Consider the following 72,089-nt stretch of genomic DNA (forward strand, 5'->3'; position numbering starts at 1 on the left):
GTCTACAGTACAAACAAATAAATTGCAAGAAAACAAAAAGAGATGGATGAACGGATGTTGAGATTAAATGAAACATAAATATAATAGGAAAGTTGTACACTCATGGTTAATTTTTAAGGCATTATAATGGTATTGTGATTATGGTTTTTTTAAAAAAATACTTGTCTTTAAAGATACATACTAAAATATTTACACATAAGTTATTATTATCTGGGGTTTGCTTCAGAATAACAGAATGAGGGGAAGTAGGAAGTAGGGATATAGATAAAACAAGGTTGGTCATGAGTAGATAATTCTGAAGATGGATGCGTTGGGGTTCACTTTTATTCTGTCTACCTTTGTATATGTTTGGCATTTTCCACAATTAAGAAAAAAAATAAAATCACTAGAAGGTTCACTCTGCACCTGCTCTTTTAGACTTTAATACTAATAGCTGAAGGAGGACCAGTGACGTGAGTTTACGTTTTGGATCCTTCAGCAGATATTGCACAAGAATTCCCCCTTCACTGTAACTGTAAAATTAATCTACAGATCCTAGAAGGTTTTCTGTAAGTCATTTGGACAGAACTGTCCTTCTGCTTCAATCCTATCCTCCTACCAATGCTGTGAAACTCTCCTGGACTCACTGTGGACCCATGTCATATAAGCAGTTGACCCTCAAGCAAATACAGTGAGTTTCTCTGCCAAGTTTATAAGGATTCTTAAAAGATAGGATTATTCAAAACAGCATGGTGTTGTGGAAAGAATCCAACAGGCTTCAGATAGAATCCTGGCTCCCCCACTTTCCAACTGCCTAACTATGTGACCCTGTGTGCGTTACTTAACCACTCTGAGCCTCAGGATCCTCATCTGTACCATGGAGCTAGTCACAGGACTGTGGTGAGGATTAAATGAGCTCCTGTTGTAAGTCACCTACCATGATTTTGGGCTTCTATTAGATGCCCAGCAGTTACCTGTAAACATCACATCTGAGCTAAAAGAGTCATGAGGTTATAACCTGAGGCTGCCTGCTGTGACTTCTGGACTAATTATGGGATCCCTTTAGTCTCTGTTTCCCAGACGTTGGAGAAGTTGCTTAGCTTGTAATAATGCTCATGAATGAAACCTGTACTCTTGAACTTCATTTAGGTTCCTCATCTCTACTTTCTCTATAAGGTTAATTTGCCAATTTCCTAGAAAAATAAAATGTTAAACGTGGAGACTATTCTTATTTTGTATCCTCATTGAATACCAATTAGAACAAACATAATAATATACTAGCTATTTTTTAATAAGACTATATCTTCTAGCTATTTTTTATTAGCCTGGTGTCTTCTAAACATTTATGTTCCTTTAAATTTCATTTAGGTAGAGTGGACAAAATTTTGAGTATATTTTTGGCTATATGGTTCTAATATTGAATGTCTTTTATTCCTGATGACAATAGAAAGAAAACACAGTGCAAATCAGTCTAAGATGAAGCAAAGAGTTAGGGGAGGAGTCTATTAAATTTTATGCATCCATGTAAATTTTACCACCTCCTACGTTTATTCACATTAACATCTTCAATAATTTATGAAAGTACTCAGTAAAGCTATAAACATTATTGTTACAGATCAGCTATTTCTGATCAACTTTTAACCATAGGGCTGAAAATCATAAACTTCAAAATGATTAATTATAAGGCATTAGTCTAGTATCTTATTTACACTGCTCTCATTCCAGGCATGAGTATTTCTTGCAGGGGAGAATGTGTGGCTTCACTCTACCCACCCCCCCACACACCCTGACACAATCACACAGCCTACAGTGGGGAATGGGAATGGGGAGCTCACGCAATGTGCCCTCTTTGAGACCTGAATGGCTAGATTTTACCAGCACTTTCTCTCCTTCGTCAGTTGATTCCTAGGCTTCAACTTTGATGCAGAATAGATAGGCTGGAAGGCTACTGCCTAGGATTAATCTTGAAGGCCACACCTGAGAAAGGACAGCCACTCTATGGTGTGGGTTGGAAAGGCTGCTATAGGTCATGCCAAGGGTTTATGGCACCTCACCTTCCTTGTGAAATGGGCTATCCCGCTTTATGCCCATGCTACTTGCCATAAATGAATTTTTAAAAAAAATATTAAAAGGAAATTAATAAATACAGTTTAAGTAAAATAGCATATAAAAGACAAAATGATAATGTGAATGAATGTGCCAATAAGATCTGTTAAATGAGCATAACAGAAAGATGAAAGATAAAGTCAAATGACTATAAGAGTACAAAGTAATGGTCCAACTGGGGTGTTTTGAACTGGTATGGCTGCAGCTGACCAGTAGACATCATGTAAGAATGTCCTGCCAGGACCACGTTCCATAGGGCTGGGATCCTCAAAAGTGGGGCCTCAGAGCAGAGGCTGCTGGCCATGGGGTGAGCAAACATATGGATCTCTATGTATGAGAGCTGGTTAGCTAGTTACATCCTCACTACAACCCCTGACATCCTTCCAGACACACTGGCCACCTTCTTGTTCCTCAAAGAAGCCCCATTTTTCTGTGTCAGAATGTTTTCATTTGCTATTTTCTCTTCCTGGAAGGATTCCCCCTAGATCTCCTCACGGCTTCGTGGCTGGCTTGTTTTCATCACTGGGCTCTCAGCTTAGATCTTATCTTCTTAGAGAGGCCTTTCCTGACCATCCTATTTAAAGTGTTCTGCCCAAGTCATGCTCTGTCATAATATTATTTCTTCATGACACTTCTAGACAGAATTATTTTGTTTATTGTCTTCTCTCCCTCATTAAACTATAAGCTTCATGAAAGAAGGGAATTTATCTATGTTGTTCCAGGCTGTATCCACATTATCTAAGTTCTACAGAGATCGGCACACATTTTTTATAAAGGGTCAAATAACAGATATTAGAGGATTTGCAGACCATATAGTTTCTGTCACAACTACTCAACTCTGCTGATGTAGTGTGAAAGCAACCACAGACAACACGTGAATGTATGGGCATGGCTGTGTTCTAATAAAACTTTATCTACAAAACCAGGTCACTGGCCAGATTTTTCCTGCAGCCATAGTTTACCAACCCCTGCTCTAGAATGTTGCACTACAATGTAGCATGCAGTATAGTATTTTTGATAGACATAAATCTTTTTTACCTGGATAGATACAAGGTCATGATTGTCTACTTGTTACATTGCTTTGTCATAAATCCTTAGTCCTGATAATATTGAGTAAAAGATGAACTAAATTTGTTGGAGGGAACTCAGTTGTGTCATGCCTTTGTCTTGGTTTATTCTTCATCTTACTATTTTTCATTTGCAAACTCATAGGTGCAGAGCTTTCTTTACACAAGGCGGACTATATGGCCAAGGAAAGGATATGATTTCCAGAGTCTTTCTACTATCACCCTAAAAGTACAAATACTTTGGAGATAAGTAGTAGATTGGTTTAAATTCACAATAAATTATAAGTGGGTATTTTTCTCAGGATAAAACACAAAGATGCTAGGTATCAAATGACAGGGATGCTTCAGAAGAGAACCACACAAAAAGGAGATAAGACTCACAATAAAACAAGTTTGCCTACTTGGTAATTTTGAGAAGGGCTGGCAGGTCAGCATGGGAGAGGCAGGAAAGACGATGAGAATACTTACCCAGGATTCAGGAGAGCCAGGCTTTAGCACTGCCATCTGTTAGTTGTTGGTCTTCTCTAACTCCTCTGAGATGTACTTTCTTCACCTGTAAAACATAAAGGGTGTGCGTTTGTGTGTGTATGGGTGTGTGACAGAGAGTCTGATCTCTATTTTTAGGCTTGAGATTCTTAGATTATGCTAACAATCACTTTATATAGTGCCACATCCACATAAGTACCTAACACATGATTAGTCTATAATTTTACTATTGTATACATGCTCAATATGGACGTGCCCTACAGCTAAGAAACACAAGCAGATTCCAGCTTTTGTGTAATCGATACAAGAGAATAAATAATGAAAGGAAAGAAATATTATAAAATCATGTTAGTGATGGCATGTTAAAATCTTTTCAATGATGAATAAGTGGGAATTCATGTTATATCTAGTTAAGACCCTTTCCCAGTTATATCTGGTTAAGGTACTTTCCTCGTCCTGTGTGTTTAGAGGTACAACCAGATCCTTTTTACATTTAATGAAATATTCATGGAAAAAAAGAGACCCTCTGGCATTCACTGTCTCCTTTGTTCCTTTATTGTAGTGACAGGGAAAGGCATAAAATAATATTCTAAGAAATAGTTAAGATATAGTTGACTTTTTAGACCTCCTTCTGGCCCTGTAGGTTGATAATGTGTTTTTAAAAAAGGTAAAAAAAATAAAAAAGGCAAAATAATGATCATCAGGCTAAATGGTAATGTGGAAATACAGTGATCATTCAAAGTTTAAGCATTCCTTCCACGTGTAAACCTGGTGTGCTTTGCAAGGTATAGATGACCTCAGTGATACAATTCCTGCAAGCAAACAGCAGCAGAGTCCTTGGATGCTGGTTGTCAAAATTTTTATAATTTTTTTCCCTTCATGTTAGAAAAACAGATTAAAGCTTTCCCTGAGTAGATGAGGGAATTGTGTTTCTCAAAATGTGGTCCGTGGACCACCTGCCTACATCAGCATCATTTGTGGTGCTTGTTAAAAATTCATATTCCTGGTCTGTACCTGAGACCACTTGGGTAGGTCCCAGGTATCTCTGAATTATATTAAATCCTCTGGTGCTACTTATACACAATAATGTCTGAGAATCACTAGACGAAGAACTCAAACTCTACGACATCAGATTAATGATACAATGAAAAATCAGATCCAGGATTTTTATAGGCTTAAACTTTTTTTTTTTTTTTTTTTTAAACAGGGTCTTCTTACTCTGTTGACCAGGCTAGGGTACAGTGGTGTCATCATAGCTCACTGCAACCTCAAACTCCTGGGCTCAAGCGATCTTCCTGCCTCAGCCTCCTCAGTAGCTGGGACAGGCATGTGCCACCATGCCCGGTAATTTTTTAAAAATATTTTGTAGACACAAGGTTTCATTATGTTGCCCAGGCTGGTCTTGAACTCCTGGCCTCAAGCAATCCTCCGGCCACAGCCGAGTGCTAGGATTACAGGCGTGAACAACCATGCCCAGCCCAGGATTTTTATACTTCAATATCCAAAGAATATAGAAGCTATTCTTACAGCTTTAAAAAATGTAAATAAATGCATGTAAAATATTAAAAAAGTAAAAATGTCAAAAGAAAAAAATCATCCCATAATACTACTGTCCAAGGAAAAAACACTTAATATTTGGTGAATACTTAGGTAAATTTCCTTTCAGTCTCTGGGTGTCATAATATAGATCACTATAGATTCTGAAGACTCCTAATGGTAGGGACCGTGTTTATGTCTGTTCATCTCTGTGACCCCAGCTCTCACCACAATGCCTAGCATATAGTAGGCACTCAAATATTTGTTGAGTGAACAAAGTGAATAAATGAAACTGGAATCAACTGTATATTTGATGTGGGCCCTCTGGACACTTCCTATAAAATGTGCTGGCATTGGACAGCATATCACTTTCTGATTCTTACAAGCACGAATAACTATCACTTTTTGCACCAGACATTTTTCTAGAGTTTTATTCATATTAATTTAATTCTAACAACATGTGAGTGCTATTTTATACCCATTTTATAGATCAGGAAACTGGAGCACAGAGAGGTTAGGTAACTAACCCAATACCACACAGCCAGTACATGGCAGCACTGACTCCTGAGATTTTATGAGACTTGGTTAACAAATACCTTTTCGTGGCCATAAAGTCACCCACTCCTTATAATCAAATATATATCTGATATTTATCACTCCAACTATATAGGAAACTCTAAATATTAGGTGATTATATGACTGTTAAGACTCAGCCCTGGCACCTATGGTTACTCACTCTGCTACTTTACAAAACTCTGCAAGTACGTGCACACCACACATCAGGTGGTGTGTAAATGTACAGTGCAGGTACCGCCATGCACAGCCTGACGTGGCATTCTCGACTCCAATAAACATGTTCACCTTTGTGTGCAATTCAAGTTTACCACATCAGTCTTCTAAAAAAGCAGGTACACAGTCTTAAAGCTAAAAGAGAGGAAAGGTCATGTAACACACAAATCTACCTTTTCCACCGCCCTTCACTTGGGCCACACACAAAAATAAAATGAAAAGCCCAGGATCTAAGATGCCATGCGTGCTGAATAAGCTAACGGTGGGCGGCATTAGCTAAGATGCCCCTGGAGTAAGGTCCTGTGCAGCAAGCGGCGCGTGAGCCAGTCTCCCGCTTAGAACCGTTATCCGTACCGACCCGCTCCGGACCTCGTCCCCAAAGAACCTCACACCACCCCGATAGCTAAACGCCCAGATCCCGCAAACCTGCATAAGCAAGAGCCATTCCCCCTTAATATGTGCTTCAAGACCACGAAGTCCAACTAACAGCAGGACCAGTGCCCTCGCGCTCCATGCCGCCCCTCCTGCCCACGGCGCCCGCCGCGCTCGCCGTCTCTCCCAGCCACCGGTGGGGTCCCCTTTTCCGCGAACGTTGAGCCTCCACGCGCAGCCGGGGCCAGCTGAACCTGCAAATCGCCGCCCGGCCGGCAGGGGGCGCCGCGGCCGCGCGGGAGAGGCCGGGGCCCGGGAGCGGGCGCGCGAGGCCGTAGGGTCCGCCGCCTCACCTGCCCCGCCCCCTCCCCCGCGCGCCCTCCTCGCACCGCGGCCGGCCGGGACCCGTGGGGGAGGGGGAAGGGACGAAACGGCCCAGAGGCTCAGAGCGCAGCGCGGCCGCGGCACGAGCCCGAGGGGGCGGGGGGACGGGGAGGCGGGGGCGGGCGGGCGTGCGCGCGCCGGGCGTGGGTGTGGGTGGGGGTAACTAGAGCGGGCGCCGCGGGAGCGCCCGGCAGAGGGAGGCTGGCTACCCTGGACAGCGCATCGTGCCCGCCCGGGTCGCCGCGGATCATGGTGAGTGGGGCCGCGCGCCGCCGCCGCCGCAGCCGCCGCCGCCGCCGCCGCCGCCGCCGCGCTTTCTTTCTCCCCCAGACCCACGCAGTCGGCGGGAAAGGGCCGAGCGGGCGCCGGCGCTGCGGATTCGACCGCTGGAACCCGCCGCTGTCGGAGGGGCCCGGCCGGCGCGGGCCTCGGAAGGGGGCGGCGAGCGTTTGGGCTGGGGGGCGCGCGGGCTGGGCTCGGACCCGGGCCCTTCGGTCTCGGGAACTTTTGTCCCGCTCTCCGCCGCCCGGTCCCGCTGCGGCACCTCGAGGCGCCCGCTCGCGTCCAGCCCCCTGTTGCATGCACGCAGCCGGCCGGGCGCCGGGGAGCCCGCGGAAGCCGCCCCCTCCGCCTCCGCCCCCGGCGGCCATGCCCGCACGCCGCCCAGCCGCAGGCCCCCTGGAGCCCGCCCGCCGCTCCCACCCTGCCTCGGGAAAGCCTGGGGTTTGGGTCCTAACGGTTGAATTCCTGCCGCCTCTCCTCCCCTGCACCGAGCCTGCGCCCCCGGGGGTGTGTCTCCCTGGGTTTGCAGATTGGCGTCGGGAGGGGTAGGTCTTCATTAGTATTCGGCCTGGAGGGGCCTCTGGTGTGTGCTTTCCAACAACTGCGCTCTCTGCCCAGTTTCCCGGGCCGGTACCGACTCGATTCAGAACGCTGCCTCCTCGGCATTAAGCTGGTACCGGAGGGCGCGCGCGGGAGTGTGTATGTGTGCGTGTTTTCCCCTCTGTTTGCCAAAGAGTTTTAGCATCAGAGTCTCGTTCTTTGGCTACAAAAGGAGACCATGTGTTGTGCAATGCTTGAAGGGCTGATCCTAGGCAAAATGTGAGATCTTTGTCTTCGGTGGTCCATATTCTATCTTTGTCTCTCTCCTCCCTCCCATATGGTTTCCTCTCCACTTCGGGACTTGTTAAAATATGCTAATCTCCTTTCTCTTACCCGCTCCAGCTGACGCTAATCAGCCTTAGATTTTTGCCCCGACTATCCTTGTAGGTACACACCGTCTACTTGATTTTGAAATCTTTCCTAACCACTTTATCTTAAAATTCCAACCTTTCCTACCCTACCTTCCCACCTACCACGGTGCGTTTTCCCTTTGCCTGCTTCATTTGTTTTCTCTTCATGATATGTATTTCTTTTAGCGTGCTATATATTTTGTTTATCTTGTTTGTTGACTGTCTCCCCCACCAGAATGTAAGTTTCAGGAGGGCAGAGATTTTTGTCCTTTTGTTCACTGCTATATTTCTGGTACCTACAACCGTGCCTGGTGCACCGTAGGTGCTCCACAACTTTTTAAGATTAACCCAATAAAGCAAACTACTTTATGTTAATGCACAAGTGGGAAGCAAGTACAAGGATTATCCAATTGACAGTTGTAATGGTGAGAGTCTCCAGTGAGGTTTGGGAGGAGGGACAGGAAGGACTCGATTTTGCCACCCTCAGGTGGTCCTCTCTTATGCTTGGTCTGTCATTTCATGCTGTTGACACCTTGGACAAAGCATTTTTAGGGCTAACTGGCTCTTTCCTTTGGGGTCTTTTTCCCAAAGTATAGATAGGAATAGTGGTAAGAGAACAAGTCCAAGGATATCTCCTTAATAGAATGGAAAAGTCATGGGAATTAACATAAAAGAACCAAAATCAAAGGAAGGCAAAAGTGTAGCATTTTCAAGGAGTATAAAATCCATTTTTAAAGTATCCAGTTGGGTAACCTTAATTTTTAGTTCTTGAACAAAAGGTTGCCATTTAATGCAGCTTCCTTCAAAAAAGTTTTAGTCAGTTTGGGAGGTTCAGGTGGTTTCCTGGTCTGAAAGAGACTGTTGAAAATTTGTCAAGTAGATCCACGTGATATATCTATTCAGAAAACAGGGCCCTGCTGTTCCAGATTGTGTCAGTGATCATCTCTATTGGCCAATTAGATATGTTCCATCACACTTGACGGGTTGGAATTTCTAGGAGTACACATTGATAAAGAGAAAAAAGTTACACAGGAAACTGTAACAGCCCAATATGGTGAAAACAGCCCAGAGTCAGTGGCTTATTATAATTCAGAAGTTACAAATTTACTCATTTGTAGTTTTTTCTTAATCAAATTGGAACTTTATAGGTGTATCACTGACAGTGAACCATTCTAACAAATTGTTAATTTAAATATAACATTTAAAATCTAACCATTTAATAATTGGAGAACATAACTTGTTCTGGAATTGATGTGGCAGTTTAGAGCTTGAGATCTGGGGTCATTCATGGGTTTGAATCCCAACATTAACATTTAACTGTGTGACCTTGGGCCTCAGAATTTTCTTCTGTAAAAGATGATAATATTATTTCATAAGATTGTTGGGAGGGACAGATGAGGTGATGCATTTTACATGTCTAACATAGTGCTTAGAGCGTTTAATAAGTATTAACTATTATAATGATGTCTTCTTTTTCTCCTATGCCTGTTTTCAGTTGAGACATTTAAGAATGTGTCTGATTCGTTTCATACCTCTGTCCCTTATGTTATCTTAATATATACCCCGTATTGGTCTATGTCAGCACCGTCTGATAGAAATATAATGTAAACCATATGTAATTTTCAATTGTCTAGTACTCATATTAAAAAGTAAAAAGTGACAAGTGAAATTAATTTTAATTTATTTAACCCAATCCATGCAAATATTATTTCAACAGGTAATCAATGCAAAAAAGAAAAAAAAGTTACAGGTACTTTACATTGTTTTTTATTTTTTTCATAGGAAATCATCAAAGTGTGTATTTTATTTTTAGAACAGATTTCAGGTTAGCCACATTTCACTTGCTCAGCAGCCACATGTGGTCAGAGGCTACCGTATTGGATGAAACTGCTCTAGAGAGTACACATCTTTCAAATTTACTTCTTATCTACTAGACCCTTTCCACTTGTGAGAACCTCACTGCCACCTTAAACCCAGCATTACAAGAAGAAAACTACTCATCTTTCAGACTCTCCTCTCTGTTCCCTTTTGCTGCTAGTAATTCCACCAGCTCTTCAGGCTACAGTGTCTGAAATCTGATTCTTACTCTTTTTTCTTTTATATTGTTTATTGCCTAATATTATCATATTTTTACTTGAAAACATTTGAAAATCTCTTCTCCCTTCCTCTTCAGCCCCTTTTCCACCATTTTTGCCCTTTCTGCGGGTTGCTTCTTTTGTGGTCTTTGTTTTTAACTTTTTTACTTCCTGCCTCTCTTGAAAAATGCAGTTATCTGTCCAAATCACTGGGCTGCACATACTCTCCATTCTTCACTCAGCTCTTTTTCATTCTAAGTCACAAATGGTTTCTAATTTATAGTTTATTCCTATGTTTAACATGTTTTCATTATCAAATATCCCAAGAAGTGTAATTACTTTAACTGGTAATCAGATACTAAAATGATCCATTCAAAAAAGAATCACAGATAAAGAAAGGAGAAAAATAAGCCACGAAAAGGGAAAATGAAATTTTTCTTTGAGCTCTATCTACCTTCCAAGAAATACCAGAAGGAATTAATTCTAGTATTCCATAATATAGTAGAGAAATTATATTAATAGTTAATAATTTATTATATATTTCAAAATAGCTAGAAGAATTGTACTATTCCCAACACAAAGAAAAGATAAATGTTTGAGATGATAAATATTCCAGTTACCCTGACTTGATCATTATACATTATATACAGGTATCAAGATATCACATGTACCCCTAAAATATATACAACCATATCAGTAAAAAATACAAAAAAACGATATATCAACAGAATTAGTAATAGTAATGATAGCAACAACCACAACAGCAATGAAACCTTACATTTATACAGTCCTTTATAAGAAACAGGGTACTTTCCTCTGAGCCTGGTGAGCAAAGGGGTAAAACAAAAGAAAGGCACTAGATCAAGAATCAAGAAACCTGGTTACTAGTCCTGGCTTTACTATAAACTAGCTCTATTCCCTTCATCAGGTCACTCTGAGATGGTTTACTTAATGTGCTGAATGGAATATCATCTTTTTCACAAGATTGTTTTGTGAGAATCAAATGGGGCCTCAGCATCTCTGCACTGGTGGTTCGCTTCGGCCGCGTGGGTCTTCCCCTCCTCCCCACCCAGCACTGTGCGTCTGTCTGCTCAGTACTTTCGTGATTAGACCTACCCTAACCATTCTACTAAAATGAACCTGCCTTAATGTATTCACACACACTTGATCCTCTTACACTGCTTTATTTTTTTTTCCACAAAAAATAACCTAGCAGTTTACTCATTTATATAGCACTTGTAACCTTTTAATTAATTACTTATTATATCATGTATTTTTTGTTTGTTCCTACTTACCTGAATGCAAGCTTCCTGAAAATAGAGATTTTTGTCTGTGTTTTTCAGTAAGGTATCTCAAGCACCTAGGATAATGCCTGTCATATAGTAAGTGCTAAACAGTAGCTTGTGGAGAAACTGAACGCAGATACTCCTGACTCCCAGTATCCTGTTCTTTTCTCTTCTCACCTCATTTATCATCCATAAGGGTGTATTGAGAAATGAACATTTGCTTTGGAAAATTACAATATATTCCTCTAATTAACAATCTCTCAGTGCATTTAAAATTATTTATCACAATTCAGTTGGGCATGTTTCAGTAATGTAGGTGCTTCATCAGTGCACGTATGCCTGTTTACCCTTTTAGTAAATGACAGTGTGTAGGTATTCATATAACTGTATTTGCACTTCAGATCATATTTGTGCAAAGGGCCAGGTTATGTCATTATCTTTAATGAAATATGCAGTTTCATAAGTTCTTATTGAACTTAAAAGGCATATGCATTTCTATAATTATATTTGCATTTTATAATTTGTGGAAGGTTATCTTATTTTTACATAATAAAATCTATAGTTATAGCATTAAGTTCTTACTGAAATTTAATGAATATCTTAATGGTGATATAAATTAAGCCATGATACATAAATTTGCTGAATAATTATTTTTACTTTATATATACTTGTGGACTTTAGTTGATATAACTTAAATACACTGCAAGGACTGTATAGTAATATTGTTTTATATTTATCAATCAGGTAAATGTTTTTCAATGCATTCTTGTACACATTAACTCATTTCGAAGCCTCACACAAAAACTATTGAGGGAGGCAATTCCTGTAGCAATATGCATTCTTTACAGGTAAGAAGATTGAGTTTCAAATAATGTAAATGATTTGCCCCAGGTCACATACTAGAGGTAGCAAAACCAGCTCTAAATCTTCTCATTCCAAAATATGACCTCTTCTGGTATTTCATGTAGCCTTATCCACAAGCCAGCATAAATGTATTCTTCTCATATAAATCTGATGAAGGCAGGAGGACTTTTCTCCCCCATTATAGCAGAGAATGAAGAAATCAGAGTGACTTCCCTATGTAGTTTCTTTCCCATGAATTACAAGGATAGATAGATATGTATATATAGGTATGTGCATATATTATATTTGTACATTAAAACATAATATCTAAAGTTTTATTTCATATATACAGAAATGGAGCATGCAAGGGAAGGTGTTATTTGAAATGGAGGTGATCATACACATCATATGTAGATATATAGATGACATTGGGCATGTTCAGGGTGGTGTGGCCATAGACCACATGTGCATATCAGACTTAATCCACTAACTTGTATAATAAATAGGGTAACAAAACTTTGTGTTGGATAAAATGGTATACAGACAGGGGAGCACATTTACTGGCCTGGGTGACTTGAAGGCTGACTATTGACTTTTGAAGTACACTTGCATTGGAAGAGACAAAGGAATCTCCTTCTGTATTACAGATTTCTTGAAGCAGAGCCTGTCTTTCATATTTGAATTGATAGTGCCTACACACTGCCTATAATCGAGCAATACTGAGCTTGTGATTGCTAAAGTGTTCCCATATAGTGGACAAGTAATTTTCAAGAGAAGTGAGGTAGTCACTGTGTTTTCTTTTCTTTTCTTTTCTTTTTCTTCCCCCCCCCCCCCCCCCCCCGCCCCAGAGACAGAGTCTTGTGTTGGCGCCAGACTAGAGTACAGTGGTGCGATCACAACTCATTACTGCCTGTAACTCCTGGGCTCAAGCCATCTTCCCACCTCTGCCTCCCAAGTAGCTGGGACTACAGGTGTCTGCCACTATGTGCAGCTAATTTTCTCATTTTTTGAGAGACCTGGTCTTGCCATGTTGCCCAGGCTGGCCTCAAACTCCTGACCTCAAACGATCCTCCCCACCTCAGCCTCCCAAGATGCTGGGATTACAGGCATGAGCCACTATGCCAGGCCAGTAGTCTCTGTTTTTGAGTAGAATGATTACAGTATTAAAACATTGATCCGAGAGAAAAATAGTAACTTTGCACATAAATTTTTATTTATATATGAGAGTTTATTATTTGGTTTTATTTCCAGTACTTTAAAGATTTAAATATGTGGAATATTCCATGTGACTAAGCAAAATTTGGTTAATGAGATCTTTGAGTTTAACATATTGTAACTACTTGGGAGACTTTTTTTTTTTTTTTGGCAAGATCAAAAAGTTTATTGACCGTTACACTAAGGAGTTACTTAAAAATTAACTCATGCCTTTAAAGAAGAAGACAGAATGTGTCCATAATGTAAAAATAAAGTTTCAGTTTTCCTGAGAATTAAGTTCTGATCAACTGATTTTCTTCTCTGCCTCTTCGGGAGGTCTATGTAACATACTCTCCAAAGCCTGGTCAGAAGAAAGCCTATTTTTTAATCCTTTCTGCTCCCATTCTAGAAGCTTTCCTGCAGTTGTTACAGGGAGACATTCTGTTGGATCCATAGCTTCCTTGACTTTTGGAAATGCAGATTTCATGACTGTTTTGTCAGGGGTGAAGTTATGCTTCTGAGGAAGGGTGCTTTGAGTTGTAAGAAAAATGTTCAGTTGGCTGTACCTTCCTAGGGTAATCAGTCAAAATTGTACTTGGGGGTTATTTCACATCCCACTCTCCAGAGGGTGGGGGAATTGTTATTCCCTTGTATGTTCAAGGAAGGCATTACTCCTTTCTTTTGGCCTTTTCTGTGTTCAAACTCCTGAAAAGAAATGGCATATGCCGAGAGTCAGTGGTCCCCAATCTTTTTGACACCAGGGACCGGTATTGTGGAAGACAGTTTTTCCATGGGTGGTGGGGGGCCTCTGGCCGCCACCCCAGGTCCACCTCCAGATCATCAGGCGTTGGATTCTCATGGGGAGTGCGTCCGCTGGATCCCTCGCATGCACACTTTGTGTTGTAGTTGGTGCTCCTTTGAGGGTCTGATGCCTCAGCTGATCTGACAGGAGGGGGCTGGGCGGAGCTTGGGCAGTGATGCCAGTGATCTGGAGAGGCTGTGGGTGTAGCTGGGGCTTTCCTTGCTCACCCACCCACTGCTCACCTGTGCGGCCCAGTTCCAGTGTTGGTCAGCTGCCCAGGGGTTGGGGACCACAGTTATAAGTCATTTTGAGATTTGCTGTCTGATGTCTGTTTCAAACTCGTAAGTACAAAGCAGTCACACTGGTTTCACTGTTTTTTTGAAGCCATGTTTCTCTGGTAAACAATAGTATGATACGATACTGACTCCTTTGAAGTCCTGCCAGTGCTACTGCAATGCTGCCATGTTCCTTTTGTAAATTAGATTTACCATCTCATAAATCATTTTCTTTTTACAATTTAAAAAATAAGTGCACCAGGCAGGGTGGTTTATTAATCCTAGTGCCTATGATCCCAGCACTTTGGGCGCCCAGGGCGGGAGGATCCCTTGATCCCAGGAATTCGAGGCTGCAGGGAGCTGTGATGGCACCACTGCACTCTAGCCTGTGCAGCAGAATGAGACCCTGTCTCTAAGAAAATAATAATAAAGTAAACATGCCTGTTTTAATACATTTCTGAAAAGAACACTAATCTTACCAGTACTTGCTTCCTGTAAGATAGAACAAGTGTCTGTAACAGTCTGAAGTCCTTTGTGAAAACTTTGGCATTAGTAGTGGAATTAATAGTTTGCATTTGTTGTTCTTTTGAAGTAAAGAAATATACTCACTACAATGAATACTATAGTCTTAAAAATTGCTCTCAAGGAGACATGCAAATGTATCGCCTCAGTCATTTTTCAATTAGATATACTCTTTGATTCACTACTGCTCAATTACTGGCAGTGGACTATCCTTTTAAATATGAAAGACAGGCCCCGCTTCAAGAAATCTGTAATACAGAGGGAGACCCCTTTGTCTCTTCTAGGGCAATCATACTTCACAAGTCATTAGTGAGCCTTCAAGTCACTCAGGCCTGTAAATGTGCTCCCATGTCTGTGTACAATTTTATCCAACAGAAAGACTCAGTCTAATAATATGCCCAGTTGTATTATTACAAAAAAAAAAACAAACAAAAAACCAAAAACCTAGGCCCTGAAACACAGTGACTTTTTATCATGCCAAGAATGTGGTTAGGAGTAGGAGGTGCCTGGTAACTGAAGAGCCAAACTCATTAGGATTAATAAAGCTTGAGATTAAGGTTGTTGTCTGTGTGACACCAAAATGCTCAGCTAACTAGTCAATTCCAGTGACAGGAGGAAAAAAAACAGACTGGTTATCTGAGAGCTTGGGTAGAAGGAACATGGACTTAGGAATCCGACAGACATATTTAAATGCACATTCCCAGGCTGAGTGAAACCAGACATACTGAATGAGAATCTCTAAGTGAGCAGCCTAGAAATCTGTGTGGTAGAATGATTCCTAGTGCACACAAGATTGAAATCTAATGCTCTGTGGGTTCAAAAGCATAGGGACACTTTCTAGCAAAAATCTTTATACTTTGTGAAGGAGTTGGGCTCAACATTGGATCTTGAATAGGTTGGATTTTGATATATGAGAAAAGTGAGCAATGTAGGATCAAGCAGAACATTCTACATAGGGGAAATAATTGGGTGAAGGCCGCAGAAAGTAATAACAGATAAATTTGAGAGAGACTGTACTGTGAGCAATTTATGGACAAAGCTATGTCATCACAGAGCCTAGCACAAATAAGGTGCTGAATAAGTGCTTTTTGAATGTGTGAAGTCTATGGACCAACAGGATTATAGGATTTATGCTAGAGAGAGATGAATTAAGTCAGATTTTGAAGAGTCTTGCATTAATTTGAGGCTAAAAAGTTTCTCCTAGATTTTGCAGATAGTAAAAAACAAATAGGTTTTTGAAATGGAGAGTCAAATGATGAAAATATAATTTAGGAAGATTACTCAAGTTTGCATAATATATAGGGCTAGGAAAGGAGGTTGTAAAGGAGCTGAACTATGTCAGTTCTTTCCACTTATTTTCATATTGTCAACTTTTGAAAAATTTCTGTAACCATACACTCCTGAGTTTAATTGCCTACTCCATTTCTTTACTAGTTGTCTAGTCATTTGAACATCAGTATTCTCATCTATAAAATATGTATAATAACACATAATGAAGGTAGGGTCAGATAAGATAATACGTATAAAGTCCCTGATAGTAGACACTCAAAACTAGTGGTTATTATCCACAAAAACTTAATCATATTCATTGTTACAGTCCTAACTTTTTTTTCCTCTATGCCTGGAATAGAGATTTTTAAAAAACTATCTTGATTGATCTGTATATTTACATTTTAAAAAGTTTTCATATTCCTGTGATAATAGATTTTACTTTTAATTAGGACTTTTTATTTACTTTTATTAGGACTCCTTTTGTCTGGGGAGATGAAAAAGTGATAAAGGTTTTATTCTCTGATTTTTTGTTTCCTTTTCTTGAAGCTACATGACTTCTGTTGGAGTACTTAGTGAAAAATGGAAATGTGAACTATAAGCTTGCTTCAAAACTGTATTTCTTATTGAATAGTTCTCACTTATGCACTCGTAAAACAATGTTTTTTGAAAATTGTTTCATGGATTTGAATCACAACTTTAGAAAATCCCAAGAGCTCCACATAATCAGATTAAACCTTAGCTATTTGCCCAACCACCTACATCAAACTGCCTATGCCTTGAGCTTCTTAATAGTGCTTATTCTAATGCCTTAGCCCCTAAAAATTTACTGTACAAGAGAATGTGTCTTTCACATTCTGCCTTTCCCACTGGATCCTCATTATTTCAATTACTAAAATCCTAAATACAGCAGATTATTGGATTTGTGTATTGGAAACGAGGAAAGAGAATGCATACGTGCACATAGCTTCTTTTCCTGCTTTTTCTCTATCAGCTTAGAAGTAGTGAAAATTGGTTAGACATTTAAGTGTCTAAAAACAAAATAAGTGGAGAATAAAGGACTTTGCGTGATCTAGGAGGGGACAGTGTTAGAAGAGGCCAAGATTAGGTGGTAAAAGCAAAAAACACATTGGACATGTTGAAAGCAGTGAATAGACCAGCCTGGCTGGTCAGAGACGAGGCTAGAGGAGTACTTTGAACCAAACAGAATGAAGTCTCTGGTATGGCTTGACTCCCTATCAGCTCATTTTCAGATGAAATGGAATAATTATACCTCTAATTTATGATCAACTTTAGAGGAACTTTCTACCACATCCCTAATGATGGTAATCATAGTTATCATGTGTTTCAGTTTGCCGAACACTTTCATAGCATCATGTCAGTTGCATGTTAGTTGCTTGTTTGTACTTGTTTACTGTCTCCCCCACTGCAATATAAGCTCTGTAAGGGTGAGAACTTCATCTGTCTTCTTTATCACTGTAATTTCAGCACCAGAATGGTACCTGCATACAGTAGACACTCAAAGAATACTTGTTTAATAAGTGAATAGATGTGTAAAGTAACTTCCCCATGTTTGAGGAAACTGAAACTCAGATTGTTTTATTCAGAGTCATAAAACTAGTCAGTGGTAGACTGGGGACTCAAACCTACTTTATACCTATGTTTCTTGTCTTCTCCCCCATTGCTTGTTTCATTAAAGCAATAGGCTTTCCTGATAGCCATGGTTAAGAAGTCATTATCCAGTTTCTGTTTGACAATGCTTATCATAAAAAGTTCTCATAATGAACTTTTTCTAAAATATAGTTTAAAAAACCAGAGAGTAGCCTGAGCAAGAGTGAGACCCCGTCTCTACGGAAAAATTAGCTGGGCGTGGGTGGTGCACTCCTGTAGTCCCAGCTACTCGGGAGGGTGAGTCTGGAGGATCATTGAGCCCAGGAGTTTGAGGTTGCAGTGAGCCATAATGATGCCACTGCACTGAAGCCTGGGCAAGAGACACTGTCCGAAGGGAAGAAGGGAGGGAGGAAGGAAGGAAGGAAGGAGAAAAAAATCATGCATGCATGCCAGGGGAGGAACAATTTATCATGTATATAAAGAGATCCTGAAATGTTTAGAACTATTTTAAAACTACTTTCTATTTAATAATGTTTTCTTAGAATTCATTTATTCAAAAAATATTCAGGAAATATGTGAAAAATATTCAGCAAATATTCAATTAAATATTTGTTTATTCATTTATTTATTCATATACGAGGTACTATTCTAGGTGCTTGGAATGCACCAGCAAAGAAAATAGACAAAGATTCCAGGCTTGCATTCTGGAGGAGAGGAATCAGATGATAAACCTTAACCATAATGTGTACATTAAATAGCATGCTAGAAGGTAAATGAGCTATGGATTAAAATGTGAGCAGGGAAAGAGGGAGCAGGCATGCTGTGAATGAGGGGCAGGCTGCAGAATTTAAAAGCATGGTCAGGAATTCCTTGCTGAAGACAAAGTAATTGGACAGGTATTTTTTGAACCATATGTTGTCAGAGAAAGCCTATTTAAGAAGTAATATTTTCAAACCTTACGTCATGCTCCTTTATCTTTTTATTTTGTGGAGTTTTGCACAAAGACAGTTTCATGCAGTAAGTTACTATAAAGTAACTGAAAATAAGATATAAACCACTTTGAGTAATGCAGAATCAAGTTTCTGACTGTGCAATATATATAATATTATATCTGTTTTGGGGAGAATAGATTCTTTAAATTTATTTCTTCTAGATTTCCTATCTCTGGCAACACTTTCTTAGTACATAAGCGATTCTTTGGTCCAGGTCATGTCAACAGAATTTACTAACTTTGGGGAAATGCAGTAAAAGTAATAACTAAACCACCACTACAACAAAACTTAACTGTCATTTTAGCCATCTGGAATATCCAATAGTTTAATGCAATTTAAAAAATAACACCACTAAAGTTTTCATAGAAGAATTTTGTCAGTATTTATTCTTCTTTTCCACAAGTCAGCCTGAATGCTGTTTACCAACAAATTTCCAAATTTCTTTTCTGAACAAAGTGCTAAAGTTAGTTTAGCTAGCTGGTAACAGGTACCTTGAACTCTCTGTATGCAGTTGTCCCTCAATAATTGTGGGGGATTGGTTCCAGGACCACCCCCCCATTACCAAAATTTATGGATGCTCATGTTCCTTATATAACATGGCCTACTATTTGCACATAACCTACGCAACATCCTCCCATATACTTTAAATCATCTCTAGCTTACTTACAATACCTACTATAGTGCCTACATCATTTCAGTCACATGGATTCATTGTGAAACTCAATGTGCAGCAAATTCAAGTTTTTCTTTTTAGAACTTTATGAAATTTTTTTTCTCTCAAATATTTTTGATCTGTGTTTGGTTGAATCCATGGATATAGAGCCCATGCACACACAGGGCCAGCTGTATTTTGTAATCATTTGAGGGATATTTGATTATCGTTTTTTCTTTGTGAAAATATGTGGCATGTGCAATGAAATTTTCAAGATTTGTCCATGATCTCATGCATATAGTAGAAAAAAACTAAGGGTTTAATTCTAAATTTTTGTGGCCCTTATAGAGGCTGTATCCCAACCTCCTCCACTTTTTAATTTTTTGGATAGGAAACTTTTATGTACATTGTGTAAAAATATGAAAATTAATTTAGGCTGCCATTAGGACAGCAGTCCCCAACCTTTTTTGCACCAGGAACCATTGTCACGGAAGACAGTTTTTCCAAAGACTGGTGTGGGATGGGGGGAGGTTTCAGGATGATTCAAACTCGTTACATTTATTGTGTACTTTATTATTATTATTATTACATTGTAGTATATAATAAAATAATTATATTAATACAATTCACCATAGGTTGGGGACCCCTGCATTAGGAGAATAAGTCCTGCAATTTAATAGTATGATGGGAAATCTTAGGACCTTGAAGTTCTTTCATAGGTAAGACCTCAACCTTGTGAAAGAGCCCAGTGGACAAATACGGTAAACCCTACACATTATGGGTGACAAAACTGAAGCATAGAAAAAGTAGCTTCTCCAGTACATCTGTGGCAAACTAAAAACCAGAGCCCAGGTCTTTGACTTCCAGTGCATTGATATTTACAAGAGGAAAATGTGTTTTTCTGTGGTGATGTGGGTAGTTGGAATAGACAACTAGATCAGTGAGGCAAAAGGAGAAAGTCCGGTGCAGACAGGGGAACTCACGATAAGGAAGAGGTGGCACTACAAATGAGTGTGGAAAGGACTGTTTAAGGAATGGTGTTGAGACAAGTGGCCTTCCAGATGGGACAAAATGAAATTAGATCTCTACCTGATATAGTATACAAAAGTAAATTCAGATCATTTGAAAACCTAAAGAAAAATGAAGCTTTAAAACTAGAAAATAGAGGTTATGGTAAGAATAATTTCTTAAGACTAAACATAAAACGTAAAAAGTGGTTACAATTTTGAGATGACAAAAGACATTACAGGCAGAGATTAAAAAAAAGAAAAGGCCAGACCAGGAGAAGTTATTTGCAAAATATATAACAAAATATTAGCACCCAGAATATACAAATGACTTTTGTAAATCAATAAACAGAAGACAAGCCATCCCTTAGAGACATGGGTAAAGGTTATTAAATTGCAGTTCGTTGAAGAGGAAACCTCTATAGCCACTGAACATTTAAAGCACAACTGCTGTAGTAATAAAGAAATACAAGTTAAAACCATGTCATACCCATGAGCTTGGCAAAAATTAAAAACTCTGACAGTAGCAAGTTCCATAAATTTTTTATAGCAGTGTGGTAGTTTTTACTAAAAATAAAAATGTATTCCCCAAACAACGTAGCAACTCTACAACTAGATTTATTCCCAGAGAAATTCTCACTAATGAACACGAGGAGGTTTGTATAAAGCAGCATTTTTTTAATAGCAGAAAATTGGAAACAACCTAAAATATCCATCAGTAAGGAGTGGGATAAATGACAATGTAGAATATTCATCTGATGGAATACTATACAACAGTTACAGTGAATGAACCAGAGCTACATGTATCAACATGAATATCTCAAAAAACAATGTTGAGTGACAGAACGAGCTGCAGAGGGATAAGTATATGTTACAATGTACACAAATCCTTAAAATGTACAAAACTCAGTGTGTAGGATGAAGGGTTTGAAAAAGTACAAAACTGCTATTTTTGTTTCTGAATATCTGCATATAAATATATGAAAACATGGACTAGAAGGCTTGACATAAAATTTATCACAACAGTTGTGTTTGAGGAAGGAACAAGGGACATAGGATTGGAAAGGTATACAAAAGGAGTATCAACTTTATCAGTTGTGTTTTATTAATATTAGTGCTTAGTGCACAGTAGGTCCTTAATACATATTTATTGAATTAATTTAAAAAGATCTGAAGCAGCTATAACACAATTTCAACATTCATATGTAATATATTTATTTTACTATTCTCTATATTTTTATATTCTTACATTTTTTCCCCGAAGTTAAAAATAGGTTTGATTTGGAGTCTGCGTTAGAGTCTCAGATTGGAGATCTTTTAAAAATAGCACATCCAAGGACAGGTGAACCACAGGGCAGGAGGGCCTTCTTTTGTCTTCTTAAACCCTAATCCTTTCTTCTTGGCTGGCTGAACCAACACCTGAAAGGCCTTACCAGGTTAGACTCTGCATCTCTGCAGTTTTAGAGAATTAAAGGGCATATTAAAGAAGGGCATTTGTCATTCTTAACATCAGTGAAACGAATAAGCATATTTTGCCATGGGTGAAAATAGAGAGAAAAGCCAAATACAACAACAGCAACTGGAGACATTGAGTTCTTATCATGCCCCAGCATTGTTATAAGAACCTTTCCCGTATTCGCTCATCCTCACAGCAACCCTGGGAATTGGTATTTCCATTCTCGCTTTACAGATAGGGAGACTGAGGCCAGCTGGGGAAAGGAGTGTAAAGGAATAAGGAGAGCGATTTTACTCAAACAAATTGTACACCATAAATATTTGTTTCTTAATCGCAAGCCAGTTGTGAGGGGCTTTGGGGCCCACTGCATGTAGTGTCCTCTCACTTTCCCTTCTCGTCTTCCACATACACATCTAATATACCCGGAGTTGTCTTTGAGAATAGTTGTGTTGACTGTGCCTTGCATCAATGTTAAAACGCAGACTGCAATTTTACTACCCTTTTTTTTATACTACTGCATTTCCTTTTCTAATGTTTCTTAAAAAGGCATCATTCTTGGCCAGATGTAGTGGCCCATACCTGTAATCCTAGCACTTTGGAAGGCTGAGGCAAGAGGATTGCTTGAGGCCAGGAGTTCAACACCAGCCCGATCAAGACCCTGGCTCTGCAAAAAAATAGAAAAATTAGCCAGGTGTGGTGGCATGCACCTGTAGTCCCAGCCACTCGGGAGGCTGAGGCAGGAGGACCAGGCATTTGAGGCTGCAATGAGCTATGATGAGGCCATTGCACTCCAGCCTGGGCCATAGAGTGAAACTCTGTCTCAAAAACAAAACAACGAAACATATCATTCTAGAGACAAGCACTAATTAAATAAGGGGCATTTCTCCTATATAATGTCACTCTCTTTAGATTATCCAAGTATGATGGCATTGGCAGTTGTAAGGCTATGACAGTGTGTCCTTGCATTGGGATTTGAAAATGCAGAACACGGCGTGAGTAGCTGTCTTTTCAGTCTCTCTTGTGTGTGGGCCTGACATAGATACTTTTACCAATATGAAATAATACAGTCTTCACAGCTACACATATCCTAAGTATCACAGTTAAGATGATTATTCTCATTTTATAGAGAACAAAGATACTGCTCAGAGTTAACCTTTTGCCCAAGGTTATGTAGCTGTTTGGTCTCAGAGCCAAGACTAGAAAGTGTATAAAACTCCCATTCTTTGCAAGGAACCACACTGAATGCCACGCTACCTCTTTTAACTGTAGCCTTAAATACACCACACTCATGATTGGTTAAAAATAATCACCACGTGAGTGAGTGGCAAGAAGATGCAGCATCGCTCATTTACTAGCTCTGTGAAATTGGACACATTTACTGCTCTTAGCCTCACTTTCCTGACCTGTCAAGGAGGGATGAAAATATCTTATATAGCAAGTGAGAGAATTAAATGAGATAATAGTATGTAATGTGCCCAATACAATGGCTGGTTTTTAGTAAACACATTCTAGCTATTTTCATTTATTATTACTATTTTTATCATCTGTAGTGTTTATAATGTCAGTGACAGAGGTGGCAATTCTGAACTATCAATTAGGAATGTTTTTATATACTGTTTTAAAATGGAAAAAGGCATAAATAAAGAACAAGCTTCAGCCCGGTGTGGTGGCTCACATCTGTAATCCTGGCACTCTGGGAGGCCGAGGCGGGAGGATAGCTTGAGGTCAGGAGTTTGAGACCTGCCTGAGCAAAAGCGAGACCCTGTCTCTACTAAAAATAGAAAAATTAGCTGGGTGTGGTGGCACACGCCTGTTAATCCCAGCTACTTGGGAGGCTGAGGCAGGAAAATCGCTTGAGCCCAGAAGTTTGAGGTTGCAGTGAGCTAGGCTGATGCCACACGGCACTCTAGCCCAGGTGACGGAGCGAGACTCTGTCTCAAAAAAAAAAAAAAAACAAGCTTCATGGCAGCTGTAGGCAGCTCATGTGGGAGAATTTAATCTTTTTCTTTATGACCAATCAATAAGTAAAGAAGAAAGGAAACGCACAATCATCACTACAGTGTGGAGGCAATTTACTACTCTTCTGATGGAGACAGTTACTCTGGACTGAAGCCATCCAATCACAGATCAGCCTGTTTGTCCGCACCTGCTTCTAGTCAACAGTAAAATCTCCTTATAAAGTGACCAAACTAAAGAGTCAAGATAAATATAAAGTCAAGCAGTGGCTTATCTTGATACCCATAGCAAATGCGGCCCACAGTGTTGTAGGATGACTTAATCTATTATTGAGTTAAAATGCTATATCCAGATCTAAAGCTAGAAACCAAATCCCCAAAGAGAAAAAGACATACAACCAAAGCAGCTTATGCATAGTTATAAATGACTATTGTCATCATTGGCTTGATGGAAAAGAAGAGAAATCCATGTGTGTAGATTTTTTTCCCCCAGAAAAGTACAAATTATATCCATTTGGAGGAGTGGCATCAGGGGAAGTTTTTATTGAGGCCCAGGTAAAAGGAATTGGATATCAATAGAAATAATGGTGTTCAGAGTAAGAGTGGTAATAGTTCTACCATGTTCTGAAAAGTTTTACTACATTCAGAGGGATCTTTTTAAAAAGAGATTTTGACAGACTGGAGGAGAAGGGTGAAGAAGATCTAGAGCTCATGTCATATGCACAAACATGAGTCTAATGCCTAATACCTAGTAGATAATCAGTTGATGTTTGTAGAAGGAGGAAGGAAGGAAAACAAGCAGGAAAAGTAAGGCCACTAAGTAAGGCAGAGGGAGGGAGGGAGAGGAGAATGGGAGAACTTCAGTTTCCTGAGGCTGTTCGGCTAGGAAAGGTAAAGGCTTGGGGTGAACTGACACTTCTCATCGAATACTTGAAGGGCTCACATGTGGAAGAAAAGTAGTAATAGTTTTGTGTAATTCCAGAGGAAAGAATTAGGATTTATGGGTAACAGTTGAATGCGGAAAGATTTTTAGCACAAAATAAGGAAAGGGTTTCTAAAAAGAAACATTTTTAAATGGAATGTGCTACCTTACCAAAGTAGTGAGAATTCTTTCTCTGGATTCTTTCAAGTAAGGTGGGTAAATTTCTATCAGAATTATTTTTTTTCTATCAGAATTATTGTAGAAAGCAATTATTTCCAGCTTGGGGTGGAAAGTTGAGTTAGATATGTATGACTAATTATGAGAACCAACAAGCTGCTCCTATATTCATCTGTTTAAAAAATTCACTCCTGAGCTCATTTCTATTCATAATAAAAACTAGAACATGCAGAACTAATTCTTACACCTTTACAATGCTATGTGATAGGAAATAAATTCTTACAGTAAAAATTGACATTTATAATATATTTTTAAGTTAGTTTTCATAAAACATAAAAGGGTAAGTTTAAGAAATGAAGAAGTATTCACACCAAAACTTTTCAAATATTTATTTTACCTAAAGATATAAATCTTTTATGGGTCAAAGATAAAAAATTTCAGTTAGGAAGAAATTCAAGTGATCTCTTGAACAACATGGTGATTATAGTTAATGTACTATATACTTGAAAATTGCAGAGCATAGATTTTGTTCTCATCACAAAAAAATAAGGATGTGAGGTAATACATGTGTTAATTAGCTCAAGTTAGCCATTCTACAGTGTATTCATATTTCACATCATGTTGTATGCCATAAATATATACAATTTTTATTTGTCAAATATTTAAAAGGATATAAATATATAAAGATAATCTGTTAGATATAATAATGTTAATAGTCCACATAGCTGTGTTAAAGTTCATATGAAGAAATTAGGCTACAATCTATAGACTGGCAATAAATCTTATTATTTCTTCTATTTTCCAAATGCTGTATACATATAAAGCTAGAGGCTCTTTTGTATGAGTTAAGAGTGTGGCCAAAGACAAATTGAAAAAGACAAATGAAAAAAGTACTCATAAACAGCCTCAGTTTTTTCCAACTTCTAGTTTGTCAATGAAACAAAGGAGGCTCTCTAAGAATCAGTTTCTTAGTGGCTGTCCCAGATGTCTGTAATGTAAGACTTCGCCCTCAAGTCCAAGATTAATGTGTAAGAGTCTGCTTGCCCCTCCTGTCATAGCCCAGAAGGATCACAAAGGATTTCATACCATGTAACTGCTCACCTGTACCTTGGCAGCCCGGCACAGCCTGACCTTTTTGTCTGGCTAGCTACTGGCTACAGGAGCCATTCACATTTTCAACCTAAATGAGATCTTTTAAAACTCTTTTAAAGCTATGCAAATGAGTTGGCTAGACTTTCTCCTTTCAAAAATGACAAAAAATTTCATGGGCTAACATCTTTTCCTATAGCTATTCTAATATGTCTAAACCCAAAACACATTTATTTTTATGCAGTCAGACCAGGAAACTTTCCTTAAGTCTTTACTTCTCTGGAGATTAATTCTGGCCACCTTTTGAGAAACAACTAGGACCACTAATCAGGCTGAGATCACTAGCAAAGTGGAAGCCATGCAGTCATAACTGTGGCTCTTTGGAATTGCTACTTCTGCACTGTCCTGAAAACATGATGCCATCCAATATCTTCCTAAAGAAAACTCATAAATGTTTCTCACCACTGCCCTCCCCAGCCCAGAGTCACTACCTATTAGTGTTACTGAATTTATCCTTTCTTTTTTACAGATTGGAATGAAAAACACTATACATCTTTTAGAGCTGCATTAATTATAGTAATTAACATTCTTTTTAATGTTACAGTTCTAAAAAGCTATATCTAAAAAGAAAAATAATTTTTGAGAGCTGAAAGGCTAAAACTGGGTGAAGACTTCTGCCAAGAAAAAATTTTAAAAATCATAAAATCATGAAAACAATTAGTGCACTTTTGTGTTTATTTTGTAGCAATCACGTAGTTTCTAATAGAAAAGGGAACAGATTGATGCATACATTTTTTAAAGAAAATTTGGTAATATGCTCTTGCATTATTTGTATGGCTTTGAATGGCTGTGCTTTTCTAACTCCATTTTAATTTCTGTGATACATTTATATTTGTTTCAAATGGGCATTTATTAATTTTAAAACTTTCCTTCTACCCTATTAAAAGTTGCGCTGAAGGTAGGCATTCAAAAGAAGACCGTACTTGCATGCAATTGAACTGAAATGTGTGAAGTAACCCAACTTACTAAATAGAAATCACTCAGTATTAAGTTAAAAGGCTACAGATTTCAGATAGAACTGATTGCAGTTCTATCTGCCCAGTTCATTTCTAAATTATGTATCAGTCCTACATACATGAAATTACCAAATATGAAATTAAAAATAGTTTAGTTACTGGGTGTTTTATATTCTTATTTTTAATAATAGCTTCAAAATTTTTGTATAGACAAAGAATGGGATGGCCATCAGTGTTGGCAGCAGGTGTGGAGAATGGGGATGGGGCGGGGCATCGTGAAACTATTACTTAGCAATTTAAAGAAAATTGAGAAAATATAAATTTTTCTTTCCAAAGAATGGTGGTGGAGGGCAGTGGCCACTAGAAGTTATGGGAGGATGCCGATTCCCCTACTAAGCCATTTCTTTGTGTTGCCATTGGACACTGCCAATTCTCCTTGACTTTGACAAACAAGGTCACTGAAATCTTTACTTTCCAATAGGGATGATTTAAAAAAAAAAAAAAATCCATCCCTCTCTGAATTTCCTGAGATACAGATACAGAAGAAAAGACTATATAACAGTTTCTCTCAAATATCTTGGTGAGAAATCAAAACAGATTTGTCCATTGGAGTTAGGAACAAACTCATCATGCCTTTCTTCCCATTAATCAACCCACTCCCCAAAAAGCCAGTTTAGGTCAGGGTTACTTTTGAGAATTTTGTACTTTTTGTTTCAAAATCCATGATAATTTCATGTTTGCTGATTGCCGATAGTTGGTCAACAATCTTTTAGAGCCAGTTCTTCCTTTCCAAATGAATCTGGCATTCTGCCTCCTAGCTTGGAGATGTAGAAGAGAGGAGAGGAAAGAATTGGAAGGATGGGAGAACAAAGACACATTGTCTCTTTAACAGTGGAGAGCTAGAAAGGGCCTTGCAGATCATTTTATTCAATAATTCTAAGTAATTAGAGAATATATGGACATATTTTTATACTGTAATGGCAAAAAGCAGTGGTTTCTGGAAGCCTAATAGTGGGAGGATTAAAATGATTGTATTTAAGGAGCATTTCATACTACAAAATGATTTCTATTGTCTATTGAATATAAGTGATTTATCAATAAGAAAATGGATAGTAATACTTCTTAAAAGTGTTCATTTAGCAGGATTCAAAACAAGAGCCAAGAAAAACCTGGAGAGAAGATTGTGTGACACAGTGCCAATAAAAATAGGGGTCAGAGGCTTACATTTACATAATTTTCTTTATTATAGTGTATAGCTTGTAATAAATGTCTTTTGCCTTTCATCATCTGTAAAATAAATAATGCTTTTAACCATTCTTTCCTCCCCCCGCTTCCTAGAGTTGCCTATCTTTGTCCATCAGCCCTGTGTTTTGGGAGACCATGTTGAACTGATGATTGAACATTGATAAGTGACTTAACCAAGGTGATACCCCAGAAAATGCTTAAAATAACTTGAAATTAAAATATCTAAAATTAGTTTGTAACACCAGCAATCACTAAGGCCAGGGGGGTGTCCCTCCCATTTTTCTGCATGCACAGCTCAGGCTGCATTTTGCTTTTTGATGATTTGTTTTCCTCGTAATGCCTGCTAATTATACTAAATTTGATTTGACATTATCTGGCTTAAAATGCTAAGGGAGAGGTATGATTTTCCTTTACCTCCTAGAAAAGACTTTATGCAATAAAGGGTGAATCATCTGTCACTTTGGTAATGTACTGCCAAACAAAAAAGCGTGTGGTGAAGATTTCATTTAGCAGGGATAGAATCTGGATTGTTCAATAAATCCCCATATTAATTGGAAGTTTATAGCTTGAAAGAAGGATAATATAAAACAATCTGTCCATATGACTCATGCATTATCTCTTGCTCAGTATTAGCAGTAAAAGAATGCTTCTTTTGATTTGACCATAAATATATTGAAATACTGTTGATATTTATAGAATATATACAAATATGTGGAAATAGATGATTGTTGCCTAAAAACTTAGAAATCAAATCTAGCCCATATTTTTTTCCAAGAAATAATTAAAAGCTTTTTGTTTTCATATTCAAAAGGGTACCACTTGTACATGCAGAATAGCCAACCTGCTTGTCCTCTGGTCAGTACTTGATAACCAGAGCACATACAAACAGAATCTCCTTTCATTGCTGTTGTTAATTGTGAAAGAGCTTTATTCTTCCCCATGTCCCCAAATTCAGGAACTGGTACAGTTCCAAGGTCTCCTGAATACAGATATCTGGCTTTGGATTAAATCTCCAAGGAGTTTTGTATTCACTCGCCACTTCCTGTGGAAGCAAAAGTTGTAATAATCATTATAAATATCTTGAATTGCAAACTTAGCAGCATTGTTAGGTTTTTTTGTTCCTCACGTATTCAGTATTGAATCAGTTATTAACTTTATTTTCTAATTGTAAAATTGAAGCTCTTTGTTTTTCTGTATAGCAGATTTTATTTTATTCACTTCAAATTAAGGCAAGTTATTTAATATTTTTAAATGAGATTGGAATGTTTTGAGATAAATATGTATTTGGATTTGATTTCCATACTCTTGGAGAGAAGGCCATAACTTGCAAAATGACTGCAAAGAAGCTAATTTGTTGTATTCATTATTAAGAATATATATTTAGTAAAATATCAGTTTCCTTAAACTTAATAACTTTCTATGTAACCAGTGAATTAATTTACAAATCATTTAAGCCTTGTAAATATCTTTCAAGTGTTTAAAACCTATTTTTGAGGCTTAACAAATAAGACATACTTAATCTTTGATAACCAAGCATCATTCTGTACTCCAGAGACACACCTGAGACTTAATTCTCTATACTTTGTGTATATATATTTTCTGTTTCACTAGTTCTCACCTCAGCGCACATACCCAGACAGTTCTTTTCAGGAGTTCTCCCGGGGCTGTTCACGACTGATTCTGGTGTGTTATTCATGACCTGTGGGGATAGTCCTCTTCTCTTGCTCAGATCCCCTTCTGCGGGGAAGGCCCCCAGGCCCACTGAGCCCCACCACTGCATCCGTGGAGTGCCGAAGGCCTGCTGCATGCAGCTGCTTGGCAGTGCTCACTGTGGCTCACACCAGGTGTCCCAGGCTCTGCTGGGCACTGATTCTTCTTTGGCTCAACACAACTTCTGACACTGTGGAGCTCTGCATGTAGCAGACTCCATGCAGTACTCTACGAAAAACTTGAGGAGAATGCCTGTCTCTTCTTCTCTATGTTTGAGAGATCATAAAGCACTCCTGTCTCACATCCTCAATGTCTTATGTAAGTACATCCTATTTTTCGTCATTGCCTTCTGTCTCCCTGGGACCTCTGGGGAATTGAGCCATAAAGAATCCCAAGTAACAGACTCTTTACTACACTTAACATTCCTTTACTCCTTTCACGTCCAGTGCTTTGTTACTGAGACAGCCTTGTCAGCACCTGACCACTCCACAACAGGCCTCCTTAGGATGAGCTCCCTCTCAAGACATTGCTCAGGTTCTCGTGCAAAGTGGAATGTCCTGCCAGTTTGCAGAGGATTCTGAAGCCAAAAGGTGAGCCAGCTGCACCACCCCACCATGTATAGAGGAGCAGATAATCGAATGCATGCATGCCCTATAGTACACCATAAAACTGCTATTTAAAACACATTATTGATTACTGGTAACTTTTAAATATTGATATTTATCTCTTGAAAATCTAGAATAAAAAGATTTTGTTTAGAGTTTTACTACTTGGTTTCCACTGAGTCATGGTCTTTATGGTTTTTGTATTACTGCTCTCTCCAAATCTCTCTGCTTTAAAATACAGTCATACTTTACCAAAGCTTTCTCAGTGTCTCTATTCTCTCTACTCCCCAGCACTCTTTACTTGCCAAGTATATAGTCTTACACACACATCCTGATAATCCTCTGAACCTGTTGAAGAGTGTTGATAAAGGAAAACGAGGTAAAAAATGGACCCCTGAAGTTTGCCAGCCCTATTCCTGGTGCGATTCTGGTAAACTCGTTCATTATAATAGATGCATTTCCCAAGTACTTATTGAATGTTTAATATGTGCCAGGAAAAGAGGATCTTGACTAGTTTGGGAGAAGGAGAGTGGCCAGGGTGAACTAAAATGCAATTAGGAGGCATCCAGGCAGAGGGAAGGCCACATGCAAAGGCACAAGAGAGAGAGAACATCATGCATTGGGGGAGTGCCATGTAAGTAGATAAGCCTGGAGCAAAAAGTGCACATGAGGATCTGGAAGAACAGGCTGAGAAGAGTGGGTGGAGGTCGTTGCATTCTTTCTGGCCCATTCAGCCAAAGGAGTTAATAACAGTTACTTTATTTTTAAAAATTCTTCAGATTTTATGCCAAAAAAGAATGCTAGTTTCTCTTGTAACATCCAGTTGGACACCAAGGAATTGAGGTTAAGATGCATAATGCATATGTCTGGACTACTGTAGTATAGTGTCCTTCCACTGAGCTCTCTACTGTATTATTTGCATCGTAGGAAAATACTGATACTAGTGACAGTAACAATACTTATAATGATAAAAATAATGAGGTTATCACTAGACTAGAGTTGCTTTGGGGCTTTGATTTTTGCATAATTTTAATCTACTAGGGGGAAAAAATCCTGTTTTACTGTTAACAAAATGGCAGTCTGACCTATACTCAGGACAGACTATTTGCAGATCCACCGAGGAAACCCTGTGTGTGTTTGTTTGGATTGAAGAAAAATCCTTCTCTTACTATGGGAATGGAGTTATTCTTCACCCAGACATCGTATTCCTCTGAAGTATGTTAGTGGATAAAGCAGAGTGAATAACTAAAGGGACCCTCTTCTGCCCCATCTCTGAGCATCTTGGAAAGACCCATATAGAAATATCAGAGTGGACAGCTACTGGCTCTATTGATCTTTTGAAGATAGTTGGATTTTGGTAGCTTGGAGTGTATAATGTGACATTCGAGATTTAGCTGAACATTTATTGCCATTTACTATAGAGAATTGGGCTGATTACTATTACCATTAATCTGTATCAGTACAAAAATAAAATACATATTTGATGAAAATCTAAGTTGCTTGTCACATTTAGCGAAGAATTATTTCTCAAATAGGATCGTACTTTTTAGTCATTTTATATCATGGTATCATCTGATTCGTCTCACCTTTTATTTCAAATGGAGAGGAAAAAATCAACCCATTAAAAACTGAGTGGGTTTTTTTTTTTTTTTTTTTTTTTAGGCCTCAAGGAGGAGATTGTACTACTCTCCTTTATAAGTCATTGCATTAATTTTTTCCTTGGTCTTTAGTCATAATATTTTAATTACACAGTTAATATATTGATGATTTATTGTTAAAAAGTAGAACAATGCAGATATATAAAGAGTTAGTGTCTCCCTTTCCCTGCTCCCCCTCACTCCGCATTCTTGCCTCCCCAGAGGTAATTGTTGTAACAGGTGGATGTGAACTCTTCTGAAATTTTCCTGTGCATATACTATATATGCTTGTACATACAAGCATAGGCAAGTAGATTAGGGCTTGTGAAACAATGATTTCTTTTCTTACAGAATGGCATTTCTTAAGGCTTATGGAAAGGTGTTCTTTGGGGCTTTTTTTTTCCCTTTTACCCAGGCTATTCAACAACGTTTTACTAGTCATTTGAATAAAAGGGTCAAAATTTTAAAATATACTAAACCTAGAGAAAAAATAAATCTATATTTAGGAATTTGGACTAATCTTGTCAGTGTGCAAAGGTGGGGCTGAAGTGTAGAAGATAAATTCAATAGGAATAAAAACTTTTTAAATTTTACTTAAGTAAAAATCAGTTATAGAAGCATAGGATGGTAAGTCTTGATTTTGACAGTAGTTAACACCACAAAAACCCTGATAATGTTTGTTGGCAAGTATTAACTGAGGCAGTGTCTGATGTAATATTGTGATAACTTTAAGAGAGGCATGCGTCTTTCTGTGCTCTTCCCTGAGCAGGCCACCTCCAGAATATTATACTCAGGCACAGCAAATATAAGGAAAAATACAACCAACCCAGTGACTTCATTTCTGTTTGGAGCAATATCCATACTATTAAGTGGGTTTGCACAGCCAGCTAATTACTAAATGCCTTGAAATGAATGGTTATATAATAAGTATATAACAACTTTGAATTTCATAGCATAGAGTATGTCATGAAATACTTGGTAGATTTATAGAAAGTAAGCAAGAACTTCATATTTTTATGATAAAAACCCATCAAAAAATCAATGTTTAGATTATAATCTAAACAAGTTTCAATAGATCATATGTGGTCTAACTGTTGCTACTCAGAATGTGACCACAGCATTGGAACTTGTTAGAATTGAAGTGAGGCCTCATCCTACAGCAATTAAATGAGAATCTGTGCTTTAATAAGACCCTCAGGTGATCTTAAAGTTTTTGAACATGTAAAATTCCAGACTCTCAACTGTGTTCGATGAAAGCCCTAAAAAGTCTATAAAGATGGTTGTTTCTAGATTTTTTTGTGTGTCTTCTTGAAGCATGATCTAATATTTTGGGTAAAAAGAAAAAAAGGATGATGCCGTAGTAATGGCTTATTTGACTATTGCGTTGTCCTTCTAGGCAATTCCATCCTTACATTTTCATATTTTTTAGCAGATTGGAATTATTGGTGAGTAGTGATGAGATAATTTCTAGGTTAATTAAATAGCAAAATGTTTTAAAATAATAGAAAAAATACCACTAAGATCCCATAATATATCATAAATTTTGAAAAGGGTCCATCAGACTCATGTCAGTTGCAAGATAGAGTGAGTTTGAGTCTACTTTAAAAATATATAAGCAAATTTTTTCTTTGTTCTTTGGACGAAAGAAACTTCAAAAATGAAATTAAAAAATTTGGGTCCATTGGACCCTGGTGATAAACCAAGAATTAAGAGTGTTAAAGATCTTTCAAAATACATTGGAAACCAGATCACATATATGAAAATAAAAGCAGGAATGCAAAGTAATATGAAATAGGTATTAAGTGCGTATTGTGAAGGTTCAGAAGAATGAGAGTTTGATTAGTTCCATTCAATAAATATTAAGTGCCCACTATGTGCCAGGCATTGTTCTTGGAATTAGGGATAATTGAAGCTTACATTTTAGTGGAGGACTCAAAACAATAAACTGATTAACTAGCCAGTGAAAGTTTGGGTAATAAAAATAGAGCAGGTCAGCGGTTGGCAAATGATGCTACACTGCAGGCCAGGACGCCACCAGCCGATGCTTTCCTCCTCTGTGATGAGTCCCATGAGAGGCGATCAGGGAGACATGTACGGAGTGGCCACCTGACCAGACTCTGATGAAGTGAGAGAGACAGCCATGTGGGGAAGTGGAGCATAACAAAACTGCAATAAGTTTTTGTTCTTTAAAAAGTCCTTTTGTCCCCTTAATTGAATGGGACTGTCCCACAGCCTCAAGGTTACCCAGGATGCAAACAAAATCACCCCCATTGTCTCTGTCAGCTTGGTGTCCTGAGATACCACAGCACAAGAAAGGAGCATGAGCTCTGCAGAGACTTTACTCTGCTATCCGGGCTCTGAAACCCTTCAAGCTAAAGGTGTAAAAACACTGATTCATTGTAGTTCAAGTCTCGCACAGCAGCACCGCAGCACCACTTGAGTGTACACTCTCAATTTCCACATCTGTAAGTTGGGAAAGATACCCAACTTGCAAGGCTGCTGTGAAAACCATAGAGAGCATGTACCAAGTGCCTGGAACATATTAAGTGTTTGGTAAACTGTAGCCAATATCACTCACCATCATGGTTAGCTCATTTATATCTATCCTAAGATGTTATAAATGTTCCTCAGAGTCTTCTGTGCCTACCTTAGACAGTTTCTTTTTATTTATTTATTTATTTTTGAGGCAGAGTCCCGCTCTGTCACCCTGGCTGGAGTGCCGTGGCGTCAGCCTAGCTCACAGCAACCTCAAACTCCTGGGCTCGAGCAATCCTCCTGCCTCAGCCTCCCAAGTAGCTGGGACTACAGGCATGCGCCACCATGCCCAGCTAATTTTTCTGTATATTTTTAGTTGTCCAGCTAATTTCTTTCTATTTTTTTTAGTAGAGATGGGGTCTCACTCTTGCTCAGGCTGATTTTGAACTCCTGAGCTCAAACGATCCGCCCACCTCGGCCTCCCAGAGTGCTAGGGTTACAGGCGTGAGCCACCGCGCCCGGCCTGACAGTTTCAATCTTAAGAAAATTATTCCTAAGACCTGTAATAACAATTTAGAGTTCCATACATAAGGAAGAGTTGCCTGCCCATTGCCCACTCTCACCCTTAGCTTATTGCTCCCTCCACAGAGCAGTAGCGGGAGGTACTGTTGAGTGCGTAGGCTCCTGAAAGGCAGTTTAAGGGTGTCAGCGTAAAATGTGCATAAACACACATTGTGTGTGTGAAGTTAGCTGTGTGACAGCCAAATAATTTTATGTATTTCTATATGCCCACTTTTATCCATCCTCTAAACCTTCTAGTTTCATTCACAAATGTAAACATAGTTAGCTCCTTCAAATACACGAGACACTGGCTGGGAACAATCCTGCAGGAGTTGCCAAAAGAGGTTCAACATTTGTTGGCCATCCTAAGCCCTGAGAATGACGTTGGACTCACTGTGTGGTGGTCCAGTCTGTCTCCCTCGCCTCTGGGAGACCACCTCCTTGTTTCTCAGTTCTGTCCAACTCAGCCTTGACCTTAACGTTTCTGGGAAGTTGTCAGAGTTGTGTCAGGTTAGTCTGAAATGTGATATATTCCTAAGCTGGTCAGATCCCATTTCCTGACTTGCTGTCATTGAACTGTTCAGATTTAGTTGACTCTGAAATAACACACAAAAAAAGAGAAGAAAGTGAGGATTTGGATGCTGTGTTTCCTTCCAGTCTGTTTCATAATGTTAGTGGCTTTTGCCAATTTTAAAAAGCAATGCGTCGGTGGTGGAAAATAGCTATTCTGATTGAATAAGTGTCTTTAAAGTGTTCTATAAAACTATATTGACAAAACAGGATAAACACCAAGATCTTGAATCACTGGATTTTTATATAATGTAATGCCCGTGGTAGACAAATACTAAAAAAAAAAAAAAAACATGCAATGCCTAAAACCAATAAAAGGAGGAAGGTAGAGAAGAAGGAATGAGTGAAAGAGGAAGGAAAGGAAGAAAGAAGGGGAAAGGAAAAATGGAATCTAGAGTTCTGCCCTTTTAGAGATGGGACAATGTACAGGCAGAGTTTTGGGGTGGGTTCGTTTCTGCCTTGCTTCCTGCCTTGGCTTTCATAGAGTGGTCCCTAATCATGGTAGTAGCGATTCTGATTGCAAGGCAGCCTTTGCTAAGGAAAATCTGGGCTGTCAAAGTGTTCAGGATGAGGCAGTCCTCACAGTAATCATAAGCTTCATACCTTCAAGAACAGACCAGGGAATGGCCTTCCATTTGAGATGCCCTGGTTTTCCAACTGATGGAGCCAGTGATGACTGGGAGTCCCAGTGAGTATCATGGTTGCAAAAAAACAAGTGTGCCCCTCCGTGGCTCTCCTGTTTGCCAAGTACTCACAGAAAATGGTAGCTGAGGCAGGAGTGTGTGGTGAGCCAGTCCACCAGCCCTGGGAGTTGCATATTCCATGGCTAAGACGACTATCTCAGATTTCTGTAAGAAGGCAGTCCAGTGGATCTGCCTCAGGTGGGTCACCACTGCCTCCCAGTGGTCTTTTTACTGGCAGTAGAAAGAACAGGTCCAGGACATCACTGGGTGTCAGGCAATGGTGCTTCCTGGTGGAAGAGATGAACACAGTGTCAGAGGTGGTGAGGGTGGCGCTGGCAGTCACAGTGGACGTGAGGAGCCAGGCGGAGGCTTTCCCTAGGGTGCTCTGGGTTATGGCTCTTCAATTACTTAGAACCATTTCTGGTGCTCTCCATTCTTTTCTGTAAATTCTACTTTCCATATGGAATCACTTCCCCTTGGCATGAAGAACGTTTTTAGCATAGTAGGCAGTGCGGTTGTGCTGGCTATACATTCTCTCACTTACGCATATGTGAATGTATCCTGATTTAACCTTCATTTTTGAAGGATATTCTGGTCTCTTCCCTTGTAGTCCCCAAGCAACCACTGATCTGTTTTCTGTCACTGTAAGTTATATTTTCTATCATTTCCATATAAATGGAAACATACAGTATGTAATTTTTGTGTGGCTTCTTTCATTCAGCATAATTTTAAGATCCATCCATGTTGTGTGTACATCAATAGTTCACTCCTTTGTATTGCTGAGTAGTATTTATTATACAGCTGTGTCACCTGTTGTTGGACATTTGGGGGTTTCTATTAGTGATCACAAAGTTGCTGTGAATATTTGTGTTCACGTCTTTGCATGGAAATATGCTTTCTTTTCTCTTGGGTAAATTCCTAGAAGTGGCATGCTGGATCTTACGGTAGGTGTATGTTTATGCTTTTACCAAACTGCCAAACTGTTTTGCAAAGTGATTGTACCATTTTATATTCCTACCAACTGTGGTAGGTAATCAGGGATACACAAATAAGGCCCTTCTTGCATCCAGTCTTTCATTCTTCAGCTATTTGCTGTACACAGCTACACATTGGATTCCAGATCATGGAGTGTGGACTTTCTTGTGGGGGCAAGGAGTTGTTCTAGAAGTGGGCTCAGGGTGATTTGGCAGGGAATTCTGTGGCCTGGGGAACTCGGAGCATAGTCTGGAGAGGGGAAATTGTGGCCATGGGTAAGCCATGTTCCCTTGGCTCAAAGAATGACCAGGGGTGGGGGCGGGGGGATTCTTCTACAATATGGAGCTGAGCACAGCACCATTCTTGCTCGGGTCCGAGAGGTACACTGTTCCCTCTCTTCTTATCTATCCACATTCTAACCATCTCTGAAAACCCATCCTAAGTCCTTTATTGTCTATCATTTTGGCAGTTCTGCAGATCTCCCTCTTCTTAATCATTTGCTGTTCACGTTTCTCTACATGTCTCACTTTCCTAATTGGTCTGGTAAACTTTTGAGTCAACCACTCTCACAAATGCTATTCAAAAATGTTGTTTGAATGGATGAAGTGCCACATGGAGTTCGTTGGTTTTTCTTAGCTCCTAGGTTGTGGTGTTAATCTGGAGGCATTGTCCAGCGTGCTTCACATGCACACACACAACCCAGTGTACAGCTATGACTTCCTGAGCCAAATGCTGCTGTCGTCCCTTACTGAGCGCTCATCCCCAGTCGACTGACACTACAAAACCCTCTGTACTTAGGTTTTACTAATCCAGTGTAAATCTTGGTTTGTTCCTCTCATCTCATCATGGTCTTTTTAGACAACTTCCTTACTAACTATATTAAATAACTCAGAAATAAAGAGGTAATTTTTATATCAGGTTTCTGATTTTCCCAGCATTGGCTGCAGTTCTGTCTGTCCTATAGGTCACTAGAGACCCTGGTCATAAACACTTCCCAAGTGAGTCATGCCTCAATGTATTTCCATACACTAATCTTTCTTCTTAGTGTGTCTTTTCTTTCCCTCTCCATTTAGACAATGTCCTAGACTAGTCTTTCAAAATTCAGCCACAGCCTCATCTTCTTAAGAGATCTAAATTAAAGTGTTTCTCTGTCCTCTTGTAGCAGATCTCTGTAAACCTCTCATATTATTTAAGACTGCACTGTAATTTTTTATTTATGTATTATTCCGTCTAGAGTGAAAACTATGTGAAGATAAGGATCATGTCTCATTTGACTTTGTGTTTTAGCATCTAAAATAGTGCTAGTATATAGTAATACTCAAATAATTGGTTAGTGAGTCAATAAATTAATGAGTGAAAAAACAAAATGCCCCTTTTTATTCATCTCTTGTTCTCTGCTTTCTTCATATCTTCCCTTCTTTTACTTTTGTTTCTACTACTCTTCCACTATGACTAAATTTATGCAATATAGAAATAACACGAAAATACGAGCATTGTGACCTAATTTAGCTAGAGTTTTCTTTGCTCTACAAATGTTGGAAAATGGATTTTGAGCCTCAGCAAACAAATCAAAAAAGTTTAAACATTTGTTCGTGGATGCAGCAGTGGAAGAAAGATTTCATTGGCATTTGTTATGAGGGCGAGTGCATTTGCGAGAGTAATGTTTATTGCTCAAAACTGAGAGGCCTCTGGATAGGTCTGCCCCATGCTGATGGCAACACAGATCATATTCTGTCACACCGAGACCTCAGGTAACTGACCTTTCTCAAGTCTGGAAGTCTCCTGAGACACCGTGTGTGGAAACCAAAGACACAAATGCTCTTTGAAAACTTTCGAGCTTGGTTTAGCTCAAATACGTTTTATAGAGATATTATGAAATAGTGAAAATAAAGTTCCTAGAGCAGTGGCCAGCAGTAGTAGGTGCTCGTACATGTTACTCTGTAATCTCCATCCTCCTTCCCAAGCTTCCTAAAGTTCCCAAAGACCTAAGTTTCCTTGAACTTTCTCTCAGGATCAAAGTCACAAATAAAAAATAGGTTCAGGTGACAGGTGCCAATCACCAAATGGGCAGCTCCTCTTGTCAGATGCCAGCGAATTAATTCTCCTCTTTGGCATTTATACGTTGAGGGTGAGGCAGTTTGGGGGCAGCTGTTGAATCTAAAGCATGTTTTGGATAAACATCCCAAGGCTGTGCTGCTCCACAAGCACGGTCTTTCTGCTGGCCCTCAGTCCTGCTCAGAAGGTCCCTTTCCTGGAAACACTGGGTTGTGCTCTGTCTTTTCCTCCCTTTCCTTGAGGAGGTGGCTCTAGACCTCTGGGGCAGGGAGGGAACACCACCTTAGCAGGTACTGGAAGCATTTTGTAGCAGACCAGCATGAGTGGCTGAAGGCAAGTTGGCAGCCCCCACTTCCTGACCTTAAGGTTCTTAGCAGCAATATTCCAGCCCCAACCTGAATCCAGTTAAAGTGATGATAATTAATTTGGTGCACCCTAAGTGACACTATTTACTGTAAGAGTAAAAAAAAAAAAAAGTTTGAAAACAAAACACAAATAGAAAAAAAAAAAAGCTGTAGTGCTTAGTTTCCTTACTTGACAAACAAGTCCTCTTCAAAATTTTAGGTTCAGCTTAATGAAATGCAGTTCAGCTGAATTTTCATTTAAAATTTACATTTACATTCTGCGGGAATGGGCTTTCCCTGTTGCTCACACAGCTCCTGTTAATTGCAACAGTGGAAGCCGCACAGCTTTGCCTGTAAGCATTTTAGAGGCAAATGGAATTAAGGTCAACAACCCTTCGGTGTTGAAATGTGCCAAGCCTATTTTCTAGGACTCCTCTTGCATGAAGAAATGAAAGAGGAATTGTTTCCTTCCGACCCTGTACAGGCTTGTGAAAGGTGAGGCTGCATTAACTGGTTCACTTTCCTTAAGCCCTTGCAGTCAAAAGTCCTTGAAGCTGGAACGCTTGGAGAATCTGTCAACTACGTGTCATTGGTAGTGGCTTGTTTTGAGAGTTAAAACAACAACAACAACCACAACAACAACAAAAAACAAAAACAAAAACAAAAAACCACCACCACTTAAATCATTCTTTTCTTTCCCTTTTCAGGAGCATCTAAAGGCCTTTGATGATGAAATCAATGCTTTTTTGGACAATATGTTTGGACCTCGAGGTAAGTGAGCTACTTGAAAATTTAATGTGGAAAGAACACAAGGAAGAATGCCATTTAGTTATAGAAAAGGATTATGTTATTTCTGGTGTCTTGAAAATAGTGTGGTGCTTAACATTTAGAAACTTAACTTCCCCTTTAACATACTTCTCCTAGAACATCCAGAAGGCCCCATTTCTCTTCACGCTCAGTCTGTCTTGGGATTAAAGAAGTTCCAGGAGCAGGAAGTGGGCACAGAATGAACCGCAGTACTTTCTTCCAGGGTTTCTCTGGCGGCCAAGCCAGTTTGTAGCTTTTCTTCTAAACTGTGCTGCTTTCCTCTCCTCTGTCCAGCACCCGTTCACCTTCCTCCCTCCTCCAGGCACAGTCACATATGATATTTCTGCTCTTACATACCTTGATGAATCCCCGTGAAAGATTTGTGTGTTTCTCTGCCCAGGCCCTTAGGATCAGCATAGATGTCTCTCCATCGTTCCTTTGTCACCAGTCACTTTACCGCAGTGTCCTCCCAACTCATCTCTCCTCTTCCACTCTTGGAGTAATAGTCTAAAGACCTAAATCCTATCCTGTGGTACTCTAGCTTAAAACTCATCAATGTCTTCCCACTGCCTTCAGGGTGAAAAACCACACTTCTTGTCACAGACTGCACCCCTGTGCTACCTAGCCCTGCTGCCTCTCCAGCTCAGTGAGTGGCAGTCTCCCTCACTGGCCTCGATACAGCTGCCCGGGTCGTCTTTGAATTCCTCAAATATGTAAAAGTCTTTGATATACTGTTCCTGGAGCCTAGAATTCCCCCTGTGTCTCCTACCCTATCCTCCAATCTAGCCAGCTCCTTCTCAAACTTCAAGTATTAGCCTAAATGTTACCTTTTCGGATGGGCTCTCCCCACTAAAGGACAATAGTCCCCTCTCGTCCAGTTTCACTTTCCGTGGTTTCAGTTACTTGCTGTCAACTGCAGTCTGAAAAAAGGTGAGTGCAGTACAAGAAGATATTTAGAGAGAGACTACATTCACATAATTTTATTACAGTATGGTTATAATGTTCTATCTTGTTGTTATTCTCTTATATGCCTAATTCATAAATTAAACTTTATCATAGGATGTATGTATAGGAAAAAGCATAGTATATACAGGGTTTAGTACTGTCTGTGGTTTCAGGCATCCTGTGAGGGTCTTGGAACATACCCCTTGCAGGTAGTGGGGGGACTGCAGCAGATCCCTCCTCATTCTCTGTCTCAGTCCCTGTTTATTCCCTTCACTTACTTTATTGTTGTTAACAGCTATTTCTCCCATGAAGGCAGGAACCATGACTATTTTACTCACCATTTAACTCCAGGGATTATTACAGTTCTGGGAAAATACTAGGCATTGCATATTTTGCAAATAAATGAGTGAATTCTAGACAAAAGTTTTTGTTTTATTTGAGCGTTGCTCGTTCACAAAACTGTGGACAGTCCATAGTTCACTACAGCATTATTGGGGGAGATAGGAAGGAGGGCAATGGGGAGGTTTTTCTGTGTCTCAAAATCTTTAAACAATCACTTAGAGAGTTTTTAGACCATTCTACAGTTTCTATATAGGGCCATAAACTATTCTAAGTGAATGGCTATATGGTTTTAATATAATGTAATGATTATGTACAACTTAAAAAATACTTTCACATAGGTTTTTTCCTCCTCCCCCCCATTTTAGCCTCTTGATGATCCCATGGGGCAGGCAGGGCGCAGATCATCACCTTCATAACCTCCTTTAACGTGTCCTCTCCCCTACAGTTCCAGTGGGCGGGGAGAACAGCTCAGCGTAGGGGGCATCACCCTCTCACTTAGGTGTGCAGGATACGAAGGGAGCTATGATTTCTCGGTGACTCTGGCTTTCTATCGGACACTTCCACTAGAGAGTTAAACAGCAATCTTTCTGAGCCAAGTTCACACTGAACTTTACCATCAGTTACGATTAGCGTCACCTGGAATCACGTGGCTGTGGGATCAATTGAGGAAAAGACTGCAGTTGTTTACTCAGCATTGGTCATTTTTATGGAAGTTTCCTTTGTAACAAGGAGTTTGTAAAATTGACAACTGACAGCCAACTCAGGTGACTTCCACAGTGACAGGGTGTCTAGCATCTAAGCCATCAAGAGTCCTTTTCCCTTCCTAAAAGTGACACAAGGTTAAGTTGACTGGCAAGTCACCTAGTAAACTTCTAGATGTCCCCAAGTCTTTTCTGATTTTGCCTAGACCATCAAGGATATTGTTCTGGACAAATGCCTGGCACAGATGCAAAGATAACATTTCTCAAGTCCAAAAGATAAGAAATGTTATTGCAAGTATTCCCATCTTTTGGTTGGCACGATTATGATTTTCCTTAACACCTCTAGCAAACAATTTATAGGACCATGACAAAAGTAAGTGAAAAACTTCAGGTGCTATATTAGTTTTGCAGTGTGTGCTTGACTTCATGTGCCGGCTGATATACATCTAATGACTGTTTCCTCTTAATTCAGCACTGAGCAGTTGTAAGTGAAACACAGTAGTAATGTAAGCCCTAGCTGCTGTCTCCTGGAGCATATACTGTAGTTGAGGAGGTAAAACTAGTACATCTGAAACAGTTAGAGAGCAATTAAGTACTAAACCATATTTGTCCATTTCCTAGGGCTGCCATAACAAAGTTCCACAAACCAGGTGGCTTAAAATAACAGAAATACATTCTCTCACAGTTCTGAAAACTGACAGTCTGAAATCAGGGTGCCGGGAGGGCTGCGCTCCCTGTGAGATTCCAGGGAAGAATCTCTTCTGTGACTCGCTCCTAGTTTCTGGTAGTTGCTGGCAGTCTTTGGTGTTCCTTAGCTTGTAGATGCAACACTCTAATCTCTGCCTCCATCTTCACATGGCATTCTCCTCTTCGTATCCTTGTATCTAAACCTCCCCTTCTTATAAGGACAGCAGTCACTGGGTTAGGGCCCACCCCAATCCAGTATGACCTCACCTTAACTGCATTACATCTGCAAAGACCCTCTTTCCAAATAATGTCACATTCACAGGTACCAGGAGTTAGGACTTGAACATATCTTTTTAGGGGATACAGTTCAAACCACAGCACCATAACGAGGTAGGGTAACAGTTATCCCATGTATAATAAGATTGCTATGAGCATTAAATAAGTTAGTACATGTAACAGGCTTCAGGACAGTGCCTGGCACAGAATAAGTGCTCAGTAAATGTTAGTTATAGTAACAGTATTATAACCATAAAATATATAAATTATAAAATAATAATTATTTTGTTATGCAAGTAAGTAGCTGTAATTCTGAAAGAGCAGTAGAAAGTGTCTCCCTTCAGAAGGCAGACTTTCTCTGGGCGTTAAAGGATGAGTAGGGTTAGATAAGGAGATGAACATTAGGAAGTGGCACACGGCACAGGCTTTCATGACAGGTGATTGTGAGCCGTTGTATGAAAGGTGTAGTTATCGTTAGTCACATGAATGCTGAGAAGAGCTTTCCTACCTTTTCATCTTCATCATCAAGGGGAGATGTTTACAGAAGACGTGATGGGACAGTTACAGCTCGAGAAGGCCTTTCCTCATAGAAATTGTACTATGTGTAGGATGGGTGGTTTAATGAGAGACTGGGGGTAGACTGCCAGGAATAGGGCCTGAAACTGACAGAACCAAAGAATCAAGAAAAGGGCATTGCTTGTTGGCAAAACCAGCCCCTTATGAAGCTATTAATAGAGATTAAAAACAGCATGCAATTTTTATATTTCTGGGCCAAATTATTTATTTCAACAAACAAGAAAAGCAAAATAGAGAACAAAAATCATTTTATGCCTATAATTATTTTCAGGGGTTACTAGTTATATTATAGATCTATCATGCAGGTTTTATTTAGGCTTTTAAATTATCACTCTCCAGGGTAAGGGGCCCTTGATGTATCCAGATTCTTGCTTCCCTGCTGTTTATACTTCTGGTCCCATGGCCAGTTCTTGGTCTTTGGTTTTATTTTCTGCCCTCAGTTCTGAATCGTCAGCTCCAAGGCTACCTTCAGATTCCCATGCTTGCTGTACTATAATCTGTTGCTCTCCTTGGATCAGAGGAACTCTAAACCCATTCCTGGTTTACAGCACAATGATCCTGATAAATCCTGGGCAGTGTGGGTTTTATGAATGAGGATACAATATCTGTGTGCCCTCTTTCCTCTAACTGCTTGGATTGTCTCCATGGGAGGACAGCAGCAAGGTGTAATTAGCTGGGAGATAGAGGTGACCGATTCACATCCTGACTCTGTTGCCAACTATTGTGTGGCCTTTTGCAAGTTACTAAAACTTCTGAGCTGTTTTTTTTTTTTTTTTTTTGTCCATAAAATGGCATAATAGTACTTACTTCATATTAATTGAATTAGAGTAAATAAACACAGTAACTGTTCTGAAGTAAGCATTCAAGAACTGTTACTTCCCATCTTTATTTCTTTTTTTCTGTCATTCAGTGTTCAGGTATAGCCATGTTTTTGTGCCATGAAACCTTCCTTAACTATCAGCCCCCACTGGTTTCTTCTTCCCCTAAACTCTAACTTAAATCTGGCATTTAAGTATAGTAAAACAACTATACTTTACTATAGTTATTTAACTATATTCATATAGTTACTTTACTATAATGCTTAATGCTGTGTTATATTGTTCCCTGTTGTGTTTGGTATGTACAAATACAATATATGTGACAATATTGACAATTGAACAGAAGTGTGACCGTCATGATTCTCACTGTGTGTGTTTCTTTTCAGATGCTCGAGTCAGAGGGTGGTTCATGTTGGACTCTTACCTTCCTACCTTTTTTCTTACTGTCATATATTTGCTTTCAATATGGCTGGGTAACAAATACATGAAGAACAGACCTGCGCTTTCTCTCAGGAGTATCCTCACCTTATATAATCTCGCAATCACACTTCTCTCCGCGTACATGCTGGCAGAGGTAAGTGTGTATGTAGCTAAAGCTGGAGTCCAGTAACTGAGCGATTTTTAGAAGCAATCACATCTAGCTTACTGGAACTATCCAAGGTTGCTATGAATACTGTTCTTTAAGACCTCAAGAACTTGTTCCAGAGTTTGATATCATTCCTTCTGAAAGTCTTAGAAGTCCTTGTTTCTATCTTGAATTTTTCTAATCCCAATTTGGGCCTATTTCTTTAGTCCTTAGTCTAATTGTAATTTAGAGTCACAATTTTAGGTCTGAATGGACCCTAAAGTTCACGTTATAATTTTTTCCATTTACAGATTGTAATACTAAGGCTTAGAAAAGTTATGTAATTTGCCTGAGAATAGACAGTGATTAACAGAATATTTTTAAAATTAACTTAAATATCAAATTCAGTTAGTCTGACTGAAATGTAAATATAAATATATATCTAGTGCCTTAAAGAATCCTCTGCACATCTTTGGAACACTCTGACAGTGGCACAGCTGTTTCTCAGGGGCTGACATTCAGCTACGCTCGAGTGACCCTCGTAACATCACGTACTTCCATTCCTCTGTAAGCGCAACCCCAGTAATTTTACAAGAGAAAGAAAAAGTGATGTTGCCCTGATTATACAACCAAAAGTTATTTTACTGTAATATAAGGGAAAATCTAAAAGTGTTAAATAAACTTTCTGTAGCAAAAAAAGACAAAAGAAATAAAAACATAAAATCTTTCTTAGAGAAAAGTTAGAAGAAAATCATTCATACAAGTTATAAATGGCTGATAATGGCACAAATACAGCTGCCTTCCTAGTGTGCTTGAATTCTTAAAGAAAATAAATCCTTGCCTTAAAATACAGGTTCTCTCACCCAGATTTTGTGCATTATTCTAATATGCACCATTCTAATAATGCTTAACAATATTACCTTAAGTGACTAGAATGAAGCTGTGGTAATGGAATTTTAGGCAACAGAATGCAGGAGATGGAATTTGGGGTCAGGAAAGCCACACTGACAACTCTAAAATCATATCACATAGGTGCTCATTAATTTACCTTACTCTGAAAGGATTGTTTTTATTTTATTTTATTTTTACTAGGTGAATTTTAGCTTACTAGATGAGCTTGCAAGATAGCAATTTATGGAGTTAGTTTTCTCTACATGGTAACAAGAAAGATAGTCTTCCTTGGAGTTTTTCTCAGAAGTAGCATCTGCGTCAGAAGGGCCAGCCTGCGTGTCTGACCACGGCAGCAGTCACCTCCCTGTCTGGATGGAGCTTGGGTTGATGGAGTCAGAAGACATGAGTTTAAGTTTTAGCCCTGTCACCTTCAGTGTATTAAGCTCTCTGAACCTTAGGCAACTTACCTGTAAAGTGGAAGTACAACATCCTACATAGCTCTTGAGTGAGTTGTAAGGACTAATGAGTTCTCTTCAGCAAACATTTATTGAGCTCCTACTAGGTGCTATGAATAGGAAGCCTAAAGGTACAAGATGGATAAGACATGGCTTCTGCACTTGAAGAGCTCACAGACTGATATGCAGTAGCAGTTGGTAAATGTGAAAATGCTGAGTAAATTGTAAAGTGCTGGTTGTTTATTAGTAAGCATCAACAGGAACAAGAACGACAGTTTAGTTTTAGAATAACCAAGTAAAATGGTTTCTGTCTTTTCTAGGCAGAACATCTCTGTACTGAGCACATTCCCTGCTACCAATTTTATCTATTGCTTATCTGTTCTTTCTCACACTTTTGATTCTCCCAGTTCAAAATCACTACCATTGATTCCCTCCCAGTTTTCTCTTTGATTGTCATTTCTTTCAGAGCAGACATAAGGTCTTTCTTTGACACTTTAGGGGTATGTTTAATAGACACTACTACTTAAGTGGCAGATTGATTTAACCTTGCTAATTTGTTACACCCCAGCAGATGTTTGCTTTGGCTGGGAAGTCATTGCAATAATTGTTAAGTCTTTCAACAAATATGTATGAAGTTCCTATGTTGCGTTGGATTCTGTTGTAGATTCTAGAACACAGCCTTTGCCCCGTGGGAAAGAGAAAGATGGGCTGGTGGCGGGACAGACCTCACTGAGGAGATGACATTGGAGCTGAAATGGAATGTCACAGTGGGCAGAGGAGAACTGGATCAAGACGGGGTGGGGAGACGGCAGATTACACAGGCCCTTGGAAGCATTTGTCCTGTACTCCAAGCGTAGTGGAAAGCTATTGGAGGATTTTAATGAGGGGAGTGATATTGTATCTTTTTTAAATAGATCACTGGCTGCTACATGGAAAATGGACTATGAGGTTGAGTTGAGGGTAAGAATGGAAGCAAAGAGTCCAGTTAAGAGACGGTTGTGGTACTGCAGACAACAGATACTAGCAGCTTGGATTAGGGTAGAGTTGGGGAGAAGGTGACAGATTCTAGGTATATTTTGGAGTAATTTAGTCCACACTCCCTAAGGCTAACCCAATTCGACAGCGTTGTTTCCTTTTCTTCAACACATACGTTTGGATGGCTCCTGCACCCAAACCATCAGGGGATCAGGGTCCAGGGTGAGACACACACAGTTTCCTATAGCTTGGCTGCTTAATTCTAGTAATATTAATACTATTAAATTGTCAGGTAGTTCTGCACAGGTGCCAGAGGGATGGGAACAGCCTGGGTGAATCTGAGTAAAGCAGGAAATGGCAAGGAGAAACAGAATATGCCCTGTCCTCTCCACACTCAGGGGTTGCTCTACAGACCGTATCGTAGCATACAAAGTAGAGATTAGGGCCCCTTACTACAAAACTACAGCCTGACCATAGAAGTTCTTAATTAATCCTTGTGTACAGAATTAAACAACTTTCTTAGTTTGAAAAATGTAGGCACACACAAAAATTTACATATACTTTAAGGTATTCCTAGATCCCCTCTAGCCTGTTACTGGTTCCCAGCTGAGAACCAGGAGCATAAAGCTCCTGGGGTAATTGGGGGCACCTGAGCTGCAATAGATCCCATCAGGAAAATCCAAGGTTTTCTTCTCTCACTGGATTGATTTATCCTGAGAATCTTTAATTATTGTGATGTTAACTGAAAGGTGTTTTTGTTAGAAGCAAAGAGAGGCATATCAGGACAGTGAAGAAAAGACTCTCAAAGGTTCTAAAACATTCTAAATGTTACTTACTAGTCTATATCTTTTTAATGTTCAATTCTTTAATATCCAGTCCCTCTGTGCTCTGTACGTGTGTCTTAACAGATCTATACCTTTACACACCTAAGACAGCAGCAGCAAACAGTAGGCCTTTTGCCTATGATAATACCGTGTGTAAATCAATACCAAATGCCCTATATTCTAGAATTTTAAATTTTTACAGGGAGAAAAATTTTTTAAAAGGATTTTCAACAAAGAATTTTTTGAAAGCTCATTGTCTTATGATGTTGTGGAAAGAATACTAAACAATGAATTAGGAAGTCTGAATTCTAATCATCGCTCTCCCACTTTCCATGTAATCTTGAGCAAATCATTTACTCATCAGATATTTACTGAGTACTTACTGTGTGCCAGGTACTGGGCAAGGAACTGTAGCTACAAAGGTGAGTAAAAAAAAAACCAAAAAGGCATAGATTTTGTGTAGCATTTTTGTTTTTGAGAGTGATGGGAAAGATAGACAATCAATCTATCTTAAATCAATCAGACATAAATTGATTACCAACTAGCATAAATACAGTGAAGAAAATGGTTTAGGAAACTTTCTGAGCCCCGTTTTTCATATCTGTAAAGGGGTAATATATACATATTTTATAAAATTATTGAGATGATCAAATCAAATATATATAAACCAATATAAAATATTAAATTTTTAGTGTAATTTCCTCACATTTGTTTACATTAAATTCTACATTTTACTTGGTACATTCTAGTATATAATTCCTTACATAAAATGTTGTGGCTCCAATGATAGCTAAATTCTATTATTTTGGCTGACATAAATAGAACTAAAATATGTTCATATGTATAACCATTGATTTCAGTTTAACAGCAGGAATTAAATCTCTTAATAATATGTGTTTGAGGATAGGATTGAGTCAAACTCAAACCTTGAATAGATGCCAATCAGAGACATGAATGGGAAATTCATTTTGCATTCAAATTTTTATGTTGATTTTTTTTTTTTCTTGATTCTTTGGCAGCTCATTCTCTCCAGCTGGGAAGGAGGATACAACTTACAGTGTCAAGATCTTGCCAGTGCAGGAGCAGCTGATGTCCGGGTGAGCCATTAGAAGCCAATCAGTTGAAAAGGAGAGGAGGAGGCTTTCTCCTTCCAGATATGAGGATAGGACTGGGATTAGATAAGAAAGGAGTTCCTGTTCTAATAGAAATGCTGGGTAATAAAAATGTTTCCCAAATGCCCATCTATGAGGGACTGACTGAATAAACCATGGTATGTCCATGTGACAGATGCCTGTACAGAATGGAATGAGGAAGAGGCATTCTATGCTGTTACAGAATTGTCTCCAGGATAGATTTAAGTGAAAAAGCAATTTTCAGACTGTGTTTATAGTATAGTACCTTTTGTGCAAGAAATGATATGAACGTGTATGTGCTTATATTTTTAAAAAGAGACAATGGGAGAATAAACCAAAAGCTAATAATTTTCTTTCCTTTGGAGGGGAGGTAACAGGGCAGAGGGGATAAGGATGGAAGGTAGACTTCTCTGAACGGACCTTGTGTTATATTTGATTTTGGAATTAAGTGTTTTTAAATTTAATTTTGTTTTATAGTTATGTAAAAGAAAGCAAGGTAGTCTCCCCCCCATAATTTGGAAACAAACTAAATTAAATGAATATATGTATTTATTAAGCTGGTAACATAAGCACCCAAAGAAGAATTATTTCAAGTGACTTTAAAAATACAGTTTTTCTCTGGACATCCCTAGTGGGATATATCTTAACAGTATTCAGTAACTTTTTGTTGTTAATAAAAATACTTGTATCACTTTTTTGAGACTGTTACAGATACAGTGTAGGATAAATTAAGTATATAATATCATTAGGAATTAATATTTAAAATATGGAAAAAAAGAGATGCCAATAAAAACATTGAACTAAAACCCAGTAATCATAGATTCACATTGGAAACATCAGAATTAACTTTATTTAAAAAAAAAAAACCAACAACTTATTTTTTAGCTCTGTCTATAGAAAAGGCTTAGTCTATGACCACCTAGTACCAGGAGCAATAATTACCCAGATTGTGCTCTAAATATAATTTTCTACCAGAAAGGATTAGGGTTCTTAGAAGATTGGCCTTTTCCTGGTTTGGACAGGAAATATATAATATATATTCATAGAAGATGAACCCAAGACATCTTATGACAGAAAGCAAAGCTATCAGAGATTACCAGGGTCGTGACAAAAAGATATAGGAGCTACCTTGAAAGGACCCCCCACCCCAAATGGTTAAAGATAGGGCAGTTTGATTATCAAAAAGAATGCTGACTGGAATGGATTGGAATATATAAAGTATATTAAAAACCATGAGTTTAAAATGATACCTTAAAAATGTTAACTTTTGAAGGTTGCTAGAACACCAATTCATTCTAGGGAAAAATAAAATTAAAGGGAAAGAATTAAACATCTATCTTGCCTTTCATATGTGAATTTCCAAATAGATGAAAAGGGAAAGTTCTCTATAAAACAGAAAAATGCATAAGTAATGACAGAATTAGAAAATCACCGTTTTACAACTCCTGGTGAAATAATGGATCTAGACAGGGTTCAGTGTGCTTATTCTCCTTGCATTAGTGAATGTTTGAAATTTTCTATAATTAAACAACATGGGTTATTAACAAGAGATAGGAGAAACCATTCAACTAAAATCTTTAATATTAAGATGTCCATCTTTAAAGATGTAATACAAATAAAGATATATTGAATTTTCTATACCCATTTTGTTTGTAATGCATTATCACAGACCAGGCATTTTCAGATACCATGTGATCTCTAATGGTTGTATTTATTTATTTATGGTTTAATATTTCTAAAGGTCAACTATCCCATCAAACATCCAGATGGATGCCACCACATCTTATGGTTATCTTCTGGGGAAGTAGACAGTAGAGCAGGATATTCTAATTTCAAGATTCCAATTATGTAATATCTCCACAAATATCTCATGTTTAAATATTAGTGTTAAAAATACCTTGCCTTTGACTAAAAAAGTGTTTCCCTGCAGATGAGACGTTTAGAGGAGCAGAGAAAAATTATAATTTAGTGTAACAAACAATAACAACGTGTTGAGTGCTAGGCACTGAGCAAATGTGAAGGGAGTCTCTGCCTTCAAGTGATTTGCAATCTACCGATAGATTCCTAACACTAACTACACCGCTGTGGCTCTTGATTATGAAGCATAAAGTAATTTGGGAATAAAGAAGCCATTGTTCAGCCTGAGAAGAAAAAGGACAGAGCTGGGTAAAGTTCCAGAGAAAAGGTAGCATTTAAGTGGAGTATTAACAAAGGGCGATGAGGAGACGCCAGACCTGAGGCAGGAAGAGTGCAGGACCCAGGGAGAAGAGTGTCAGTGCCACCACGTCCCAGCACCCGGGATGCCTCGGTCTGGTGCTCAGGGGAGGGCGGTGGACAGGCAGCCGGCCAAGGCCGTGGGAGAGTTTGTCCTCCAGCAAGGAGTGGCGGCTTAGTTCTGTCAGTGCAGAGGAGTAACACGGTCACATGTGTATTTTGGAAAGATATCTTTCACTGGAGTGAGGTGGATGCTTGAAATGAGGAGAAACTGGAGGCAAAGGCAGCGGGTGAGCCAGCGTTTTAATAGTGTGAGAAAGAGAAGCAACGGGGATCGCGCGTGGGCAGCAGGCGGCACAGGAGCAGTTTGATGTCTCACCCTTTCCCCTCCACTCCTTTTCTTAAATTTTTATAGGTAGCCAAGGTGTTATGGTGGTACTACTTCTCCAAATCAGTGGAGTTCCTCGACACGATTTTCTTTGTCCTGCGGAAAAAAACGAGTCAGATTACTTTTCTTCACGTCTATCATCATGCCTCTATGTTTAACATCTGGTGGTGTGTTCTGAACTGGATACCCTGTGGACAAAGTAAGTTCTCCTGTTCATTTCAGTTCTATGAAGCAGATCTTACAAGAGCACTGGTGCTTGCCTCGTACTGAGCGTCGAGTGCAGATCAGGAGAGAGCGAAGGGAGGCCGAGAGGCTCGTCCCAACAGGAAGCACGTGTCTGCTAGTGGCCATGTAGCTTCTGGTCCTAGGTACTGGCAAAATCTGAGTATAACCTTAAATTTAAAAAATATTTTATTTTCCCTGCACCAAATGTCAGATTGAGAAGCACACACCCCAGCTGGAGCCGTTTCACTCCAACCCGTTGTGCTGTTTGGCTCCTATGGAAATATGTCACTGTGAACCACATTAGAGCGTTTCAGCTGTTAGGGTTTTCTTTTACATTCTGAAAAATTAAGATTACATCTCTGTGTGATTTACCAGGACAATGACTTTCAATTTTTTTTTTCCACTATGAACTACAATAAGAAATACATTTTATGTCACAATCCAATACACTCATTTGTGTTCTGTATAAAACAAAAATTTTATGAAATAGTATTTACCCTGGCTCTGTATGATGTACTGTGGTATTTAAAAATCTTATTTCACTTTTATAAACAGCTGATGACAACTCTCACTACGTTGGCGTCACCATGCACGATGGGGTCAGTCATGACCTACAGCTTGAGACATACTGAGCTAGAGAGAACAGCACTTTCTATTTGATTCTGTCTGGTACCCAAGAATTTTAAAATATTCTATGAAAGATCTGAACATGTAAAACTTCAAATAATTTTTCCCTAAGATTTAGGACCTTGTAGAGCTATTAAATGCTCAGGATATTTGGAAGATAGCAGTGACTGTGAAGGTGCCACTGGAAACTAGAGCGTGAGGAAGGAAATCCCTGGGGTGCAGAGGGCAGACAGAAATCTTTCACCCTCCTCTCAGATGGATGGAATCTAGTGTCTTGAGTTTTGTTACTAAGGAGGGAAGACTATAATCAATATCAGAGGAGAATTACCAAGGTTAAGTACTTTTTATGACTGTCAAGTTTCATTACAAATAAGCATCTAAACCTTAAATCATTACTGTGTAAAGACATAGTCCTGTGAATATGTGTGACAATTTCTGTTCAAGATTATAAAAATTATAAGCAATAACTATTCACTGTTCATCAACTGATGGAAATGAAAACTCAAGTAGGTAAAGAAATGTCGCCCAGTCCTGTGCTACTTGGTACTCTGAAACTTTTATACATTCAAGTGCATAACAGCTTATTCCAGCCAATATATGTTTAGGGCTTGCTTACCATATGCATGGTATTGTACCTTTTGTTTCTTATCGATTTGCATTTATCTCTCCAGATTGCTAATCTAGGTCTAGAAAACCAGGCTAGAGAATTTAAATTGATTAAACCAGCATATTCATATAGTGTATTATCTCAGTTAATCTCATCACAACATTAGGAGGTAATTATTATTATACTTATTTTCCAGATGAGAAAGTAAAACTTTACAGGTCAAAGTAATGTATCCAAGGGGACATAGCTAATAAATGGTCCTCTAATGCCGTAGTCTCTCCCACCATAGGGTTGATAGTTCACAGACCAACCATTTGGATCCCAAGCTAACACTTGTATAGCATTCACTTTGTGGTCAGCACGGTTCTGAGCATTTTCTCATATTGATTGGTTAATGCTCACAACAATGAGTTCCTTAATTCCAGGAAATAATCCATCTCTGGCATCTCACCTCTTGCAGCTAAATCCTTTTCAGCCCTTAGTTGACCCAGCATAGAACATAGCCTTTTCTGATACACCATTCTCCCACGTTGGCAGCAGTTGTAGAGAAGACTCTTCATGAGGTGAGTGGCAGGGAACTGGACTTCAGATAATCCCTTGTCCTTAAAAGCCCTGAGACAGCCCAATTACTGGCAAGGTCTCACTGGCCAGTTCCTCCTCATCTCAGTCTTCTCTCTCCTGCCTAGTCTCACTTTCGCCGGCATCTCCTGGTTCCTAAGCCTGTTTCAGGTAGAATTTATTTACTTAATTATGAAGAGTAATATATTTGCTTTGTTTCTCTAGCATCCTGTTCAGCCATGTGCAAAAGGCTCTTGGTACAGAGTGTCTCATGAAAGGTTTAACTAAAGCAAAAACAATTCTTTCAGAGAAATTCTGCCTCTAGCTTTAATATTTTTTGTCCCAGCTGATAGAAATTACAGTTAAAGAGACAGTAAAACCTTTGTAGATAAGGAACTACCTGTTTGGTGAGCGCTCTGGCAGAAAAACTATCCCAGGTTCGTCCTGTCTAGGCTGCAAACGGCACGATCACCGGGGAATTTATCATTGTGAACTCTGTATTTGTTACTCATTTTCAATTACAAAGCAGAGGAAGAATCTCACAAAGGATGAACAATCCTACTTTCTAGAAGTAGTAATTTTTATACTGTGCTTTATAGGTTTCTTTGGACCAACACTGAACAGTTTTATCCACATTCTTATGTACTCCTACTACGGACTTTCTGTGTTTCCGTCTATGCACAAGTATCTTTGGTGGAAGAAATATCTCACACAGGCTCAACTGGTATGTGATGCTTTCTTTCAGCTCTTCTCTATGGGGCCTGTGAATCAGGAAAGGAAACAGAAATCTCAGTCTTCTTAGAAGTCACAGGCTTTTCTATGTATAACGAAGCTGCCTATTTTTCTCTAAAAATGGCCTAAAATGTCCTTTGTATATGTAACTAGCTTATCGTGGAACTGCCTTGATTTGGAATGTAGGTGAATATTTTTTAAGTTAATGTATAAGTCAAATCATTTTTGTCTAATTTTAACTGCTACTTTTCCATGAGAAAAATGGGCAGTTTTACATATTTGCTAATATAATTTCAACTAAATTTCTGGATACGATAGTGGCCTGCTTTAGCATTTTGTTTTATTCCTGCAAATTCCGAGAGTCATAGTTGATTTTTTTTTATTATTTCTTTAATTAACACATTTGTACATATTTATGGGGTACATGGGATATTTTATTACATCCATAGACTGTAATGATTGAGTCGGGGTATTTAGGATATCCATCACCCTCAAGCACTTGTCATTTCTATGTTAGGAACATTTCAATCCTCTTCTAGCTATTTTGAAATACACAATACATTAACTATACTCACCCTACTCTGCCAGTGAGCATTAGAACTTATTCCTTCTATCTAACTGTATGCTTGTCCCATTAACCAACCTCTCTTCACGCCCCACCCCTTCCCAGCCTCTGCTATCTATCATTCTATTTTCTACATCCATGAGATCAGTTCTTTTAGCTCCCAGCTATGAGAACATGTGAGATGTGTCTTTCTGTGCCTGGCTTATTTCCCTTAATGTAATGACCTCCAGTCCAAACTGATGAAGCTTCCCCGCAGTGTGCATGTGGCTCTGCCTCGCTTGTTCACAACGCTGCCCTGTCTGCCACCCTGCAGGTACAGTTCGTGCTCACCATCACGCACACCATGAGTGCTGTCGTGAAACCGTGTGGCTTTCCCTTCGGTTGTCTCATCTTCCAGTCCTCTTACATGCTGACATTAGTCATCCTGTTCTTAAATTTTTACATTCAGGTATGTGGAATGCAAATATTCAACAGTAATACATAATAGACTGTGCACTTTTGCATTATATATTTAATTTTACTGATTAATTAAATATTATAGTAGCACATGCTAATTGATAAATTCAAATAACAGAGGTACACAAAGTAAAAAGTGAAACTTGTGTTCCTACCTCCTCTCCCCTCCTTGAAGGATAACCACAGTTAATAATCTTAACTGTTAAATCTTTAAAACATTTTTAATGCATGCATATAAAGTTTTATCAAAAATATTATTGGATTATACATACAGTTCTTAACTCGCATCATGTATTTGCACTGTGCTATCAAAGTCTCACATCTGAAAGTTAAACATATATAGTAAGATAGATCTAGGAAATTTATGTAAATGGATAAAAACATGGGCTTACTGAATTTAATATTAAATTATTGTCCTCATATCAGCTACGCTGATGTTGTAGACTCACTGTTCATTTGGAAAAAATTCCTTTAAGGCAAACCAGTGTGGAAAGGTTACATTGACTTTTTCTTTATCAAACGTCATTTTCTTTAATTAACAATTTAAGTGGAAGACAACTTCAAAATGGAATTTCAAAGCAACTCTATTATGTAAGAAACAATGAAAGCTGTAACAGAACAGGCCTCAGGTGGTTGTAGATTTTAAATTGTTCTCCTTGGTGGGCTAGGGAAATGGAAAACTTTTTTTAAAAAATTTCTATTCAAAACAGTACTTTTGAAGTTGCATTCAGTTGTATTTTCTTTTTCAGACAAACAAGAAATACTTTCATATTTTCCAGTTTGCATTTGCTGGAAGTCAACTCAGGGGTTTTAGACAATGTAAAACTGTGGGAACTGAAGTTTTAACAGCTTTTCAGATCTTGTTTCTGAAATTGGACTGACTAGGCTTTGTCTGTTATGAGAGATAAAAGTTTCCTTTGAGAATTTTTAAAGAAATAATTAATGATGGGACCAAGCAAAGACACACACACGTGCACACACGCTGCGTGTTAGAGGAAAGCTAAGGGGGTCCTTTTGGTGTTTGGTGTTGAAAACTGAAAAGCAGCATAGAGCCTAGCAAGGGTAAATGATAGAATTCAAAGCTTTAAACCTAAATGCTGGTTAAGATTGAATTTTAGTTCTAAAGTTGAGTATATATAACTTCAGTCTTGACCCTTGTTAATACTATTGCTTTTCAAAAAATAAAAATGAGATGAGAGATCAGGTATTTTGTCAAAATGATATGCCAAAAACCAAATCAAGCCAGAACCCCCAGGTACTAGTTGTTTTAAAATAACAGCACTTTTTCACTTGAGTTCTGTATTTTCTCTTAGGGTGGGAAGCCTTAGTAGGTGCTCATGGCACGGATAGACAAAGATTTCTCACTCCGAGATTAAGATATATAAAAGTAAAATTTATTTTATCCTTTAGAAGGAGAGAGAGAGAGAGAAACGTGGCATCCCAAAGAGAGAGAAGGAAGATGCCAGCAGCAAGGCCAAGTGGCTGGCTGATTTTAAGGGGGACAAGAGAAGGAAACAATAGTGATGTTGTCAGTGGATAACAAAAACTGCAAGGATGTCAGAGTCCAAAAGTTGGTTTCCTGTCCTTCCTTGGAGAAGGCATTATCACAGGAGATGTGACTCTGTCCTCAGGATTTGGTTGAGGCAGTAGCTCAGTCTCCTGCTGTAAACAGGAGAACTCTGTAAAAGCAGATTTGCAGGAAAAAAAAAAGTTTTGGAAGAGAGAGATTTACATCTCTTTTCCGTTCATTCAGCTTTTTCAGAAGTGCAAAACGGAACTCCTGCGGGGTACCTGTTAGCCAACTCATAGGCTTGATCTTTAACCGTGACTGGGGAAATTGTGGGATTAGGTATTTTCCTATTGTTTTTGCAAGGCCGCCCTTTCATTTTCCTAAAGTTATATCCTTTCCAAGTAAGCAACTAATGCAGAATAATTTGAATACTCATCCCAGAATATACAAATCCTGACCTAATACTCATTGAAATTCATGCATTTTCTTGGTTTTTACCTTATTTTTATCTTTAAAGGCTTAAAAATGGTCATATTACAAACATGAATTCTTACTAGAAAGTCCAGCCCCCCCCCCAAATCATGTTCTAACTATGTGGAATGTTAGAGACAAAGTCTTATTAAAGGATCCTTTTCTTTTTCTTTTCAAAATATACACATCCACCAGACATACCGAAAAAAGCCTATGAAGAAAGATACGCAAGAGCCACCTGCAGTGAAAGAAGTGAAGAACGGATTTTCCAAAGCCTACTTCACTGCAGCCAATGGAGTGATGAACAAGAAAGCACAATAGAGTAACTTAAAGCATATATACTAGCCTAACAGATTCGCTTGTTTTAAAGCAAAGACTGAATTGAAAGTTATATATGTTTTAGCATAAACTAATTTCTTTTGAGTTTATAAATCATTTATACCTGGAATATATTAATATATTGCTATTAGGTTAATCTGTTAACTGAATGCTTTGATTAGCATTGAGGTGATGCTGACCTCTGAAGACCTCAGAACTGGTGCAACTTCTCCCTCCCTCCCTCCCTCCCACTCAGAGTAACCCGTCACCAGAAACGGTCCTGTAACGCCTTACACACGTACAAAGGCAGGAAACATGGAGCACTGTTTTTCACTAAAGTCTTCAAATAAAGAGTTTTTGTTCATATTAAATGTTCATATACAAAATGTTTATTCTAAGTACAGGGTATGTTCTAATCTGTTAATATTAAGCAATAATTGCCAGTACATACAGTAATCAGTCCATTTGTTCCTTTAGGAATCAACCCCAGAAAATATTAAAATGGAATCATACGTGGAAGTTAGAAAAAAATCTATCAAACTTCTCTCTTTCTAAGCCAGGGTCTTGTTTATCAAATTCCCACAACTATTCCTGATTCTGAACTTAGTGATAAAATTCTGGAGATTAGTTATTCTAAGAAGAAAATTCATCTGCCAGGTTTTCATAATTCAGGGGTTTGGGATAGGAACTGTTCCTCAGTTTCCTTAATTCATATATTCATGTCTACCTCCCAGGTTAGCTAGCCTAGGTTAGTGAAATCGCCATGCTCTGTACTAAAAGCAGTATCTGAACCTGGCTGCCACTGGACTGGAAGAGGACAAGGACCGGAGTCCAATCCGACCTCTTCTTTTGAACACATACTCCACTGCAGTGTTTATAAATCAGAACTAATAGAGCAAGGGGGGCACAACAGACATTAGTCAACTAGTTTTTTTGTGATCCTATTTGTAAATATTATCCCAAATACCTGCTATCACTCTGCAGGTTAAGTTTTTGAAAATAAGACAAAGATGGAGTAGTTTGGAAAGATTCCAGCACTGAGCCCTGGGCTAAGTAACGAGCCACAGTGAAAAATGCCAGTTTGACAAACAGCACATCCTTTCCCTGCTCAGATTTGTGATCTCTACCGAGAATCAAGCACAAAAGCAGATGAAAGCGTTAACGAGTATTTCCTTTCTCCCTAAGTGTTGGGCTTTTACTAAACTGTACCAAGAATGGGAACAAAGAACATTTTCTAAAGACTTGCTGAAGATTAATTTATACCCTATAAAACAAGACTTGCCAACTTTGACACTTTAGCTTCTTTTCTATTTTCTTTAAATAAGTTTTTAGGTCCTAACACTGACATCAAATGTATATAGCACCAGAAAGTCATTTTTACCACTGTCCCAACTCATTACTGTCTAGAGTGCTTTTCTATCCCTTTTTTGCTTTTTTCCCCGCCCAAGCTCTAGTTTTAAAATATTTTCCCTGTTAAAAGAAAAAAAACTGTACTGATCTCACATTTATTTCACGTAAACTACGCTTTCTCAGGATTCTGGCATATTTTTTAAAGGTGACTAACATCGTATAGTCTTGAGGGTGACGCACTGTACCCTGTATCATTCCTTCTGTACCGGCTGATCCATTTCATTTGAACAGACGTCCTCCTGTCTGATAACCACTTAACTCTTCTATTCGATCTTCTAAATCATTTTCTAAAACTAACTCGCTCTAGGGTGCTCCATCACCACTTCCATCTCGCATCACCTTACAACTGTATTCAATGTATTGTTCTCTCCTGGCAATTCATTTGAAAACAAGGACTAGCTGCATATGACTGTTCTTGCTCCTCTGTGACAAAGCACAACTGGGACTAAGGAGAAAGCCCTTTGGAGACACTGGACTCTAGTTCAGTTTTAGGTCTCAAACATGAGCGAAAAATCTGTTACCAAAGTACATTCCAGGTAAAAATGAGACTTAGAAGACAGACATCACTGGCCATTGTATTCAGCTTTTTCTCAATTGCTAGTGAAGCACTAAAGCCTCACCGCACATCCAACCTGTAGAGCAAGGAGGGCGCATCCTTGAGCAGATGGACAAAGTCAAGCAGCTGTAAGTACAAGACAGCTGAAACCTCTCAGATCAAAGCAGGGGTCGGGGGAAACGTCAGGAGTTTACGCGTTCTTAGAGGTTTCATTCAGGATGCGTATTTCCAATTTGGTCTTTAATTCTAGTGAGGCTTAATAAAACTCATAGTCTTAAACCATTCAAGGGCTAATAAATACACAGAGCTATAAAATCTTAGCCACAAAAACTGAGTCGGGTAAATCTTTTAACCTGTCATTAAGTGTTGTAACTTTAAAAAACTAAAATGTTTACTTTTAATGTGACTTTTCTAAAACGACTATAAAAAATTGTAATATTTCTATAATTTGTTAAAGTAGAAAATGTGTTTCCTTGAATTTCCTCTTACTCATGGGAACGAAAACATTTAGATGAATTCTATAAAGTATATCTGTTAATTTCCCCAATTTTTTAAACTAACAAAATGGACCATTTAGGGAATGAAATTAAATATAGAAATTTTCAACCCATCAAAATTATATATTGAATTATTTAGGCATCTTAAAGGATGAAGTCCTCTCCCCCTCTAGCAGAGTATTTTTGTTTCAGGCAAAGTGGTATGTATTACTGTCATGGGCAGAACAGCATTTTATATGTAAGAGTCCATTTTAGTTTTTTCCAGTGTTTCCATATCATTTTATTAATGTTTCTGGGGGCTTCCTTATTTGGAAGAAGAGATCACTTTGTCTTCCTTTGAAAGTCCTTGTATCTTAAGGACATACTATCATGACTGGGTGGACAGGGAGGCTGGAGAAGCCATTTTTCTTTGTAGATAAAAAGCATTCTGTATGATTGTTGTATAATAAATTGATTTTTACACTAAAACATGTTTCAATTTTTCTTATTTGGCTCAAAGAAGTTAAAATGTGTGCCTGCATAGTATTCCAAATGACCTATCACTCAGGGATTCTTCATACAGCAGCATTTCAGCAATGAATTTTAGATGTTTAATTCTGCATTTCAATATACAGTAGGTTTTAATGTAACATTATTACTTTGACATAGGACTCATATACCAACTGTTTGAGAAAGTGGTCATTTACAAGAAAAATTTAAGACCAACTAAAGCAGAAAACATACGGGTTACAACAGACAGACGCTGCATAGAGGAACCTGGATCTGTGCAAGGAGACATCAGGCAGAAACGACCTGTGCAACACCCTGAAACCAGGACTGTCCCTTTGCCCTAGACAGGAAGAGAGGTGTCACCTCAGCTCAGGAGCAGGATGTAAGTGAGCTGAGACTCGCCCCGTAGAAGCCTGGGGGAGAAGTCAAGCCGTGGGCAGGATAATGTAGAGTAGAATGTGAATGTGATGTTAAGGATAAGACACAGATAAAAAAAAAAAAAAAACTACAAAAGATGTGCTCAAAGACTGATTACAAAGTCAAGGTCTCTTAAATTTCTGGATAGTGATGGGTGGAGCAAGATGGATTTTAAGGAGGGGCAGGAGGAGGGAAAGAGGGAATGGGAGAGGATCCCATCTTAACTCTCTGGGGTGGGAGGTCGTTTAAAATGCCTGCTCTTGTGTACTGTTTGGGGGAAGGGCACACTCTCGCAGCCCTGGCTTGGGGGAGGCAAAAGGCATTATCTGTAACCAAAATGTTTGGACCCCCATAATATTCTGGAATAAAAAAAATAAAACACCTCCTCTTAACTTCATTGTTTTCCTTCATTATTTTAAACAGTGGGTGGTGGAACCAACTCATTAAAACTTAGTGTTTAAAAGTAAAAGGTAAATCCTGTGTCTCTCTGGCAAGGCCTAATAACTGCTGTTGCAAATGAAAAAAACTGCTTATACATGATAAACGTTCACCTAAATAAGTCAATTTTTCATATTAATATAAAGAAAAATTCAGCATGTGTTTTTACTACAGCAAGCTTTCTTACAAATCAAATACATTCACCTTTTTAAGGAAGAGGTGCTTCCCAGGGCACGCAGGGAAACAATCTTACAAGACTAACTACAGTCACCTAAATATTCCTTGACCTTCAGTAAAACATGATTTTAGTCAAGGGGGAGAAAGAAAGATTAAAAGCTATCGATTTGTAGGTCATTTTTCCATCTTCAATTGCGCCAAGGGAACACTGGAATAACACCAAGAGGACAAGTAAATCTGTAATTCATACCCTCAATGAGCAATTGGGACATGCAGTTACGGATCTTATAAGCAACCCACTGGGAGCCGTTATGAAAGTGTCTGTGGCCACATCACGTGTGGCAGACCGGACAAGGCAAAGCTCTCTGCACATCCCTTGATGTCTCGTGCGCTGCAGTCTGTAACTACCTGGATACCTTGAGATGGGCTCCTACAGTTACCGTCACTCATCCTTTACATTCAGCCATTAACCTAGCTGGCCCCTGAAGGCATTTGAATTTGTGACTCCTGAGCACTGAACAGAAAAAGGAGAAATTCTATACAGTCTTGCCTGGGCCAATGTCACATACTTAGAGGGAAATGAACATAGTCTTAACAGCTGTGGCCCTAGAAAGAAATTATAGATGTTACAGATTTCTTTGCAAGATTAAAGCTCTCTCTACCTAAGATAGTCCCATGTAGACCTAGCTTTCATTCTTTTAAAGCTAATTTAGACCTTTGGACTTTGATAAACTCTGGAAATAGTTATATTCAATTGAAAAATTCATCAAATCTACCTTTCCCGGCGCTATGTATTGTGCTAGGGATACAGAATGATCCAGATGAAATACCTGCCCTCAGCGTTCCCAGTCTGGTAAAGCAGACAGAGAAACAGTTATAAAATACTGAAATGGTTTACCAGGGAAATGTCTCTAAAGGAGGTAATGCCTGCGCTTAGATTGGATGGGTGAAGAATTAGGAAACTTCAAGGAAATCCAGAGGTTAAATACCTAAGACTCAGGAATCAGTATCCCTTCAGCAAGTATTTTCTTGAATGTCTCCTATGTGCCAGGCACACCCCCGGAGTTTGGAATAAAACAGTCAAGAAAACAGACAAGGTCTATGCTTTTAGGGACCCTCCTACCAGGAAACAGATCGTTACCACATTCTGTAAGACCATGCTCCTTATATTAACTGTTAAACATGTCAGGAATCACAATCTCACCTCGTTTACATGGGGAACTGAATATGAATGCCAAGACTCCTCGGAGAGGTTTCAGTGACATTGGCTTAGAGACACCCTGTATTAGGGTTCTCCAGAGATAGAACCAACAGAAGATAGATATGGGGAGAGAGAGAGAGATTTATTTTTAGCAACTGTAAACTCACGTAACAGCTGATGTTGCAGCCTTGAGTCTGAAATCTGCAGAGTGGGTGACTCAGGCAGGGTTTCTATGCTGCAGTCTTGAGGCAGAATTGCTGCTTCTTGGGGCAACCTCAGTCTTTGCTCTTAAGGCCTTCAACTGATTGGATGAGGCCCACCCACATTATGCTTCATTCAAAGTCTACTGATTGCTGAGTAGTACTCCAAGGTATACATGTACTGTTTTATTAATCCATTCATGTACTGATGGTTACTTGGATTGTTTCCACATCTTTGCAGTTGTGAATTGTGCTGCTATAAACATTTGAGTGCAAGTGTCTTTTTTATAAAATGTCTTTTTTTCCTTTGGGTAAATACCCAGTAGTGGGATTGCTCGATCAAATAGGTCTACTTTTAGTTCTTTGAGGTATCTCCATACTACTTTCCGTAGGGGTTGAACTAGTTTGCAGTCTCACCAGCAGTGTATAAGGTGTTCTTTCTCTCTGCATCCACACCAGCATCTGTTGTTTTGGGACTTTTTGATAAAAGCCATTCTCACTAGAGTTAGATGATATCTCGTTGTGGTTTTGATTTGTATTTCTCTGATGATCAGAGACACTGAGCATTTTTTCATATGTTTGATGGTCATTAGTCTTATCTTCTTTTGAAAAGCTGCTGTTCATGTCTTTTGCCCACTTTTTAATGGGGTTGTTTGATGTTTTCTTTATTTGCTTGAGTTCTTTGTAGATTCTAATTACTGGTCCTTTATCAGATGTATAGCATGCAAATATTTTCTCCCGTTCTGTAGGTTGTCTATTTGCTCTGTTGATTGTTTCCCTGGCTGTGCAGAAGCTTTTTAATTTAATCACATCCCATTTATTTATTTTTGTTGTTGCTATGATTGCCTTTGGGGTCTTCTTTATAAATTCTTCACCTAGAGTGATATCTATACGAGTTTTTCCAACCTCTTCTTCTAGAATTCTTATAGTTTCATGCCTTAGGTAAACTAGTATCTTTTGTAACAACCTGGATGGAACTGGAGACCATCCTCCCAAGGGAAGTATTGCAAGAATGGAAAAACAAACACCACAAGTACCCACTATTAAATAGGAACTAAATGATCAACACTCACGTGATACATGTAGTAAAATTCAATGGAATCAAGCAGGTGAGAGCGGGGAAGAAGGGATGGGCTAAGTCACACCTAATGTGAACAGTGCACATTATCTGGGTGATGGACACACTTATAACTTTGACTCAAACTGTACAAAGGTAATTTATGTAACCAAAATGCTTATATCCCCATGATATTCTGAAATTTAAAACAAAGTCTACTGACCGAAACATTGATCACATCCATAACACAAAGCATCTAGACTGGCATTTGACCAAACAACAGGGCATCATAGCCTGGCCACACTGACACATAAAACTGACCATCCCATTCCCCCTTTGTAACACAACCAAGCCCCCAGGACCTGTGCCTACCTTTTGTGACTTTGTCGCCACTTGACAGTGTTAACAGCGCCATTCTCAAACTCCCCTTGTCCTTTGGTTTCTGAGACCTTGCACAAACCCAGAGGTTCCCCCGCTTGTGTCTCCTCCCTAGACTTTGAATTCATTCCTCTACCATTTCTGCCAAGGCACACAGGTGAGCGAGGCTTGAGAAGTATGTGGGGAACAGGCTCTGGCTGCAGACCGGTGAATGAGCCATCACCACACCAGGAACCGCGCACCCTCAGAGATGAGCATGGCACCACGCCAGCCTCGAGAGGCGGCTGCCTAAGCATGGCCCAGGGTGGGCAGAGGTGGGAGGAAGACCTTGCACGAGGAGCTGGAGCTGGGCCTGGAGGCACATTTAGGGGCTCACTTGGGGGAGAACTGGGTGAAAAGTGTTTCCTACAGAAGCAAGAATATCAGGGAGAGGAGAAGTGACAGTGTGTCATGGCACATTCTAGAAAACTCTAATAGTAAAGAGGAGGCTTCGGTACAGGGTAAGTAAGTACAGGGTAAGTAAGGTCGGGGCAGGAGACGAGGCTGAAAGAGTACAGCCTGGAGTGCCTCGCTAAGGGGGAGCTGTCGCGGTATCCAGCAGGGTGAATGGGCTAGATGTTGGTGTGGACCAAGAACCACAAGCAGACAAATTATTGTTACTGGGAAAAGGAGAAGAGCTAGGAGACGGCAGGGGCAGAGGCACAGTTGTGGCATTTCCCCCCAGAGAATTAGGGAAGATGTAGGCTAGATCCTGTAGGAGATTTCACTGGGAGACGCCACAAAACATCGGCAGGGAGAGAGTCAAATGTAAAATTCTGAGTTGCAGGAGCAGGCGGTGACGCCACGGCTCTGCAGGGGAGGGTCTGAACTGGGACGGGGCGGGGAAGCAGAGGACAGGAGTCAGTTGTGGACACACTCACCTGAGGTGTGTGTTAGCACCTGCTGGCCTCAGGAAGCCATCTGTGCCAAGAAGAGACAGGAACACAGGAAAGTAAAGAGAAAGCCAGACACCTCCCAGATGACTAACCAGAAACGGGGGCTGGGGAAGCAGCCAGAGAAAGAGGAGAAGCCAATGAAAAAGAGATCATTTAAACAAAGTCAAATGCTACAAGGAGGTGAGCTGGGCAACAACTGAAGAAAAAACCAAAAAGGCCCTGGGTTCAGACCTTGGGAGGCAGTTAGTAAATTGCAGGGGCTTTGGAGTGAATGGGAAGTCAAAGAAAAAAATCAAAAGGTCAAGCAAGCCACATGGAAATCCTTGCTAAGACCTGGGGATCCGGGCAACAGAAACAGCAGCTGCTGAACGGGAGCAGCAGCTAAGGGGGTGTTGAAGAGCTGCAGGAGCATCCAAGTGAGCTGAAGTTAAGGACCCCCAGGGGAGGAGGACGCAGCAGCCAGTCCCTCACTACGCTTATGGGGCAGGGACAAGGTGTGCCTCTGGTCCCTTTGTCACCACGGGTAAAATACTCAGAAGATACTTTGCTTCTGAGTCACCCTGTAGTTATCTATGGTCTCCAACAAATGCCCCTGAAAGCAGCCCGTGAGAGCCTGAACCTTGGAGAGAAGCGGCCTTGCGCTCTCCTTGTCACGGGAAGCAGCCAGGGGCTGGAGGACGCACGGAGGGAGGGTGGCTCACACGGTCTGCGCGGCTGTGCAGGTGCAGAAGCCAGAGCTCACCTACCGCGTGAGGACTACACGGATCCTCGGATCCTCGGAGGACAGACGGTCAGGGTGCAGAGGAACACCTGCGAAGACCAGTGGCACACACAGGGCAAAGGAGTCTGCGGGGGTGGGTAAGGGGCTGCACACCAGTCAAAAAGGAAGGGAGCCTCGGGCCAGAGCTGGGGACAGGCCCAGAAGTGTGGCAGTCCCCAGGGCTGGAGCAAGGGGGAGCGAGGGAGCGGATCATCTCTTCCTCCCCCAGGGGCTGACTGTCAGCCCCTCCTTCTCTCCACATTGCTGGAAAATTCCTGCTTCCTGCCGCTGCCTAGGCCAGGGCAGCTCACGCTGCTGGGCATGGCACTGCTCAGCCCGCTTTCACACTGGTCTGTGTAACTGCCGGGCTCACAACAGCCTCCCCCGCCTCAGACTGCCACCCCTTGGGGGCAGGGGCAACATCACCTTGAATCCTCACCACCAAGCACAGCACCCGGCAGGCAGTAGGTGCTCGGGAAGGATACGCTGAGTACGACAGTGTTCAATGGAGACTCACCGGTATTTTCAAAGAGATGTCTCCCAATATCTCAATCTCATGGTTTTTGAAACTTACGTCAACCTATCCTCAAAATCAGCTCTTTGAATCTTACACCTGCCACACTCTCTCAGAGCTGTCCTCTTTTTCATTCCTGGTACCACTGCTCTCATCGAAGCCTTTATTGTGGCAATAATGTCCCCCAGTATATTGAATCCCGCCTCACGCTGCCACCAGATTAATCTCCCCAAACCGCTGTGTTCATTCTGTTACTCCCAACTGAAGGTCTTCAGCGGCTTGTTCTCACCTACAGAGTAAAATCCTTCTAATCAAGCTAGTGAAGGCATCTTAGTTTGGACCTAGCCAAATTTAATTCCTGCCAAAGACTCCATAATATTATGGCCTCACACAAATTCTGCATTTCTCTGCCCTTGCTCCTATATTCATGTTAGTCCCTTTTCCCTAATCCTAGAAAAACCCTCATCCTTCACGCTCTATTTCAAATGGCACCTCTCCTCCAAGAAGCCATCTCTGATCTCCCCAAAATATGTCCCTTCCCTTCTCACAACTCCTCCGCCCATGCTTAGTTTATAGCTCATTTACGGCACTTGCCACGTAAAGCTTTGATTTACAGTTACCTGGATGCCTTGTCCTCTCTAGACCAAGTTCCTAACAGCTAAGATCACGTCTTACCCATCCTGGCATCCTCCACACAAGCCAACTCAAAGGTCTGTAGAGGAAAGTGCTCAAATGTATGCTCACTAGTCACTGGAAGTCATATACATTCTTCAGATTTACTTCAGTGAGGACAGTCAGTGAACGGCACTGAGATCCTGAAAACGCCAACTCACCAGAAACTGCGAGCCCTGAACTGGATGTACCTAAGTGGAATGAAGTTAGTTAACCTCATTCATAAACTTAAACAATAAGTGCTCTTACACTTATAAAGCCTACAACAAGGTACTAAAACATAGCTCATTAAAAAATTCTAAAGAAAAAAGATAACAAAAGTGGAGTTATAAACATTTGTTTTAGGCAAATTAAACTATAAACTAAACTACATGATGTGACTAAGATCATATAATGAATAAACTGTGAAGTCGACAGTCTTTAATTTCACTTATCCGATCATGAACAAAGTGACTTCGTAGATGACCTTAAATTACATAGGTTTCATTTTTCTAAAATAAATTCAAACACTCAATTCTATATGCAGTTTCATGCACTCAAGCTTCATTAGAGCATTTATTTAGTAATTATCACATAACGAATATTTCTCCTCTGCTAAAGATGACAATTTTGTTAAAGTGAGACACTAGAATGTTTCCAAATCAAATGAGACCTCCCAATAACTTTACTTTCAAAACACAACACCATTTCCACCTGAACTATTTTCATCATTTTCAAATTAAATTTCTCCTTCCAAGAGATACACTAAATTGTATTTATACAGACGCTGCTAAAGTTTTTGTTTTCACAAAACTTGAAGACATTTCTCAAAAACTCAATTTTAGTTTTAAAATCATAAGAAAGCAAGACCATCCCAAGTTGCTGAACATCCTGAACTTTTTACTATCAGACCAAATTTTAATACTAAAGGCTAAATTTTATGAACAAATGGATAATAACACAATTGCAAACTACCAACATACTATATTCTATTCCAACTCAGCAGTTCCCAGGGATTCTGTTTGGAGTGGAGCAAATTGAATGAGCACAGAGCCCCATAGGATGGCTTATGTGGCTGAGCCAACAGCAAACTTGCTTTTTATCTTCCTCTTTGGGTGTTCAGACTGGTGGAAAAGGAGAATGGGAATTAGTCAAGGCTGATCTGCTCATCTCTTGGTCCCTCAGAACCCAGTGAGCCAATAGGAATGTCACTTCTTTTTGTTGGCTACGTCACTAACTCAGAAATTCCGTGAAGTCACATCTTACATGGCTGCTGAGAGCTCAAGCCAGTGCCCCAGGTGGAAACTGCCTGGCATCAACATTATCCCCCCAAATCTCTTAAAGACGTGCCACTTTGGAGATATATATGCCGTCTCTTGACAGTCTAACACAGCAGGTGGTTTTCCCTCCGGTGTTAGAGAAAAGACAGTTCTTGGTTAGGGCATCAGATAAAGTGGCTGGCCTGGCTTCAGGTGCCACACTGTTTGAAAACCACGTGCTGTTAATAACCAGATTGGCATTCAGCCCAATTAGATGCTCATAAACAAGAGGTAGGTAGGGGCCGATATCAACTGAGGGAACAGATGCTCCCATCCTACCCAAACCCCAGGGCACATGCCCATGGAGAATAGCACACAGAATCTCCGTGTGATTTCAGTTATTTCTCCATGTCTTCTGTGTGCAGCACATGCAACTTAATTCAGGCATGGCAGACATTACTAGTTACCAACCCAAGACCTATTCTCCCCTGCTTCTGTATTAACAGAACCCTGCTTTAAGGGGGGATGGTGACACACTCAGTCAAATTCTCACCTCCCTACATTGCCTTGCAACTAGGGCCAGCCATGTGACCCAGTTCCGGCCAATAAAATACAGACAAAAATCTATCGGTTTGGGCTTCCAAGAGAACTGCTTCCAATTTAAAAAGAGGGAGGTGCTGGCACATGTGTTTTTCCTTTTACTTTTACCCAACCCCTTCCTCCTGCCTGGCGTGGAAGAGATACCTAGAGGTGCAGCAGCCATTCTGTGACTACACAATCCCGTCCCACAAAGGATGGCAAAACAGAAAGCTCAGAGAACTCCAGTCCCAGCTGGCGCACCACCAGCCTGGACACCTCACTCTGGGATGCTTCTCACAGGGGAAAAAAAACCCCTATCTGGTTTAGCTGCTGGAGTCCAACTTCTGTTATGTGTGACCAAACTTAACGTGTACATTAATTCACAGTTGATCCAATTCTCCATTAGAGATGGGATTTATTGCAATATTTTTAGTCCAGATTAGTCTTTTCTTCATAACCTCTTTTATTTTGGAGATTTATTATTCTTGTTTCCCTCAAAAGAAAATAGTATCTTTTTCCAGTAATGTAAATAATTCAAGATATGTGTGCAAAGGTATTCACTACAGGTTTTTTTTGTTTTGTTTTTTGTTTGTCTGAGACAGACTCTCGCTCTGTTGCCCTGGGTAGAGTGCAGTGGCATCATGGTTCACTGGAGCCCAAACTCCTGGACTCGGGTGATCCTCTTGCCTCAGCCCCCCGAGTAGCTGGGACTACAGGCCCGTGCCATGACACCAGGCTAATTTTTGTATTTTAAGTAGAGATGGGGTCTCACTCTTGCTCAGGCTGGTCTTGAACTCCTGACCTCAAGCAATCCTCCTGCCTCGGCCTCCCAGAGTGCCAGGATTACAGGCATGAGCCACCACACCTGGCCAAGGATGGGCTTTTTCACACTACCAATTTAATTTCTTTAATGATTACTCTCCTTAAGTAACTTTTAGTAAGGCATATTTATCTAGAAAGTTATGCATTTCATCTAAGTTTCAAATTTATTGATATCTTGCTGTCCTTCATATATGCTTATGATTTTTAATATCTCTATGAATCTGTTATTTCTACATTTCATTACAAATTCCAATTGTGCCTTTGATATTATTTTATTTTTCCTTGTTTTCTATTTTGTTTATTTCAGATTTAAAGATTATTACTATCTTTTTAGTTGTTGTGGACTTGCACCATTGCTCTTTTTTCTAATTTGTCAATCATGCCTTAATTTTTGCCCTATGCTTGCCCTTAAACATTAGAATAATCAGCTTATCAAGTTTCCAAAAAAAAAAAAAAAAAAAAACATCAAACCCTGCCAGGACTTTGGGAGTGGTGGATTGAATTCCTTTATTAATTTAGGGAGAATTGACACCTCTATGTTATTGAGTCTCCTATCCATTGGTCCTGATTTTAGTGATAATGCATTTAGAGTTTCTCTATTAAGCAAAATGCTAGCTTTTGGGCTGAGATTTCTCATATTACAGAATAAGTAGTTACTATCTTATTAGATTTTGTAAAAATTCAAAAGCAGATGTAAAATATTTTTCAAATGCCTTTTGAAATTTATAAAGATAATCATAATGATTTTTCTCCCTAGATCTGTGAGTAATCAACATATTAACAGATTCCCTAATATCAAACTATCTTTGCATTCCTGGAATAAATCTCACTTGGTTATGACATCCTATTCCTTTCATAAGCTCCTAAATTCTGTTTGCCAATTTTTTTTTTTTTTTTTTTTTTAGAATTTTGGCTTATTTTAAGCGAGATTGTTCAGTATTTCTTTGTGTAATTTTTGTTGGATTTGGGCATTGTAATGCTAGATTCATTTAAAAATAGGGAATTTTTATTCTTCTGTGTGCTGGAATGGTTTCAACAGCACCCAAATTATCCTTCTTTTAAGGACTAGTAGAGCTCCTCTGAGCTGCAATCTGCACCATAGACATTTGGTATGAGCTGCTGGGCAGTT

General features: G+C 39.4%; 1 protein-coding gene across 1 annotated transcript; it reads left to right on the top strand.

The window, feature by feature from the left end:
• The first annotated feature begins 7,298 nt into the window (after positions 1–7,298).
• Positions 7,299–58,623, top strand: ELOVL2 (ELOVL fatty acid elongase 2). Its single transcript, XM_069493269.1, has 9 exons — positions 7,299–7,546; positions 7,620–7,674; positions 40,662–40,725; positions 45,493–45,680; positions 49,836–49,913; positions 52,579–52,750; positions 55,168–55,292; positions 56,179–56,313; positions 58,498–58,623. The coding sequence occupies exons 1-9, from the start codon at positions 7,299–7,301 to the stop codon at positions 58,621–58,623; spliced, it is 1,191 nt and encodes a 396-aa protein (XP_069349370.1).
• The last annotated feature ends 13,466 nt before the right edge of the window (positions 58,624–72,089 follow it).

Source organism: Eulemur rufifrons, chromosome 18, assembly GCF_041146395.1.
Source record: "Eulemur rufifrons isolate Redbay chromosome 18, OSU_ERuf_1, whole genome shotgun sequence".
NCBI classification, from domain to species: Eukaryota; Metazoa; Chordata; class Mammalia; order Primates; family Lemuridae; genus Eulemur; species Eulemur rufifrons.

Bases quoted from the DNA above. Each gene is read 5' to 3' on its own strand.
- ELOVL2 (XM_069493269.1), top strand. From the start codon at position 7,299: ATGCACGCAGCCGGCCGGGCGCCGGGGAGCCCGCGGAAGCCGCCCCCT. The intron at 40,726-45,492 runs GTAAGTGAGCTA...GTTTCTTTTCAG, and splicing joins CAATATGTTTGGACCTCGAG to ATGCTCGAGTCAGAGGGTGG. The intron at 55,293-56,178 runs GTATGTGATGCT...GCCACCCTGCAG, and splicing joins ATCTCACACAGGCTCAACTG to GTACAGTTCGTGCTCACCAT.